Source organism: Melanotaenia boesemani, chromosome 15, assembly GCF_017639745.1.
Source record: "Melanotaenia boesemani isolate fMelBoe1 chromosome 15, fMelBoe1.pri, whole genome shotgun sequence".
In the NCBI taxonomy this organism is placed as follows: Eukaryota; Metazoa; Chordata; class Actinopteri; order Atheriniformes; family Melanotaeniidae; genus Melanotaenia; species Melanotaenia boesemani.
Window position 1 is genome coordinate 31,940,445 of NC_055696.1, and position 70,324 is coordinate 32,010,768.

A 70,324-nucleotide genomic window follows, 5' to 3' on the forward strand; every position below is an offset into this window, starting at 1 on the left:
TTGGGAACCACTTCCACAAATGACGTATCAGACGTGGGGAGTTTGGAAACCAAGCTGACACACTTCACTTGTTTTTCACACCATTGCAAAGAAGACAATGTGGTAAAATGCATCCGTTCACCGCCTTGCTTTTATTTTACAGTGTAATGTTTTTGTATATTTTACACCTACAAGCTTTCAGTGTTTAGCCTGTTTGTAAAAACAATACTGCAGCGCTGCAGCGAACGACGATCATGACAATAAAATATTTAGTCCTTACCATGGACAAAATCTGTAGAAGGTAAGTTTTTTATTTTTAAAATGCTTATCCAAACAAAAATAGTTGCTTCAAAATGCAAGAAAAATTAAACTGAAATACTCAAAACCAAATAACTTTGACATGTTTTTATCTTAAATGAAGTTGGTTCATCTTATTTAAGCACAAGTATATTTATTGGGCTTTGGGTTGCATTAACTTGCAGGTACATGCATATTTTCTGAGTGGGTTTACATCTGAAATTTGGAATTTAATATAAAAAAATAAAGTGTTAATATACCGTTATGATGCTTTAATCCAAAGATTTGTGATACATTCAGATTTTATGGGCCAATTTAATGTGTGTAATCCTTTTAAAAATGTAACTTTCATATTTTTAAACCTCAAATTCATAAAATACAGAAAAATGTTGTGGATCAATCAATAAAATCTTATTTAATTTGTCAGCACTTCAAAACATTCAAGAAGCATTTTTATTTTACAGAACATATCCGGACACCATTCTCTTTTTACAGCCTTAAATAAAATTATTGTGCATCACAATGTCAACATGTAAGACAGTAACAAAGAGAAACTGAGATGTGTCCATTTATTTCCCCTCATGTCCAAACTGCAGCACAACTTAAAAGGAATTAAAATAGCAACTCAAGAGTTAAATATAAATGTTGATCTGAGGACACCAAGTGATGAGAGGTTGTGCAACATTACAACATTCACCCAAAAGGCTTTTTCCTGTGTGGATGAAATCTGTCATTTATCACCACGGTGGATGGAAAAATGTCATCGTCCTTCTGGAGAGTTTAATGTTTCCTGGAAACCTTTTGATGCTCAGTTGCTTTAAATGATTACAAGATCTTGATGCATATTTTATTATGTGGCGTACACATTCAGAACTCTAAAACAGAAAAAATAAATGGAGAAATACCTTCAGCCAAGTTGTTTTTATCAGGCAGCTAAGGTCATGCAAAGTAACTGTACAGAGATCTGGGCATTTTTAGTAACCATCCCCTTAAAAACGGCCCGTTTTTGTACCTTTTGACTGAATTTTAGCTTATGTTGCAAAAGTTAATGCATCAGATTTGCATTGAAGACGATATTTTTAGTTGTGCAACACAGTGTGTATTAGTGTTTTCCTGCCGTGGCGCCTTGCTTAAACTTGGATGACAAGCATATAAAAATGGCTTTTATGAGTTATGGAAAGTATCAAACATTTGAGTTTTCTTACCTTTTTTATGAGTAAATTTAAGGGACTCATCCTTTTAAGCCGCCTCTTCACCAGGCAACGTGCATTTTTGGTTTTGCATTTGTGGTGACAAAGATGTGAAAAAACACACCTTTCACCTTGTTTGCAGTTCTACTTGTTCTGTCTTTGGTGGAAAAGTTGAAATGAGTGGCTTTTTGTTAAAATGGCAGCAGGGCTGATTGGTCTATCAGCTCTCGTTTATACATCCACGGCTGTCATGTGGCAAAAAGTCGAAGCTCCTGAACCGAAACGCTCATTAACCTGCCATTTGTACTGCTCTTATAAAGGCCTCCATTAAGATTTTAGTAGCTTTGCAGATGCTTCATGTGGGGTATTTTAAGATATAATGGAGTGTTCTGGTTTTTGGTGACACCACTTCTCACTTATCTCACTTTCACAGCCTCCTTTGAAAGACAAATTTTCCCAACAGGATTAAAAACTAGAGGTAAAGAAAATGAACAAATGTAAACAAACCTTTCACCTTCCTGAAAGCTCTGCGCTCGGTCCAACCATTAACTACATCCATCAGGATTTCTGACAGGATGTGAAGTCCCAGCACTGTTTCAGCATCTCCAGCTTCCGACTGCTTAAAGCTGCAGTTTTACGGAGGTTTACTCCACGTTTCCTACAGAAAAGCGACCATTCCATGTTGGAATAAAACATGAGAGAAACGTCTTTAAATCCCTCATATCAGTTTCAGAGTAGCAGATCATCCTCCATAACATCTTCAGGCATCAGTTCTTTATGGCACAAAGGAAATTAACATATATTACAGGTTACAAACAGTATTGTTTGATTCCTTTTTCCAGCAATGAAAGGTTTGACTCCAGCCCAGGAAAGGTGGCATTCCCGTTTCCCTTCTTTTTTTTTTGTGTGTGCTGCTCAGCATCAGTTGTTATGGCAACAGGAGTAGAAGTAAGAGTCTTTCTTCTGACCCAAGTCGACACCCGTTTCCTCTGGTGAAACAAAACGTCAATTAATGTAAAGCCTTTGTAACCCAGGGATACTAAGCTTTGCTTTTAAATGTTTCTGACTGTCTGTGTTGAATCCAAACCCACTATAAACTCTTCTTATGACAACAAAGTGTTCATACGACTAATAATAATAATAGATTAGATTTATATTGCGCTTTATTGCTGATGGCACTCAAAGCACTTACACTGGATCTATTATTCACTTAGCTTAGCTTATGGGTAAGCTACAGATGTGTAGCCACAGCTGCCCTGGAGCAGACTGCCAGAAACATGGCAGCCGACGTGAGCCAAGACATCCACATTCATACACCAGCGATGTCATCACTGGAGGCAAGGAGGGTGAAGTGCTTCGCCCAAGGACGCGACAGACTGACAGGGAGAGTGAGATTCGGCCCACTCCGCCCCACTAAACATGGCTGTGTGAATTAAAGTCTCACCTGTCATGTACTGGAAAGCAGTGTTGTTGTAATCCTCCGCAACTTTGTGGAACAGCTCATCTGGAAAGCAGAGACAGAATGAAGCTTGTCAGTTTCCATCAGTTCATGCCAGTGAATCGGTGTGGATGTTAATCACAGCTCATTTCACCCAGGCAGTTTGATAAGCCAGCTCCAGCTCTGCTGTTAGACTCTATCCAAGAGTACAAACAAGTCTTAGTTCACGTGAAACCTGAGGAAAGGCTAAAGTCGCTTTAGTGCATAACCTGATTATCTGTGGCAATAATTTAGCTGTGAATGCCTTTATTTGAACTAAAATTCTGACCTGCTGATGTCTTCAGCAATCACGCTCTTTTTCATCCTTCTGCTTCCTGAATCTGGTGTTTACTTCTGTCTCAATTTGACCCATGTCTTACACTCTGAAACACAAGAATGCTGCCAGAGGGCAGCAGCTTAACACCACCCTTCCTTAATGTGCCATCATTTGTTATATTCAACTCTGTATTTACAATGTCCTGATAACTACTTGGAGTTAAATCAGCTGAGCTGTGGGATCACAGATTCCCCCCAACTCAACTAGCATTTCATACCAGCTCCTTTAAAGCCCCTGGGAAGGAGGGAATCACATGTATGAGGACACATGTGCCATAAGGCAGATTTATGATGCGTGACATTGGATGTGGTGGTTCTGGTCACTGTGCAGCCCCATGTTCTTAACCTTTTCCAGCACATTTCTTGATTTTAATCGATAGGACAGTCTAAAACAAGCCATCAACTTCCCACTTCTACACTGAAAAGAGTGAGAGGTGCACCACTGGTTCAGAACTGAACCAACCAGGCTTCTGTTGTCACAGTTAGCATACCATTAGTCACTGTGCTGGGAAGCCATGTTGGATTTTGAGGTCAGAGCTGGTGAGATTCTTCCAAAGTTATGAGGCAGAAATGTGATTTTTGGGGGGTCCAATTGATACTTCCTTTGCGGGTGTGTTTGATTTATGTAGAGTAGATAAACATGTTTGTTATCAGACCCGTTTTTTTTTTTGCCTCAAGTTTGCCAAATGATATCCATTTGTTGTTATCGGTCTTCTCTCGTCCCCAGAGAGAGCGTGACACTTCATTTCCTTCAATAAGTACAGCTGCAATCAGTGGCAACCAGCAGTGGCTCAACATGGTGTGGAAATGACTGAACTTACCCACGTTGTTTCCTGTTTTACTGGACGTCTCAAAATGCTGAGCGCCGATCTCTGTGGACAAGGACAGGATGTTTGTAGAAACAAGTCAGGACACACACTTGTGTAAGAGTGCTTTTTGTTTATGTTGTAATACCTGATAATCACACACACAAACTGATGGAGGTCAAAGATTTTTTAATATCAGATCTGACTGAAAATGAAAAAAGGATACTTTATGTTCTTGTTTTCAAGTTAAAAACTTTGCTGAGACTTTGTGTAAAAATGCTTTAAGAGGTTTTCAGGCAGTTTGTGTCTGACAGAGACAGGAACACGGTCCAGTGCTGCAACAGAAAACAGCAAAACACACAAACATCGACTGGCAGCTGCTGGTGTGTGGAGTCTTTTCATAACATTCATTTTACTTTAAACAATACCAGTAAAATGTTCATACACACCCCATTTACACGAGCAAAGTCTTCTAATGGTACTGTAAATAGGGCTGGCATCGTCACTAATTTCCTGAATCAGTTTGATTAACAGCCTATTTTGATTCGATTTCGATGAACTCCAATTCAATTTGATATCGATTAATTTGCGGCTAATTGTGTAACAACACCTATTTTTCTTGAATAGTAAAGACGTGTTCAGATAACTGTTTTTATAAAACACAGAGTGCATTTACTTGACGATCAAAATCAGTTATCTGGGAGTAATCAGATTACTGTAATAATCTGATCTGACACATCTACATGCATTTCTGAAACACCACAACGATACGGTGTTTCCCAGATTCAGAGCCAGAAATGCTGTGATGAAGGAAAACAAAAAACCCTCAGGACAGAAAAAAGTGAAACGTTTTAAATGTCCTGATGAAACGTTTCATTCATGAAGTCGCTCTAAATGTTTTTACACTTCAGTCTCAGATAACGTGTTGATGTTAATCAAAGCTACAAAGAATACTGGCTCCATTTAGACCCGTAATACAACTCAGAAATTCCTAGAAGGACTAGATCCAGCTTGTTCAGCTGTGCGTTGTCATGACGACCGTGATGCTATCGGTGTAACACCGGAGCAGGAGAAATCCTCCATCTGCTCCTCGCTGGAGCAGGAAGCTTCCATCTCCACCTGCCTGACAGAATTTAGAAAACTCATATTTTTGTCTGATTTTCAGCTGGTTGACGTGTTTTCCAACACGTGCACTCTGTCCTCTGACAGAAACCTGTGTGCGCACACACGTGTCTGTGTGTGTGTTCACTGCTGTGGACACAGAGAGCAGCAATGACATGTCGTCATGGAAACCAGATAAATAGCATCAGACCAAGTCTGAACCTTTTCTAGAGGAAACGTGACGTTAAATGACCATGTCAGATTTATTTCAAAGTACCTATGTGCGTGGTGACATCACTTCCTGTTGTGGAATACGGAGGCGCCCGCAGTCTTAGAGTTAGCTGCTAATGTGAGCGTTAATATGCCATATAATACTTTACAGGTGAACGTAATCCACACTGGTGAATGAAAACATCTGAATGTGACTTCATCTCGGCAGAAGAAGCCGATTTTGGAGGCGACACAGGAAAGCAGGTGTGTGTGTGTGTGTGTGTGTATGCTAAGATCTCGCTGAGCCTCGGTAAGTCACGCGAGCATAGCATCACGTTACTCGAAAAGAGGACATAAAAAAATTATTTTAAAAATCGATCTCCAAGTTTTATGCAACAATATTAGATATATTAAATATAAATAAATGAAAATAAATAAATGGATTTTTTTTAATTCAGCACTGTTAATTCAACAAATCAACCCAAATACATGATACTGTAACCATGGCGATATGCTGTGTGGAAAAAAAACCACAGGTCATCTGAGAGATTATATTAACATGAACCTTTTTTGCAGGTCTTCACAACACACACACACACGCCCACACACACACATTACAGCAGCGTTGTACTTACCTTCAGCGAAGTCCTGAGCATCGTGGTAGTCGATCTGGCGCAGGCTCCGGTCGGCTGTGATCAGGTCGTTCTTCGTGCCGCACAGGTAGATCTTACAGTGCTGCAGGTCACAACACAGATCAACACACACTCCATGTTACTGATCAGTGTTTTTCTTTCCCTGTAAATGCATCTCTACCGAGCAGCCAGCCGTGGGGCTTGCCTTTAGAATCTACAGACAGCAGTAATAAAACTGAATGACCCTACAATTAACAGATTTATCATCCAATAAGACCAAGTCTTCAAGCTCACATCGTACTTTCGGTATTAAACATTTGGTCAAATTCTAAATGTTCCCATTATCTGATATTTTTATTTTAGGCCAAGTTTATTTAGAGAAAAGTAAAAAAAAAAAAATTTATGATCCATTATTAGAAATAAAAACAAATAAAAGCTTACCTCCTCGCAGTTTTGCAGCTCTTTGACCCAGAACCGAGCACGCTGGAAGCTGCTGCTGTCAGTCAGATCTAAAAACCAAACGTTACCAGAACTTTTCATCACGTGGATAAAAGCTGCTGCCAAATCTAATGTTGTCACTAAAGAAAATGATTAACTGTTCAGGTATAAAGTTTGCAATTGTAGTTAAATAAAATAAGCAACCTACAGAGAAGTGGAAGTTAAAGAAGAAGATGAGCAACGATGTTAAATAAAACATGACTGCAGTGTGAGTAATCCACTGGGAAATGCCATTAGCTTTTTCCAAGACGCAAAGTTCCTCAATGTGGAACAACAGAGTTAAAGACATGAAAGCTATTCAGACAGTCCTTCACTGAGCTGATGATGATGATGATGTCCATCTCAGCTGCTCTGACTGTTTTAAACATCATGTAAGTCTTTATCTCATCCAGGGAAATTAGTGTGTCTGATTCTGAGACTTGGACTTCACACAAGCCTTCTCCACATGTCATCTAGGCTTCATCACTAATCGTCTTTAACCTGCTGCTGGATTCACACATCAAACAGCAGCGGCTCAGCCCTCAATCACTGTGTGTTTATGCCCACGAACATCTGGCTTTTAAAGGAAAACAGCAAAGTGTTTCGTCTGAATCAGTCCAGCATCAAGCCGACACCGACTCAAACGCGACACTCTGGGGAAGAACAGAGGGGAAACACGCTTTCCAAACATCACGTCGTGAGTCAGTTTACCGCCTGAAACTACTTTAGGTGAATGATACTGTAGCCTCTTTTACATTTGACTTTTAAAACCAGGACTGATGTGCCGTCTTTGCACCGTGTCATGTGAAAGTGCTGCAGTAGAAAACGAGGGTTTGGAGTTGACCTGCAGCCGCTACGTCTCTGGGCCGGCGGAGGAGGAGGTAGCAACGGAGTGATAAAAGGGCTGCCCCGTGTGCTTACATGCACCAGACCAGAATCTGTGCTTTAATGCTGTGTAAATCCAGATTCAAAGAATCCAGGTTTGTAGTTTTTCAGCAGGACAGGTCTCCTAAAAAGCTCTTTATGCATGTAACTTTATTAATGGTAGAATTAATGTATGCAAACATCTATGAATGCTCGGTTTTTATTTATATTAATTAATTAAGATTTTAGAGTACATTTTTCAATTCAAATTCAATTCAAAAAACTTTATTTGTCCCCGAGGACAATTTAAAACATAGTAGTAGCAGAAGTACACAAAGATTTGCGGTTTTGGCCTCCATCAGTTTGAAGAGCTTGTTGATCTTTATCGTTTTGTTTGTGTGGAGTTGACAAAGACACTAAATTCAAAGTTTACTTGTTAAAGATATCAAATAGTAAGACAGTTATTTTTAAAATGTGTGTGTTGTAGACTTGTTTCCTCATAGAAAATTGGGTTAAGAATTAAAAAGGGAATGAACCAGACTGATGGGCAGAATTGATAATAACATCAATATCGATAACGTTTTATAAATTCCCATCGCTCCTGATGTATGTTAGTTATGTATGTTAGTATCTCCATCCTGAGGATAAATGTTTCTTAAACTGGACTGTCTGGTTGTAAAGAAACAAACATGTAAATAAACTAATAAATAAATGTATATATATTATTATAAGTGTTAGCAAATAAGAGTTCAGTCCTGCTTGTAGTGAAGTTGTTCATTAATTATGTAGACTTACCGTAGCAGACAATGGCTGCTCGAGCTCCTCTGTAGTAGATCCGGCTCATGGCTTCGTAGCGCTCTGATCCAGCTGTGTCCTGAAAGAAGGAGATGAGAAAACTGAGATCATTTTACTGAAATTTACTTCCTCTTAGCCGTCACTTGTACATGTGTTCAGGTCCAGACCTCATCACAGTGATTATGGCCTGACTCTATAGGCTCAATTCATAACGATTTATTGGTTGTAAACAAATGTTTGCATGAGAAATTTAAGTTTATGAACATTTAGAAAATAATTTGCATGCGAATTGCTTCATTTTTGTTTCATTTTGGAGAATAATGGAAGGAGTTAGTTTTTTAAAAAAAACACTCACTAGAAAGCAAAGCCATTTAATTAACTCCACCAAGGCGGAGGTCATGTGTTCAGAGACGCTGGTCGGTCTGTCTGTTACGGATGGAGTTTGGTTCATTTTTTTTTAGAGGAATCTCACATTGAACAAGTGATTATATTTTGGGGATTATCCAGGAATTTTTTAAAGGATTCTTTACTTTAAGAAGATAGGGATCATTGTTGATTCCACAGCTTCCAAATTAAAAAATGATGCCCACCATTACTGTCCAAAGAAATGACAATAGCTTGGCGGAGGTCTGCGCTCTGAGTGCTTCTAGTTTTTTAATGCCATCGCCGTCAACGAACTCAGACCTGATATTATGTCGTTCATCCTTCAGCTGTTCGGCTGTTTAACAGATATGTCTGAACTGAACTACATTTTATCTGCGCATTTTACTTTTTTATGTGTGTGCTTGCTGTGGGACACCAGACGTTCTCCTTTGAGGATTGATAAAGTTTTCATCTATCCATCCTTCCCTCTCTCTCTCTCTCTCTCCCTCTCGCTCTATCTATCTTATAATGTAGCACAGTCCAGGTACTTACTTACTGAAACCCCAGAAAGACATCCAATAGTCAAGCGACATACACTTAAAGCTAACTATTTTCTTATATACACAACACAGCAGCGATGATTTTCTCACATGCCGCCGTGTTTCTTACCCTGATTCACCATTTATACTCCAACTTAAACTATAACAGGCTGTTTTTAAAAAGTTGTAAAAATTGTCATTATTTGGCCATAGTTGTCTTGTGCTTTGTCAAAGCTTTCATTAAGCAAAATAAAGTTTCATCAGGTGAGGAAAAACGTAACATTTGTACAATTTTCACAAACAAGGAAATTAGCAAAGAAGCCAGAATTAGTTTTTGATGCCAGGCATGTTCACCTGCCTCTAAGACCACAGACAACATAAAACAAATGCATGTACAACCAGACATCAGGCATGAATGTATGAAATACAAAGTAATGATCATTTTTGTCAAACAGCTTGAGAACCCAGCAGATGTCACATCTGATGTGATCCGAACAGCAGCTGTTATTCACATGATGATGCATCAGGAGAACTTTTACACAGTCACTGTGGCCTGACTACAAATTAAAACTAAACCTTTTGATTCATTGATGTTCAAAAATGAAAGTCAAGATACGCTGATGACTGAGATGTTTTCAGATGGACGGTGTAAAAGCAGCAGTACACTAAACAGAAAAGTTGGCAGTTTGATGCCCAATCTTCCTCACATGTCAAAATATCTTGTTGCACCACACTGAACCACACAATATCCCATAGTTTGCTCTGCAGTTAACAACTGCTTAACATAACAAGTTTAATTCATTCCAGATTTTATTATTTCCCATTTTTAAAATGCTTTAAGAGGCAGTGAACCTGTACTGACCTGTAACTTCAAGCATTTCAGATACCATCCAACTCACCCATAATCCCAGTGTAATCACTTTCTCTCCCACCTGGATTGGTTTGGCAACAAAAGCAGCACCGATGGTCTGTCCAGGGGAGAAGATGAAAGCAGTTAAACATCAGGCTCTCGTGGTTGGGAAACGCTCTGTTGTCTCAGACAGCTCTTAGTCTGGACGTTCACTAAATGGGCACTAAAAGCAGCTCAGATGCAGCAGGGCAGATGTGTGTGTGCTGAGATCTTTACTAGAATTAGCTCACAATGCTGTGGTATGACATAAAACCTGCTATGAAGCTGGTTTTATTTACATTTTTAATAAAATAATTATATAAAAGTATCATCAAATACTCATCATAAACTTATTTAAATCATGCTTAAATTTTTTAAATCATAGCCATTATAAACATTGTGTTTTATCCATGTTTGACTTTTTTGCCTGTTAGCCTTGACAAGTGCCGTAGAGTTAATCACAAAAGAGAGATTTTAGATTTAAAAGTGTGTTTTGCCTTTGTTAATTAGAATGAGCATACTAAATGTTTTGTAAGAAAAACTGTTAAAGTCCAGGATTCTCAGTTTCTAAAGATCTTCATCTTAAATCAGAAGACAAGTCCGGAGTGAGGAAGAGTCTCCGTGTTAAGATCTACACCAAAAAGCTCCTCTACTGCATCAGTAGATGCAGCTCATCCTGTCTTTCAATCAAAGCCTTCATTGTGATACAAACAGCCAGCATCTTAAGCTTGTTGTGAAACTAAAATCTCCCCGGGGCGAGAAACAAAAATCATGACTTTTATACATGTAGCAGAGGGAGGAGCAGCTGACACTTACATTCTGATATGGACCGACCAAGAAGCGGTGATGAACGTATCTCTCCACCAAGCTTGTCTTGCCCACACTCTCCTTTCCCAGCATCACCACTTTGGCGTCCACACGCATGGCACTCATAGTGACGGCGTCTGGAAAGGTCCAGGATGAGACAGCCGGGCAACACGCAGGGGGACTAATTTACAAGGCACCCACGGGCTGCTTAGTGTGCTGCGTGATGGAAAGACAGGATACACACATCTATAACTATATTTTATTTTAAACAGTAAGTATGTTCAGGATAATTGCAACAACAACAAAAAAAAACTCCATTATTACTCAGAGTTACAAAACCCTAATGTTTGTACTTTCTTTTATATCTGAATATTGATTTCTATGTGTCTCTAGAATGTACAATTACATAATTATACAATCTGTATAATATGTGCAATCTCAGTAAAACAGTTGAAAAACTCTAAGAATTAGTTTTAAAACTGGAGGAGAATAGCTGTATTCACACACGATACTGATCAAGTGTGTGTGTTGCACTGTGACTAACCGATAATTAGCATTAATGGGTCAAGTCTGCCTCACCACTACATGACGACACTTGTATAAAATAGTAGTCCTCACTACATTACACAAGTTTGTATGCTAAAAAGAAAAAAAAAGAAAAAAAAAACCCTGGAATGCTGTATTTTGAATACAGTTTCAGTTTCTCCACCGCTTATACAAGATGTAAAATCCACGTTAGCTTTTATTTAAACTTTGACTGAATTGTGTTGGATTTTTTGTCAATAAAGTTGAAGTTTATTTAAATGACACCAAGCAGACGATCCCGTTTACTCGGGATATACATGACACAGCTTAAAGAAAAATCATAAATTAAAAAATAACAATAAACAGCACTAAGATAACCTATCAGAGTTTGAGAACTTAGATCGACTAGCTAACCTCAGAACCGCTAAGAAACATTGGAAACCCACCTGGTAGCTAGCTTGACTCAACAAATCTCTCTCACCATCTGAACCGCTCCAAACGGGGGCCAAGCCGGCGCTGAAACCCGCCTATAGAGCACGTACTGAGGAGCACAATGTGGCGGCCAGGTCGCTTGTCATCTCTGCCCCGCCGTGTGGAGGAGTCGGGTGGTGTTTGGAGACAGAAAGTGTGTGGCTGTTAGCTGTGCTGCTGCCACTGTTGCGCAATGACTAAGATGACAAGCAAGTCATCGGTTAGCGAACGTTCCACACAGAGAGCTGAGTCCCCTGAACACACCGGTTCAGGCTCCGGTTCGTTACAAGGGACCTGCTGGCTGGAAACGGGGCAGTGAAACGTCGTGTTGCAAAAGAGCACCACTAGCTGAGCTTTGTTTGTTTGGGTAGGAACCAATAAGAAGTCACGGGCGTTTCCAGTTGCCGGAAGTGACTCATTTGACCAAGACAATCACCGGACGTTGGCTTTTTTTTTTTTTTTTTTTTTTTTTTTTTTACACAATTTATACATTTATAAGATTATTTTACTTAATTTGGACATAAAAAAGTATTTAAAAAGATTAAAAGAACAAAAAACAAAGAACATATTGAGACATGAAACAACATAAGAAAAATAGAAAAATAGTACAAGCTGGGCAAAACAGAAATGAAACAACCAACACAACAAGAACAAAACTGACCACACTAATGATTAGACATATAATGACAACAACAACAAAATGGAACTCCCAAGTAAAACTTACTCCAGACTCTCTTCAAGCGTCATCTTCATGTTTTAGCCATACTGCACCTCTTCTGAAAGCCAGCAAGGTGGGACGTGTGTACATCTAAAGAAAAGATCAGAATAAAACAAATGATCTGCTGCTGTGTCAAGCCAACAACACCACAACTAAATTACAGTGATGCTTCCTGACTTAGGACAACATATAGAAAACTGCTTAAAAAAAAAAGTACTCAAAAGTTGTTCAATGTGGAAATTAAGGTGAAGCCCATTTAACAGATAAACAAACACTACATTGTGCAACTGAATTAGTAAACACACTGATCAAAAAATGAATCAAAACAACGAAGAAAAAAAACAAAATGACTACAAATAAAAAATAAATAACTACAAAAGACAGAAACATTTTTTTTCATTACATCTAAATGTTGCTGGTTTGTGAACATGAGAATGTGGGTACGCTGAGCAGCTCCTTCTGTCAGAGACTAAAACAACCTAAAACAGCCTAAAACAGCCTAAAACAGCCTAAAACAACCTAAAACAACCTAAAACAGCCTAAAACAACCTAAAACAGCCTAAAACAGCCTAAAACAACCTAAAACAGCCTAAAACAACCTAAAACAGCCTAAAACAGCCTAAAACAGCCTAAAACAGCCTAAAACAACCTAAAACAGCCTAAAACAACCTAAAACAGCCTAAAACAGCCTAAAACAGCCTAAAACAGCCTAAAACAACCTAAAACAGCCTAAAACAACCTAAAACAGCCTAAAACAACCTAAAACAGCCTAAAACAACCTTGTTTCAGGACAGAGCGTTTTCATAGATCATTCATCCCGACAGCAGTTAGACGCATCGTGATGTTAGGACAGTTTACCTCCACTGTCACCACTTATAGACATATAGACAGATATTACCTAATTGCATATTTCCATAACCCTTCCTTCATAATGCACACTGTGTGTGCTTGTACACAGAACACCACTTACTGTGGTATATAGTTGTTATTCTATTGCATTTCTATTTAATGTTTGTATTTTATATTTTGTTAATCTGCTTTATTACTCTTTTTTTCTGTAGTTGAGCTGTAGTAACACAGAAATTTACCTGTTGTGGGATTAATAAAGTTTTATTTTATCTTATTATCACCACATGATAATATCAAGCTGCACTTTGACACCAGAGTGGTCCACTGAGTTAATGTATTCAATGAAGTTGGAAGGGAGAGCGACATCCCCGGCCCACACACGCTATGTGTTCCAATCATGTTTCTCAAACAGCTTCTTTTCAAATGTTCTGTGTAATTTTTATTCTTTGCAGTGGCTTTGTACTGGCATTATACGACCATTTTTCAAGCATTTGTGTTCATTTTATAGGTTGTTTATGTCCCTTTCTTTTCTTTTTACAGTCCTCTCAGGCCACTGGGCTGATGTCCAGTAGGCATAAACTGTTTAAAGGTGACTCAGTCATAATAATTTATTTGCTATAAATAGACTTGGTTTACAGCACATATTGTACTTTATACATTGTTAGCCTAGCATACTATTAAAAGTCATAAGTTATATTTTAAGGTTTTATAAGCAATGATGCACAGTCAGTCAGCAATCTGACACTGCAAAAATGAGAGCTCTTTACAGAAAATGTGCACCAACGTCATCAACGCACAACATTGTGGGAGAAATTGCCATTTTGGTTTCCCCCCCATCTGTTTACATCAGTTCAGCAGAGGCTCTTTTTTTATCTCTGTCTTATTCTGACTTTCTGACGAGTATTTCATCCTATCATTTTATTCTCCAGTTGTGTAACCGGCTGCAGCAGCAGCTTCATGATCAGCACACAAAACAGAAATTAACCAGCAGATTTACATTCTCCGCTTCCGTCTTGGTGCAGAGCAGTGTATATTTACAAACAGATCCCAGATAACAGTGGACTTCTGCAGAAACTTGTGATGTGCTCCTGGCTCACCTTGGTTTGGATAAAAAGGACAGTTTGGGATTTATGTGTGCAGAAGTAAAGATGGCTGCATTTACAACTATGAACGGGATGATGAGAGAACAGTCATATTTCAGATGTCAGGGACACAAATCACCCAACCTGAACTTCAATAGCTACGTATCGTAGCATTTACTTATTTCATTACCATATTTAATACTGTCCATAACAAAACACGATGCCTTGGTCTCAAGAATGAGGGGGACACTTATTGTTTGAACATCAACACAAAAACCTAAACCTAGCAGACAGATGAAAACTACTTTTCCAAAATTGAGCATCTGTGCTTACACAGCTCCACATTTTCTCCCTCTGTACCCGAATAGAGGTTAGTACCTTATACCTGCCTGCAGCATCAAAGGACTGAGTCTGCCCTTCATTTGCATCACCTGTCCATCTCCTCTCCTCCTCTTCCTCATCATAATTATATACTGTAGTATGACTGAGTTTGTGATTAGCTTCATATTTACCACAAATGACTAAAATATTGGTTTTCTAACATGAAAATTGATTCTAGAACATAAAAAGCTAGTACTGGAGGTAGCAGTATTGATCAGCACATCGCTACCAGGGGCAGTTGTGTGTGTAAGATTGAAATCACACACACACCTCCCCAGATACAAGAATATATAGTGATTCTGATTAAGAGGAACAGGATGCATTTAATGATTAATCCACAGTTTTTATTGGTTCATAATGGACATCAGTGATTTAGTGCTGTCATTCAGTGTCTACTGACATGTGCATCAGCGGGCCTCTTCTCTCATTCTCCATCCCCCCCCTCTCTCCATCTCTCTCTCTCTCTCACAAACACACGCACACACACATGCACACACACATACTCTATACATCAAACTGTTGGTGTGTCTACATGCATTGCACTAATCAAAATTTCTATTTAATAATTAGTGTTTCTGCATCGTAACATCTCTTCTCCTCTCTTGTGAGCTTATTGCAGTAAAGAGGTTTTCAGCATGTGTTAGACCCGTTTTAACACAGTTTACTAGTAAAAAAAACTTTAAAGGTTCAATGGAAACAGTAACTGCATGCCCCCAAAAATGGTGGATAGAGTGGTAATGTCACATGCAAAAATAAAAGATAAAAAAACCCAAACTGAAAAGATTCAGACTATAATTAAGTGAAATGACCTGTCCATGCAGTAAAATAATCACACCCCACACAACCCCTGCCAACAACCTTTTTTAAGACCGCTCATTGTTGCAGTGTTAATGTGAACTGGTACAGGGAGGCTTAGAAACAAGTTTTTACAACTAAAACATCAGTAAGATGACAGTCATATATATATATACATATATATATATATATGTATATATATATATCACATTTTTTGGGAAACAGAGGAAAATGGTTGGTTTAAACCGTAAACAGGTGGCAGTAATGCTGAAAGCTGATTGGTCGGAAATCCGTAGGCTCCACCAATCCCACCCAATACGAACACACACTGATCTGGAGAGAAAGACGCTAACATGGCTGCTGAAGCGGAGAGAAGCGAAGTAACTTCTGCTGGAATTTTTCAGGAGATTTTCACGTCCCCGCTCAACTTGACCCTGCTCAGCCTCTGCTTGTTCCTGTTGTACAAAATTTTCCGCGGCGACAAGACGCCAGATTTCGGCGAGGTGGAAAAACCGCTGCCCAAACTGAAAAAGAGGGATTTTACCCTGGCAGAGTTAAAGCCTTACGATGGCACGCAGGACCCACGGATCCTCATGGCTGTTAATGGAAAAGTGTTCGACGTGACCAGAGGCAAGAAGTTCTACGGACCAGGTAATTTCTCTCAAAGCTTCCCATCTCCAGATGTTACCAACTGCCCTGTCCTCGCGCTCCAAGCACACCCATGACAATTAGCACAAAGTGGCCGTTAGTTTTTTGTGAAGTCGGACTGATTGAGTGATTAAGTTTACTCCCAGCCCTGACAAATAATATAAGTTATTTATCACATTTGTTTGATTTTTGCAAGTAGAATTTGTCGCCACACCCCCTCAAGTTTGCTAGCAAAGGTCTTGATAACAGAGGCGCTGCGGCAGCCTTGAACAGAGATCGTCTATGAGGTAGCTGCGCTCTCCCTGCGAGCAGTCTGCCGCCGCCGCCATGTTTCCAGCAGTTCAGCGAGAAAGAAGTTTTTAAAAATGCCTGATAAAAATAAAATAACACGGCTTGTCGTGGCTAGCCAGTTGCTGTAATAAAACTGTGTATGCTTTAAGTCAAAATAATGAGTTTATAGCTACTTTTATATGGCATATAAAAATGTGACGTATCTAAAAATATAAAAATTAGTTGGCATTTCAAAATAGTTTTAGTGGTATCTTGAAAAGAGACAAAATTATGCCTTAGTATCACAACTTAAAAAAAGAATCATCATTTATTGTACTGTCTCCAGATTTGGACTTTGTTTCTCAAAATTTTAACTTAAAATTAGTATTGTTCTAAAAATCAGAAAAAATTACTCAAGTCAAACCTTTGAAATACTATAAAGATGCTAAATGAACATATTGAGATACCATCTCCCTTCCATTCATGTAATTAATCCAACTCTGGACCATGTAGGTGCATCCAAGTTTATTAAATTAAACTATGACTGCAGACATAATGTATACCCATGTAGAGAAACAGAGACTGTAAATCAGCAGTGGTAACTTGAATGTTTTTATAATAAGCCATAGGGCTGGACCATATTTTAAGAAAGCATATCGATACAGCAAAATCATATTGATTGATATTGATAAGTATTGATAAAAATTGTAGATGAAAAAATCCACCGGCCAAACATATTTTTTACAGGCCAAATTATTAAATTATTTTACATGCACATACCTCTACGCACATGTTATTTTCTATAATACTGTGTTGTGTTGTATCCAAACTGAGAGTGGAAGTCACAGCAACATTAAACAAAGGCAACAAGAAAAATGGTTTTATTTGAAAAAGTGTTAATGTCTGAATTGATGATTTAAAACCTGATCAGACTCGTCCCGCTCTGCTCTTCGTCTGGCCTCCTGTTTCTAACAGTCCTCGTGCCACAGCATTACAGCCTTGGTGGGATTATACTCCCTGATTTTTGCATTTTATTTTATTGTTTAAAAAATAAACTGAACAAAAATTGATAATAAATAAATTTAAAGCTTATTGATCAGATTCATGACAAATCAGTAATATTGAATATAAATAGCTTATCAATAATCATGAAAGCTGATTTATAATAATAATGAACTTAATAACTGATCAATACAATAACAATATGAATCATTATTATTATATTGATAAGTAAATCGGTTGACAGCTGTTCATAGTCTCGCGGAGTCATGTTATGCAGCTGTCGTCACCCTTCAGGTTGTAAACAGCTAAGCTAAGCTAACAGGCTAACATCACGTCCAACAGAGTGCTGCTGTGCTGACAGCGCTGCACGCGCAGGTGTGTTACCGCCTACAGTCAACACACGCAGGTGTGTTACCGCCTACAGTCAACACACGCAGGTGTGTTACCGCCTACAGTCGGCGTGTGAGAAGCGAGCGGAACCGGGCCGTGAAACAGACAGAAGGCGCCGCTAATTCCAAACCATCACTTTTCACTGAACCTTCTGGTTGGGGCTGTAAGCTCTGTAAGCTCTACCGATTTATCCTCCAGTTCACCGTGCTTTCTTTTGGGAAGCTGGCCGGCTCCTGATAAAAATGTCATATTTACCTACTTAATTAGCCTGAGCTAAACGGTAAACAGAACGGAAACACTGCAGCGCATTCTCGTGTCATGTGCGAGTGTTTGTGTCAGTGCATGTTTGTGTACGTCGTTCATACATGCAAACAGCAGAGGAACTTAAAGAAGAAATCCCCCAAAAGGAAGACTGAAAAACATGACTGATTTGGTACAAACATTTACTCGCCATTTGGCGGATAGCCCTCTGAGATTTAATCGCCAAACCAAAAATTTACTCGCATTTGGTGCCCGGCGAGTGTTAATTTCAGACCCTGACTGTAAGGAGAGTAATTTCTGTGAAGTCAGACCCCTGACAGCAAACAGAAACAGAGTTACACATCTCTGTTTTTATTGGATCTCAGATTGTTACCTCTGTTGCCTGTAACCTTTAACCAACATGATAACTGGCTGACACGCAACCCTAGAATGAATTCAGACCAATTTGAAGCCACAGTGTTGGAGATCACTGACAGACTTTCATGTTAAAGGACGCTTTAGAGCACAACTCGGGACTACTTTGAGCTATGAGACATGTAAAATGTTTTGACTGGCTGTTGTTTGAAAGCTCTAGTTGTGAATGCTTTCACTGAATTTTATTGTAAATATGTGTCTTTGAGGCTCTTTTTTAAAATCCCTAAACCATTTTTCTAACTTAACATAAGAAACCAAATGTCTAAAATGTTTCATGTGTAAACATATGCCACTGGACAAGATTTTTTTAATGAAATATTGAAAAGAAAAAAAAAGGAAAAAAAAAAAAAACAAAAATGGGAATTTAGGTCCATCCAAACTTTTATGTCACTTTTATGTGTACATGAAACATACAATGCCTCAAGATGAAGCAGGACTGCACTTTTTAGAATGAAATAAATACAGGATTAATAATTGTTCTTAACCTGAGATGTTTGGGCTCTGACTGTGAGATAAAAACTGCTTGTGGCAATCGGTGGAAGAACAAGTCTGTTGTGAATCACATCATTAGGCGCATTTGGACAGAGAAGTTCTAAGAACGCAGTTCTAATAACTGTCCTAGTTCTAAGAACTACCTTCTCCAGGGGAACTGTTTCATGTTGCATTCGTACATGAGTTGGAGGCGGTAGCGGGACCGATGTGACGCATACGTCTGCGACAGTGACGTGTGACTTTAGCGCCACATAACAACAAAACAAAACCCGCTAAAAACAAGACAACACGGCAAGCTCATATGGAGAACGAAGAGATCGTAGTGTTCATGCTCTGCTTGATGGAGATGTTACTGATAGACGATACAACCAGGCGTCTCACGTCGAGGCTGGAAGGCTCCTGAAAGTCAGAAGATGAAGAATCCAGCGGCAGGAGATCCGCCGCAGACAAAGGAGACGACGTGTAAGTTTAACTTATTAAACATGCGCCGATTGTGTACGTGTCTTATGAGTAAACATTTCAGACGGTTTTCTACTGTCTGTGTTGAGCAGATTACAATAAGTAAATACTTCAGACGGCGGGTTTATTGTAACTCGTGTTCTGTTTCAGACGTTGCTGCAGCTCATTGAACTCCTCACCGTCCGGCTGGTCCGGAGCAAAGCTGATAACTAGTGGGAAAAGGTTGTTCTCAATTTTACCGATGAGCAGTGGACAGAGAATTTCTGTATGTCCAGGGAGACATTTCAGTACATCTGTGGCCGCCTGAAGCTGCACTGGAGAGGATGGACACAACCACCTGCTGCAGATACTGAAGGAGATGGAGAACAGCCTGGATGCTTTACCTCCTGCCTTCCAGCTAATCACAACACACCTCTTCATAATAAGCATCATGTTCTGGAAGTTCCACAGACAGAACATACATGTATACATGATGTACACATTTAAAGAGAAAATGTTCCATAGAAAATGCATCATATGTTCATTTTTTTTTTGTTATGTGTAAAATAAAGATCTCATCATCTGCTTTAAGCTTTGTGTGTTTTATGGAATCATCAGTAGAAAGGTGGAGGAGAAATCCGTCACTGAAGGGTTGGTTGTGACTGAGTTATGGTTTAGAATTATGAGGACATAGTCACACAGATTTAGCGTATATGAAGGTAAAAATATAAAAAGGGTGGTGAAATGTTTACAGGTGTGTAATTTGTGTCAGATCTTGGTTAAACATGATAAACTTCGTTCTGTGATATGGAGCATATTATAAAGTTGATAAACTAATGTAATTTACACCCAGGGATAAGACTTAAAATGTAGCGACCAAAGATGGATTATTTAATATTTCATAGCTGTGATAAGTTAATAACTACTCAATATTTTTATTAGCTAATATTTTATAGATGTGGCCAAAGCACATCTAACAGACACAAACTGAATACTTCAGACTCTTTACAAAGTCATTTATTTTTTATAGTGAATACAGCAGAGCAAAAATAACTATTTACATGTGTGTATAAGCTGCATATCACACTGGCTTTTCCTGCCACACGCAGGAGTCATTTGCTGCGGCGTTGACCGAGTAAATATGTCGGTGGTACAAGCTGTCCAATTTACTGTTTGTTCGGTTCGTCCCGCTCCGGTTGTCGTGGTCCTTAATTTATTTGTAGTCTTGTGTGAGTTTTCTACGTGCGCTGCTTCGCGTTATCCCGCGTTCTCTGACTGAGAGCTGATCGTCAGGAATATTTTTATATTTCGCTGCGAACCTTCAAAACCTCTCTGAAAATCCTCTGTGGCGTAGACGGTCAGAAGAGCTTCGACCTCCTCGTCGGTCCATTTATCGCTTGCTCTGTTGTTGTTTTTGTCCGTATGTGCAACCGTGTTTTTTAAATGTGGCGGGGACACAAAATAAGGAAATCTGGCAAGGGACGTAGCTACCAGTCACCAAACACCTACGTCATGAGAGTTCCTATAGAACCCCGTTCAGACCCTGCCTCGGAGCAGGAGCTAAAATGGTTATAGGAACTGAGGGCTTTGGTCCCTAGTTCCTATATGTCGGAATGCGTGAAAAAACGGCCTGGTTCCTGAAAAGGTTATAGGAACTGCAAAAGGTTCCTACAGTCGGAAAGAGCCTATTAACATCCTGTCTCCTTTGTCCTCCGTCCTTTTGCCTTTGGCCACGAAATCAGTCTCAGCCTACTGGAGAAGAGAAGGACAAGGACAGAGGAGGCGTTTCTGAACACAGGCTGGCACTCCTGATGTGTAAAGGAGACGTAGGGCTGGGCGATTAATCGATAAAATCGATAAATTGAATTTTCCATTTCTGGAGATTAATTTTTTTGAAAATTGGGATTTTTTTCCATAGTTAGTTAGCAGCAGACTTCGCCCTCCCTCCACACCAGAACGGTGTTTGTCTGACAGATTTTCAGTAAAGTGACCGTCACTCACTCCTGGGATTTAGCTGTACGTATAACTGCAGTGAGAAATGCTGCTCTCTATGAGATGCAGAAATCAACTTAACCCACAAACACTAGTTAAGAGACGACCTTCATCAGGGGAATTATTTCTGCAGTGGATCCTGTATGATAATGATCCAGATGGAAAGAGATCACGGATGCATTGTGTCGCATATTTCAATGTAAGATATGAAGTCGTTTATATGGTGGAAAAGTTATGGCATTATATGCTTTATTTTGCTGGCATTCATTTATATAAATAAATACATGTTTTTAATAAGTTTATTTATGTTTTGTAAAAGAAAAGGAAAAAAAATCGATTAAAATCGGAAATCGGATTTGGTTATAAAAAATCGGAGATTTTATTTTTAGGCCATATCGCCCAGCCCTAAGGAGACGTGATAGCTTAATGCCACATCATAAAATAAATTTAAACTGGATGAATAATTTGTCATAAACTAAGGCTAAAAATTAAATCTCATATCTTTTAAACACACGTGTATATATATATATATATATGTGTGTGTATGTCTGTATGTATGTGTATGCATGTGTGTGTATGTGTGTGTTTTGTTTGTTTTAAATGTCTGTTGTGTGTCTTTTTGTCAGCAACATAACTCAAAATGTAATGATTGGATTTTGATTAAATTTTCTGGAAATCTTAAAAATGGAAAAAAGAACAAGTGATTAGCTTTGAGGGGGCAGTCTGGCTCACCGCCTAGATTCAGGAATTCTTTTAAAGGGTTCTTTATAATGGGTATATAGGGTTTTTTTTGTTTGTTTGTTTTTACATTTGAGCTTCTAACTAAAAAATAGTGCCCGTCATGGACAAAAACAAATTATAATGGCTTGGTGGAGGTCTGTGCTTCCAGTTACCTTTTCTGCTCACAATTCAGGTGTGAGATAAGAAGCAAGGAGAGGATTCAAGAACGAGAGAAAGAAAGAGGAGGGTGCTTAGCCAGTTTACATGCTGGGGGTTTTTGTGATTGGGTGCAACAGATAAATGTGTGTATGAAACTCATCACTGCCTCATCTGTTGGACTCAGGAAAGCGATATACTGTCTTTGTTGCTTCTAGAAAACTTGAGGCTTATTTCTCATGTTAGGGCTGGGCAATATATCGATTTTCAAATATATCGAGACTTTATCAGACTCAATATCATTTATATCGAGATAGCTTGTTTTGAGTTAAAAGCATCTGTTCTTTTGCATTTTGCACAGCTGTATTTTTGTTATGGCCATTGAAAAGTATCTTTAATTAATTTTGTTTTAGGAGCATTTAATTTAATATAAAGGTACTTTAATTTCAGTCAGCTGTTTTAATGCACATGTGCTGCTGATCCTTAAAAGTATATTTGGCACTAAAGGCTGTAAATTAGAACTGTCTTTTTGGCTGCTTGACAAAAAAAAAAAAAAAATATCAAGATATATATCGTATATCGTGATTCAGGTAAAAAATATCGAGATATAAGATTTGGTTCATATCGCCCAGCCCTATTTATGTAGATGTTACTTTGACATGTAACACATACTTAAACTGTGTTGCAGACCAAACACACTAGTCTGCCATGGCAACCATACTCCCTTCGAGCAGCAGCATCCCCAAACAGGACAGCGAGCTCAGAGTCAGTTCGAAGAACTGAACCCCATGAAGGCTTAGCATCCAGGCTCCAGTTTTTCTCAGCTTTAGAGAAGTGGATTTTTCAGTGATGTTTATCTGTATCATGATTTTTCCAGCTGCAGGTTGACTTTTGAAATTGACAGAAAATACACCAGACTGTTCCTGGTAACCAGGGCTATGTAAGGGACACCGCAAACTGATAATGATATAAAAGACTCCGTTCACGACACGTTGGTTGCATCTCTTACAGAGGGGCCGTATGGAGTGTTTGCAGGGAGGGACGCATCCAGAGGGCTGGCCACATTCTGCCTGGATAAAGAAGCCCTGAAAGATGAATACGATGACCTGTCAGACCTGAACAGCATGCAGCAGGAGAGCCTGACTGAGTGGGAGACTCAGTTCACCTGTGAGTGGACACAAGATGCTGGATCACACTAATTCATAGCACTGGTTTACAGCTAATATACATTATAAATAACCACTTCAAAAGAAAATGTAACAAGTTTGTTTTGTCCACTTTTACATATTTGTTTATGTAATTTCTCTGTTATTTTTTAAAAGTAGAAAGCTACAATGTTGTTTTTCAGACTTGCTCAACGATCGGATTTTCTCTGAAATCTTACAAAAAATTCAAATTGACGAGTTTAAATAGAAGTGACAAAGCTACGGTTTTCAAGGATTTCTTTTTCTTCTGTTACAGTTAAATATGATTACATCGGCAAGCTCCTGAAACCTGGGGAGGAACCCACGGAGTACACCGATGACGAGGAGGGGAAAGACAAGAAGACCGACTAGAACATGACAAGTGGCCAAAAGGGAAAGATGAGAGATGCCTTAATGTTTGTCACCAGGCACCTTGGGCCTCCTTTTTGGGGCCATTCACAGAAAACTCCTCCATATTCCTCACACATCTTAGTACTTTTGGACCAATTCTTGGTATTACACAAAAGCTTTTATCTCCATTTATTCTTCCTGAGGGCATTAACAGTTAAATATAAAAGATTCAGATGTACAGCTGTGTAGTTTAGAGCTGTTATTGTAAATCATATGTTGATCCTTGTACCAATTCCAGCATTTTACGAAACAACTGATGAGTTGCAGGTTTAAGCTGAAGAACATGCATGTTAAATTACTGGGTTCATGCAAGGATGTTATCCAGTAGTTTATTTACACAAAGAGAAATCTATAAAAAGTCTTAAACCAGAAGTAAGACTTCAATAAAAAAATATTTTTGTTTCATGTTCTATTACCTGCATAACAAGCCTTTTAAAGCTTTCTAAGCAAGTCTCACATTTCCTCAACCTAGACAAATATGGTAAACAAGCCATATTCAGGATTTCTTTTACAGGAGAGCTGTGATGATCTGAAGACGGGATTTTAAGACATTACAGATAAACAGTGCTTCACGAGCTTTTTAAGTGCTTTGTCTTGATAAATCAGATTTAATCATAAGTTGTGCCAATTGTGTTTCAAATCTTTATTACCATTGCAGAGGATGATCTGTTATCTTTTACGTTGCTTAAATAATGTGGCCTTGCCCTCTTACATTATGATAGCTGTCATGGGGGATTTGTGTTCAGAGTAATTTGTCCCTTTATAGGTTTTCTTCTGATCTTAACTAATGTTCACAGTGACGATCCAACTCAGCCGGATTATAACACTGTGCTCCATAAAGAGATTTAATCTTATTTAAATCCGAATTAGTAACTAAAATAATATGTCAGTAAACACTTCTCCGGTCTCCAAGATGTAAAGATTTGCTTATTCATGTGTTTCTGTGAAAAAGTACAAATACAGCTAAATGGCAACAGTTCTTTTGTTTGTTTGTTTTTTAAACTCTTTTCAACACTAAACATGTGACAGCAAAGAGTCCAAAACACCTCTCAGGTTTGGGTTGTTTTTTTTATCTTGGACAAACCAGCCTGAAACTAATGTGTAACTCTGGTTCTGCCTGGAGACTTTTTCCCAAACTCAAACAGCAACTAGGTCACAGCATTTCTTGGCATAAGAGACCTTTTTTTTCCTGAGGGAACAGGTTAATTTGTAATCCTGAAATTAGAAAATGGTGTTTTTCCAACTGTAGGAAAACTTTATCTGTAACTCGCCATCAAATGAGGGAACATTTCTGAGTTTTGCATGTACATAACACCCATTCTGTAATACTGTCATGATCTACAAATATTTTGATTTAATAAAGAAAACTACAAAAGAAAGAATTATAAATGTCTTTATTTGAACCTTGAAATTTGTATTGACTGTGACAAATACTCTTGAATACAGTAACTTAAATGTGCTTGCACAACTATGAAATATGCTTTTAAGTACATTTAAACATTTGCTTTTTACTCAAGCTTATTGATTATTTTCTTCTCTACAGTATAGGTTTTTAAATTGTGTTGACTTTAAAGCAGAAACTAAAACTCAAAGCAATTCATTGCAAACACAAAATAGTAACATACCGTAGCTATTTTTTTATTTTACTCTTTGAATTTTGACAAAAATAGCATATAGCGTCCTTTAGACTAGTAAGTAAAAAAAATGTTTTTGCATGTGGAAAGCTGATGTTTTCTGATCAATTGCTTTTGGGACTGCAGATGGAACCACAACGTTTTTATTCTTCTACATTAATAAGTCTTTTTGTGCTGTATGCCTTGGGGAGGGAAAAGGTCTGTCAGAAGTGGGATTCGAACCCACGCCTCCATTCGGAGACCAGAAGTCCCGTTTATACGGAAGGTATTTATCCTTGAGTCTGGCGCCTTAGACCACTCGGCCATCCTGACACATACAAAAGGCCTACGATGGTGACTATTTTAACACATACATTACTGAGTGGAATTCTCGATATATGTGTAGAGATCGCTATATATGAAATTTACATGGATAATATTTCAGCATGTTTTCCTTTAAAAGTTGCCTATTTTCTTTTAATGTTCAAAATTTTTATTTTTGTCTGCGCATGCTCTGATGAACGTAATGATGCAGCATTCAGGTGCCCTAAACACAATGGAAGTAATAGAAAAATTTCAATACTTATGTCAGCCAATATGTGTGTAATTGTGGTACAGTGTGTTTAATCCGAATTAATGTTTTATTTTGATGTAACTTCACGTAATGTTATAATAAATATATATGGTATCAGTTTTCTTTAAGCAGAGGTCATCGCCCCACTCAGGGCTGCTTAATATTTACCAACGTGACTTGAACGTCACAACTTCCGGGTTGTCTACTTGCAGCAGCCATATTCCGTTCTTCAAGGGTATCTGCAGAGACAAGGCCAGACAACATGTACCGGTTTGCGAAAGCTGCAGCCAACATCGGTGGTAGGACTACAGTTTTAATTGAATTTTTAAGTGTACTGCGTTTTAATAGTCAAGGGAGTAGTATATTATCAGTTCACAGTGAGTACGATCAGCTTTACCAGCGGTGACCGTGTTTAACGTGGCTTCTATTAGCCAGTTAGCGTTAGCGTGTCCCAAAGAGTGAGTAAAATACACTTTTCTTGAATTGTCTATCGTACGTTAAACTAAGCATTGCATTTAAATTGACCTTGAAATTCGTAAGCAAGTAAGTGATAGTCCTTGTCCACCTCCCTGACTTGCAATAACTTCTAGTAATGATTAGACATCTTAATTGAAATATTTATGTCCTTCTCCCCTCTGTGTCGCTATCAAGCCGCTTTTAAATTGGCTCAAGTATCCGGACGATGTCGTGTAATTTGACTGGCAGACAGAACAAGGACAGATGAGGACAATCCGGCACCTCCGAAAAGTTTCAGTACTAGGATTAAAAGCAGGGTTTGACTTTAGCAATGTTTAACACAGAACTGAATGGGCACCATTTTCACTTCTGAAACAATTATATGATATAATCTAAAAACAAATGAAAATTTAACCATATTAGGAAACCACGTGATGACAAACATATGACCAACATTTTTCTTATTGTAACTATATTTATTTCTAACCCTGAAATGTCCTCATGCTGGTTCCAGGTTGTGACTTAACTTTATACCATAGTTTTACCAAATTTGGTAAATCAACTCATAAGTGATTAGCAACTACTAGTTATTTTGTTAATTTTATTGGTATTATCTCAATTAATCTCTATACATCATTATTTCTCATAGACAAATGTGACATTGTCATCTATGGGTTTTTAGACACCATTTTGTGAAAAAAAAAGAATAAGGTCTTTAAACTTCAGTGCCCCTTTTTTTTTTTTTTTTTTTTTAAAAAAAGAGAGAATACCAATTAGAGCAGTTAAAATCGAATAATACCTTAGACGAATGATTTTCTCTCTGTTGAGTGATCATTTCAGCACTTCTTTTATCCTTGATGCTACAGAAAACAAGTATTTGGATGATTTTTTTAGGGCTTAAAAAATGCTGAGTCTCTTCAGTGATCCAATAATCAGTTCATCCTTACAGCTGTAAATATCAGTGCTCATTTAATCGATCAGCCATGAACAAAACACCAACGTAAATGTGCACCACATTCCTGTTTGTGATCAGCTGTGTAGAAAAAGCAGCACTAGTTAATCTAAGTAAATGCTTCCCATCATAACTCTAATAAGGCAGCTTTTCTTGTATAAAGTTAATAATGATCTAAATAAGGAAAATTAATGAACACATGACAAATAATCAGAGATCAGTGTTTTATTTGATTATAATGGTTGATCATTTTCTGGTTAACAGGTTACAATCTTGATCACAAGTTCTTCAGAATATATTTCAAGCTTTTGTTCAGAAAGTTGGTTTTGGTCTTTAAATTAAACACTGCATCCTGATTAGTGCCCTTTTCACGTTTCTTGGTATTTTCAGTTTCCTTTAAGCAGTAATTATTTTTAAATGGTTAAATGTTTGGAATTTGTGGATGAAGATATTGATGCTGCTTACAAGAGACGTCCGTCTTTACTTGAGGACTATGTTGTGTTGCTTTGCAGGTCAGGCTGTGCGACAGGTGAGACATGGATCCACCGCCCCTCAGGACTTTCACTCCAAGTACGGCATGGGTGTGCTCGTCGGTGGAGCTGCCTTCTGCACATCTGTGTGGGGATATGTAAGTCAGAACACTTAACGGTGACATCCCATCTGCTCCCAGGGCTTCAAATTATACAGGACTGTTTCACTCAGTACAACTTTCCACTGCTTCATTTTTAATCATAGACGGGACCGTTTCACCGTGGGGGGATCAGCTGGGTGTGAGGGTGCAGTGGCACAGAGGAGATTCACAACTTTATTATATCTTTGTTCATTACATTGTCTTGATTCAGCAGACGCTTTTACCCAAATTTACTGACAAGTGATGAGTATAAAGTGGTTTTTGGACCGTAAGAATTTGTGACTGAGGAAGTTTGAATATTTGTTGGCAGTGATAAGAAATGAGCTTCACAGAGCTCCATCCTGTCAGAGCAGGAAAAAGGGAAAAAATCTGTAATCCAAAATTATACCCAGTAAACATACTCATGTATTCATAAAACTTGCACACCGTCTGCGATCCATGCACACAAATATCCATAATTTATATTGTAAATTACTGTTGGACTTTTAAATAAATACACAGAACAAAGAAGCTGTTGTGGAGATGGAGAGAGTTGTTAACACCCACAGCTGATGACTGACCAGTCAACGCTCTGCATTATTTCAATGCCACCTTATGATACCAGCTCAGTGCGTTTGGACCCATTGCTCAGATAGTCAAAAAAAAACCTCTATAGGAGAGCGCCTCTTCTGTACGATGACAAACAAAAAACGTGCAGTGTAGTGATGCCGCACAATATGGTACCGTGTGAAAGTAAAGCACCAAAAGTGGAAGGAGAAAGAAGTTAAGGTGACGGGCAACAGTCACAAAAACATCTCAACTTTGTCATTATGTCCTTATTTGTGCAAATAAAAATGCAGGTTATTTTCACTGTAACAACCACTCCACCCCACATTAGATTAATAAACTCAAAGCCACAGTGTTGTTGAAGTTGTATCATCTGGTACCGAGTGCATCATATATATATATATATATATATATATATATATAATATATTTTCCTCTTCATGTCAGGTGTTTTTATAATTCTAGCACTAATAACGCATCAGATGTTGGCTTATTTATAGCTACTTGTTTAAAGCAGCTACGCTTGTTAATTATAACCACAAGAGGGCAAATGCTCACTTACTTTCATGTTCCAGCAACATTTCCAGTGTGAAAGGCAGAATAGGTCAGGTTAGAAATGTGTTTACAGTCAATGGTTTCAGATGTGCTCAAAAGACAATGAAATGTAAACTGTTTAAATCTGTTATTCAGAGTTTATTTTAAAATAAAATCTTACAGGTGCTGCTGCAGCAAATGTCCAAGTCAGATAAGTGGAGACCAAAGAAAGTAAAAGGGTTTATATCTATTAATTTTTTAAGTGGCTTAAGCCATAGTTTGGACGACATTTCTTTCATTCTTTTAGTTCATAGTATCTGTCTCAATTCCTTAGTTTCTTTGGCTTCGGTAGTCTGGCTATTTTGATTGGCATTCTTATTAATTTGAAAGCAAATCTATCACTTTGGTTTTGGATATAGCTTCTGTTTCTTCTTTTTTTTGGTGGGACGTTTTAAATTTATTATGAAGGATAAGTGTGGTATCACTGTAATGAAAAACTCTCTTGACTTTGTGCAGGTGCTGACTCAGACTGGTATCACCTGGAACCTTTCCCCAGTAAGGAAGGTCATGCCCAAAGCGTGGAGAGAGGCTGAGGAGTGAAGAGCCGACATGAAAGACCTGCTTCCCACCCAGAAACCCTGTGGTTGTACAGATGAAAAACAAAATATCTGCGTTTTCAGACAGCAAAGTCTCATGTTTATTCCACATGTTGTATTGTCCAAATAAATTAACTGTAAGTATACTGTCTGCTTGAGTCCTATTTGAAGAAAAAAAATATAAAAATGTGTGGAAAAATTCATGTTGCAGATGTTTAGAATAATTTCTGGATTTAATCATGATGTATATCAGAGGTTTATGGAATATTAGCAATTAAGAGCCAAAATAATTATGTTGGAGTAAGATGCAGTGCAGGAGTCGGTTGTTTTTTTTCCTCTTCTATGTACAATTTTAGCAAGAGTAATTACTTTCAATTACACGTAGAGAACCATGTACAGTTAGTGCACAGAATTTTAGTCGTGAATATTCTTGTACCTCAGAACAATCCTGTTTTATCAGTATTAATAGACTCTCCTCCATTACAGAGTATGCTTACTATACTCTCACGTTATAGTAATGAATATTTTTAATGACTTGTTAAACTGCACTGAATTGAAATTAAGTGGTAAAGTGGTAAAATACCTCTGAGTTGTGTTCAGTTACTGAAATTGTTAATGAAACTCAGCCGGTGAAGTGTAAAATGATTGGGTCATAGAGCGAATTTGTCCAATCACGTTGCAGGCTTTCTTTAGGCATTAGCTAATCAGCAGCTGGGGGTGTGGCTTGTCCCGCCCCGATGCTCTTCCTCCGCGCTGTGCTAAGGTCACTGCTGTCATTCGGTAGCTAACCAGCCGTTAGCCGGAGTAGGCGGGGAAGGAGCTCAGTCAGGAAGGTGGACGAAAGAACCAACGAAGCCAAGCAACATGTCTCTGTCTAACAAACTCACCCTGGATAAAGTGGATGTCAATGGGAAGCGGGTCGTTATGAGGTGAGCGTTCATGAACGCATAAATAGTTTGGACGAACCAACGCAGCTCATCGGAGATGTGATTAATTGATGTTAGCTAGCTAGTTGGTATTCTCAAAATATTTGTGGCCTCCTGCGGCAGCAGCCAGGTTTTTATATGATTCAGTAGAATATTTTAAAGGCGCCTTGAGTTGTTTCAGGCTAAAAGAGGGAGAGGACAGGAAGTGAATTTGAGTGTCACGTTTTCCAGCCATGCTACGTGCCTGTGGGGAGATGCTGTATGGATGAGAAGCCTGCATCCGACATGAAGCTGGAGTCAGACCTTTAAAAATTCACATAGCCTTTTAGCATATGATGCACACTGTTACCACACAGCATTCGTAAGAATGATTGTAATAACTCAGCTAGGTATTCACAAAATATATAAACGGTGTGTTTGCAAAGCCTTCAAGAATGTGAGGTGATGGATAAAAACTAATCATAAGTGCCATTGATCAAAGAGGCTGATGATTCAATAAATTATTTATATACATCATTACAAATAAGAATTTGGCCTTACTTATTTTATGCCTCTATTAGTTATAGTGATTATATTGGTGCTAGTGACTGGCACACTTTTATGCAGCACAAGTTATTTGGCTACAAGTCACCCCAAAAATCTAGTGTGATGTTAAAGTGTCTTTAATACTCTCTGTAGCCAATACTCAATATCTGCCCTTACAGTTATCAAGAAAAAGAAAGTTGAGTCTTGAGTGAGTGAATTAGCATAACCTGAAGTGACGTAAAACGGTGGTTTGTGGCTGCTAAGCTGAATTGAAACCAATAATCCATTTTTTTTCGATATTACTACTATGCAAACTACTTTAACATGAAATAACAAAATGTGTGTAATAATGAAACAATGATTGTATGAAGGTGAGCCAGTCCATGTAGATTTTAATACCTTCTTGTCTTGTACAAATAAAATTCCTGACTTGACTTTTATGCTTTCCTCTCTCCAGTTTTTACTTGAATCAAAGTTGCATTGGTGGTTAGAAGTATTTTAAATCCAGTCTGGCATTTTTTCACGGGATATTTCAAGTGCTCTTCCACAGACCGACCCTCTCAGGCTGTAGAGGAGTCTTGAAACAGACACCCTGTGTGGAAATGTCAGAGGGCCATGTGGGTTTGCTCAGTTTGGTGATGCAACACCAGGCAGCATAGGACAAGGTTCACCCACAGCCCGCACTGCTCAGTGTTAAAGGTCAAAATTCACCTCATGTTAGCTCAGTCTAAGTGTACGCCACTGCTGTACAGGACTGAGTCTCATCAGACAACAGGGCCTGTCACAGCAGGAAGCTTGTCTGGACTGAGGAGGAGGAGGAAAGACAAAATGTTGCTATAGAAACATCCAGGGCTTTGCCAAAATTTCGTCAGGTCAGGAGATGACTTCATCAGTGTAGGGATGTAGAAATCAGTTTCTGTTACAATCATTTCCCTTCTTGTTGGGTTTAACTTTCAGAATCCTGAACAATATCAAACACTGCTCATGAAAAGTTAGGGACCTCCAACTTTTGGATGAAATTTACAGAAAATATGAAAAGTCCATGTTTTACTGATATTATGTCATGACTGTAGGATGTTTAAGTAAACTCATGCAATGGCAAATCCTTCATCTCAAACAGTTAAAGCTAACAGAGGTGGGTACACCACAACATAACATGTCAGTGTTCGATAACTTGTCGTGTGTTGGGCGTCATCTTGGCCTGATGATAAAATGAGCAGTATGATGAAAAAGGCTGTTTTTTAATACAAGTTGTCACTGATCCTGAACATTTAGTGGACGATTCATGGTTCAGACTCTTCATTTGGGTTTTTTCTTGTGTGGTTTATCACTTTGTAGAGAACATGAATATATAAACGCTGAAAAGTTTACAAGTTTGGAGAAAGGCCGATTAATTTCACCTGTTAATGTTATAGTTCATTTGAGCTACATTGTGACATGCAAAAAGCTGCATATTTCTAACTTATTGTGAGTAAGTTAAAAAGTCATTTCTCATAAATGGTTTGTAATGTGGGACTTTGTGCAGTTTGTGGACTGAAATCATCAGTTTAACTCCTCCAGCTATGTTTTTAGGTTTCAGAGCAGCTTGGCTTTTCAGGGCTTCTCCCTGGTTCAGGGGTTGTTGTCGGTGCTTTTTCCTTCCTTCTATAGACCCACGCTTGGAGCAACAGTTGGATGTGTACAGGAGTGGAAAACCACTGCAGCTGTTAGATGCATATTTGTGATCGAGACTCTGCTGCTGAGCTGCTGACGTTTGGGTTTCAGGCTAAGACAGTGGATTGTCATTGTAATGGCAGCAGGTGCAGAGCGTGTGCTCGTCATCTGTCTCGGTGCATCCAGTCCGAGGGAGGGAGGGAGGGAGGTGGTTATGTAATTCTTTAGAATACGATGGATGCAGCATGACAGCCTGCATTACTGCATGGCTGGATGTGCAGTGCAGAAACACATGGGTTTAATTTTACTTTTAAAGGCATTAACTCTGTAAGTTAATAAATGTCCCTTTATTTAATACCCCATTTTATAGCAGCTTCAATTGAATTTTTATCATTATGTTCTAAAACTCTAAAACAAACCACTTGTTAGCTGCCTGCTAATGAACAAAGTGAAGGATTTAAAAATTACATAGATGGAAATTTCCGTCCGAAGATGAGCATCTTGGTACATTTGGTTTACTGAAGAAGGAACAGTTCTTCTGTATGCTGGAGAACAAAAGCAAGATGTTCTGTTATTTCGCTGTAATACTAAATAAGCACACAACAAAATGAAAGTTAGCGTGAAAAGAGGGGTTTTCAGCAATGGCTGGAATATCTTCAAATGATTTACTTCATGATATCTATCAGGCTTTACTTCATCTATAGCTCTCTTTATTCTCTTTCAGAGTCGACTTCAACGTTCCCATGAAGGACAAACAGATCACAAATAACCAGAGGTAAAGTTCTTCTTTTACTCTTGGAAAAAATATAACTCGGCTTCATTGTGGCTGCAAAAGTTTACTTTCTTTAAGTTGTTGTAGGACATTAAGCAGTAAAATATGTTTTATTTCTCCCAATGTTCTTTGTTAATGATTAGGATCAAGGCAGCCGTTCCCACCATTAAACATTGTCTGGACAATGGGGCCAAGTCGGTCGTGCTGATGAGCCACCTGGGCCGCCCCGACGGGAACTTCATGCCCGAGAAATACTCCCTGGAGCCTGTTGCTGCTGAGCTCAAGACCCTTCTGGGAAAGTGAGTTGGTTGATTGAATATCTGCTTTACCATTTTCTCCACATGCTGTTTATTTATACCATTTTAAGGAAGAGAAAGTTAAAAATATATATTAAAAAAACTATTGTAAAAGCAGGATATTTTAACATTAATAAAAAAAGTCAAGTTTTAAATAATGTATTAAAATGTCATTTGTGCTTTTTATGTATCATATGCCTGCGTTTATAAAGAAAAAAGCTGAAAGTTGTCCTCTGAATCATTTTCTTGGGGTTCTGCAGGGACGTCACCTTCCTGAAGGACTGTGTGGGTCCTGATGTGGAAACCGCCTGCGCTAACCCTGCTACCGGATCCGTCATCCTGCTGGAGAACCTCCGCTTCCACGTCGCAGAGGAAGGAAAAGGCAAGGACGCCTCTGGAAACAAGGCGAGTCTCACAGCTTCACTGTGTCTCATTCAAGTTTGTATCTCAGCAGTATTTCAGTTTATTAAATATCAACGCAGCTGACTGTGATCAAAGTTTACGTTACATTAACGGAAAAGCTGTTCTGGATCAGGTTATGAATTCTTTCTCGCTGGGCGTGATGACTTAATTGGCGTCTTTGACCAGAACAAATATCCAATCATTCTGCAGCCTTTAAACATTAACACCTGTCTGGGCTTTGAACGGCACTGGAAGCTAATTAGAAACGTTCTCCTGTCATTTAAGCAAAAACGGCAACAATACTTTCTGATGTTAGTTTATTTTTTGCTTAATCATTATTACTATTTCCTATGTTTAAAATGTCTGAATAAAGTTTTTTTTCCATCATTACTATGTGTGAAGAACATGTTAGTTCAGTCTACAAACACAAAGATTTGGCAGCTTTGTCTGTTTGATATGTTTAGTGCTCGGTCACCTGGAAGAAAAGCAGCCTCTGCAGCTGCAGAGGAAAACGCTGCGTCACCGTCTGGTGTCGCAGTCCAGACAGAAGAGGTGCAGAGACTGTCCCCCTGCACACCGTGGACCCCGTCCTCATGTTAGCTCTACACGTCCTGAGTGTTTTAACAAGTGACATGAACCCAGTTTTTGTCTGATCACGTCAAATATAATGTGAAGCAGTGCTGCTGATATCTGTGAATAATGTCTTTAAAATGACACACCATCCAGTGTTTATTAAGAAAATTGGTAATAACCCAAATTTAATATAAAAAAAGGTAATAACAGAAATTTGATAGAATTATTCTCGTATTAAGGCTTTTGAGGAAAGCCTGAATTTAAAAAGAAGAGAAGATGACGTAAACCAGTAAAACATTATGTGAAAGGATCATGGGTATTAGAGTTGGACTGAGTGAGTAACAGGTCTGTTTAAATGGCATTATAAACAAGCTCCGGTCCTCGAGGGCTGTGTTCCTGCAGGTTTTAGATGTTTCTCTTCTCAAACACATCTGATTCAAATTAAAGGGTTCTTCAACAGCTTGTTAAGATCTGCCCCAACATGTTCAACACAGGAAACATTCAAAACCTGCAAAGCAGCGGCACCCACTCATACTGTTAACTACTCTGTTATCCCATTTATCTGGACTGTTATGTTTCAGCCACGTTGTTGCATCGTCCGTTCGTTCGTTCGTTTGTTTGTTTGTTTGTTTGTTTATTTATTTATGTATTTATTTATTTGCGGGTAGCTGTGAGGCAGGGTACACTCTGGACCCTCATCCTCAGTCCTAATGTGGCTCCTGGAAGATAGCAGGTCTGGTTTTCTATCGTATGGGCTTACAGGGAGATCCTTGATCCTGGTCCTTGAGGACTGGGTGTCTACAGGTTTTAGAAGTTGCCCTACTGTAACACACCTGACTGAGATCAGTAGGTAATTAGCAGACTTGTGGAGAGCTTAATGAGTCTGAATGAGGTGTGTTAGCGGGGAAATTAAAACCTGCAGGACATCAGCCCTTGACCAGGACTGAGTATCCCTGGTCTACCGGACTCAGGCTGGACTGTCCTGAGATATTGCATGACATGAGTGCTGCTCTGCTCTGGGGCAGGTCAACAGTCTCAGCCTGCTGACATTTATGTGAAGGTCACTGGGCTTTTCCCGTCTACAGAGACCTGGCTGGTATGCTGCCTGCTTGCTGCTGTACTGTATCACACGCAGGCTGGGTTCTGTGATCTCAATTCTCTACTGAAAGACATCCTTGAGCTGCATTCTGGGATTTTTGAAGTTTGAAGTCTCATTTTACTTGCTGTTAGTTTTCTTCACCAGCAGGTGTTTTCTCTGCAGTGGAGCTCTGCAGATACCAAGCAGCAGTTCTCAGCCATCGCACTAATGACCAGCTTGCTCACGCCGTGTAAAATATTTAACATGTTAGAAACATGTTACAAACACGTGGTTAAAAAGTTGACTTTAGTCATGTGAGGACAGATGCAAGCCTCACTGCTTTTATCTGAATATATTAGGGTTAAAAACTGTGTGAATATGTTTTATGGAATTGTAAAGGATTTATATGGATTTGTGTTTATATCTTTATACAGATCAAACAACAAAAAATGAGTTGATGAATCAATATTTTATTAATTATCTTTATTTAAAAGACGTGTGCGGTCCAGCATCAGAGCAGCAGGATGGTGGCTTGGTTGTCCAAACTTTGCTTTACCACAGAGAGCATTATGGGTGTGAAAGAGAGAACGTAGTTCAAGATGGGGGAGTAGAAAACAAAACTTTAATAAGCAGTTGAATGTGAAACGCTAGGCTGCAGAAACTGGACTTTGGTCTGACATTTGGTTGACACTGAAGAGTCTCAGCCTTTGGCTCTTAAAGTGCAACAGAAACCTGATCCACAGAGTACTGAGTGCATCATGGTGGTGAGAATTTATTCACATATTCACTGCAGCCAGATCAAGTCTGGATAATGTGTTTGCTGACAAAACAGCAGGAATCTCATCCAGCTGCAGAAAACGGAGGCTTGTGGGAGTCGGTCTTTGTCGGCGGGAGGTTTTATGTTCTGTTAGCGGGAGCTGTGCAGTGAATATACATTACTCAGATTTAGAGCTTTTACTCAACAGGTGTGTAGCTACTTGTATTTAAATCAGCTGTTAATGCCTGAATTACATCCCATAATGTTCTAAAAAGGAGCAGACTGAAGTCTTTGGACTAAAATGAACAACATCCACAAATGCATGTTAAATCTTTTTGCGTTAATCTTTTTCTTACCCATTCATGTCCTTCAGACTAAGGCCTCCCAGGAGCAGATTGACTCCTTCAGGGCTTCTCTGTCCAAACTGGGAGACGTTTATGTCAACGATGCCTTCGGCACGGCTCACAGAGCTCACAGGTGAGCCAGATGCTGGATGATGAGCAGTTTTATCGTAGCCTGACTGAAAAGTTATTTGGTTGAAATGTTCAGAAGAAATCGATTTGAGGATGAATATTAAACAGCAAAATCAAAAGTCATAGTTTTATTTATAGTTGAAAATGTCCTTTTAGTCTGCGTTTGTGAAATAAACACTTGTGTTAGCGGCTCCAGGCCAGGTTGACCTTTCTCACTGAACACTGGCCGTCTGTACAATGACATGTTTATGTATTTATTCATGGTGCGTTTGGTCAACGTGTTGAAGGTAGGTGTGGAATTTTCCCAACATGCTCTGAGATGATCTACGGACATTAGATGAGTTAGTCAATCACATAAGAATAGTCCTCAAAACGAAGACTACTCAACTACTGAGAGAATAGCTGAAACCATCATACTGTGAAGCATCAGCAGGAATTATCTCATTTCCAGCCACTGGACTCTAATAAATGAGTTTCCTTAGCCATAACCTGCAGGAATCTGGAGTACCTGCAGGTTTATAACTTGCCTTTATGCTGTTGTCTCTCGCAGCTCCATGGTGGGAGTGAATCTCCCGCAGAAGGCAGCTGGTTTCCTCATGAAGAAGGAGCTCGACTACTTTGCCATGGCCCTGGAGAAACCTCAGAGGCCCTTCCTGGCCATCCTGGGAGGGTGAGAGCATTTCACTTCAATGACTTGTTTTAATAGTGATCCGTACACACTGCACACAAGATTTAAAGCCAAGACTGAAGACTTTACAGCAGCCGCTTTATTTTCTTGTAAAATAACAAGTATGTGGAGGATTTACCAAAATGGACTTTTTGCAGTCTACGTTAAGCATCAGTCACCTTTTTGCAGGACCGTTGTCCTTTTATAGACAACCAAAGACAACTGCATTTTATTCATGCAGGATTAAAGATGAGCATAGTTTCCATCGTACCGGTTGGTTAGTTTGTACTTTTGAGTCACAGGAAGGGAAAGTGGTGCCATATATCCAAACGACTGAAAAATGAACATTAGGTTTTACTCCTGCTGCCTCCTCAGTTTCCAACCTTAACATTTTAACTTAAAGCATCCGTTTACATAAACAGCAGACTTCTGAGGTTAAGACGTTCACCTCTGCGTTGTCCTGCTCCTTTTGGGTATTGTCACTCAGCAGCCTCTTTCTAGAATAGCTGAGGGCCCATCCAAGAATAGAGTATAAGCTCATTATGTAATCTGCAGTGTGACAGGACTGAGCTGCATATGACACCTTCACTCCTCACTGGGCAGTGAAAGTGTGAGAAATCGCCTGCACGTTTTGTTTATGTTGGGTTTGCTGGGTGTTCTGTATAAACTACTGTGTTGTCTTTTACTTTACTGGATAAGAAATGAGAGGGGTTAATAAAGGAGATAAATTAAGCCCAAATAAAGAAAACAAGCCCAACAACCCACAACCATTTCCCCTAAAGAAGTCTGGCTAATGTGACTGTGTCCTCTCTGGAGCTGGGAGATGAGGCAGCTCTTACCACAACATTGTTTTCTGTATTCATCGGTTCTCTAAAGGGCAGCAAATCTTACCAAGAATAACAAACTACAAACACACAACTTGAAGATATTTTTCATTAGGTGCTTTTTCCAGGGGAGGAAAAGTTTCTTTAAAAGTCCAAAATGCTTAAATTGCAAGAGAAGCAGCCCGGGTGGTAACGGTAGCGCAACAGGCCGGTTAATTTGGTTTGAGTGAGAGCGGGGCGTTCACGCTCTACGGTAAAAAGATTTAGCTCGTTTATGTAGTAAAATATTACAAAACAAATCATTAGTTTAGTTTTGGACTCGCCCTGCTGCGTTCAGGTGCACCTGGGTATACAAACCACGTTAGAAAAATAATAGTTTATCTGTGTTATATTTAAATCTGAGTTATGCATGATGCAAATGTAATTGTCAGGGAACATCTCAACGTCGTCTGATATAAATATAGCAACCCTTTTCTTCTTTAATTTGTATAAATTTAAAGCAACAAGGAATTTGGAGGTACCGTTAAACAGATGGATGAATTTATTTTCTGGTCAATTTACATTTTCACTCCTTAACTTCTAATCCAAGACAGATTTTACTTTATTTATTTATTTGTTCTTGTCAAATCTGAAGAAGTCCACATTTGGTCCTTTAACGAAATATAGAGATTAATTTACAGTTATATACTGTATATATTACATGTTCTAATTAAAAGATAATTAACATTCATCAGATTGTTTAATACAGGATTTTTCTTTATTTGTTGATGCAGTAAGTCTCAAACTCTGCATGAAATATTTATTGGCATTAACGGGTTAATTAATAAAAAGAAGAAAAAAAGATTATTTTGGGCCTAGATGAGTATTTTAATTCGTCACCTTGCCTCTGTGGGTTTGTTGCCATGGCGATGGGCGAGCAGAGCCACCGCTGGACGACCGCAGAGGCCAAAGCTGCTGCAGATCACGCTTTAGCCGAGCCGTCGCTGTGCTTGAGTGTGTCAACATTTAGTTCAGATGTATTTTTGTTAAACTGGCTTGTGTTTTTTTACGTGTGTGTGTGTGTGATATCTGTCCTCATGTGTTCTGCCTCTCGGTTGCTGTTTCAGAGCGAAGGTGAAAGATAAGATCCAGCTGATCAACAACATGCTGGATAAGGTCAACGAGATGATCATCGGCGGCGGCATGGCCTTCACCTTCCTCAAAGTCCTCAACAACATGGAGGTGAGGAAGAAGCACTCCTGCCACAAACATCTCTAAAATACACACACTCCCTCCCTATTTTTAGCTCACAATGATTATAAGTCCAGGATGCAGCCGTCGTGCTCCTGGAAAACACCTTGCTTTATTATACAATCCTCCATCAAAACGGGGAATTTTGATGAAGGTCTGGATGATGAGACTTGCGTTTTACAGGTTTTAAAGCCTCTCTGTTCGAGTCCAGAATGAATCTTTAGTGAGACATCTGTCGCAAGAGATGGAAAAAGATTCAAACTTTTCTTTTTCTGCACTCAACCACTTTTTACTCTGTGAAGGTTGATTGTTTCAAGTGTTTCACAAGCAGCTTTACTCAGCTATCACTGTTCAAACAGACTGTTCTCCACAAAGATTCAGACTCACGTTCGTGGACTCACGTTGACCTTCTAACAACAGGATGCTGAAAGACCAGCCACTGCACAATGTTGTGTTTTATACCCACATGATAAAATAAACGTGTTCACCACAATCAAGATTCTATCAGCACAGCATTGCAAAAGTAGATTTTTAGAGTAACTTCAGGTTTGGTAACCCCGCAGGAGTTAGAACTAGATTTTTAAAGAAAACGTCTCGATAAAAATAAAATGTCTTTTTATTCATGACAGTAACATTTAGTTTAGTATATGCACTACTTAAACATGTTAAACCCTGAGCTGCCTCATAACTCTGGTCTCAAGGGCCACGACCCTGCAGGGGTTCCCACACAATGGAGTGTTTGAGAACCCCGTGTATTAAAAAATAAGTAGAAAAAAAGTCCCTATAATCCACACAGTTCTGACACAAAACAAATAAAGCTTGTAAGTTCGACCAAAGCCTTTTAAATATGAGCTTGATAAGTGTCAGTATGACCAGAAAAGACCAGAAATATCATCCATCAGAGAGAAAGTCATTCAGCTTGATAGCCTGGATGTTGTGAAGTTAAAGTATAATAAAATATATGCTCATTTACTACTGGAGTAATTTTTAAATAAAGATCCGCTGGTGGTCTTTCATTATAATCAGTTATTTACAGTGTGTGCAGGAGTGAGAGCAGGAGGTCAGTCATTAACACCCCAGACACAGAAGTCCCAGATCTTCAGTCCCTAGAGCTGCTCTAAGTCAGAAAAGCTGAAGCTCTGTTCTGAAAGGCTGGAGAAACCTACACACACATTATTAAGATATTAAAGACCAGCCAGCTTGAACTCCCACATAAAGTGAGATGACGTCCCAAGTTGCCCTGACAGAATTTAACAGCAGGTGCGACTCACACAGCGCTCCCATCTCTCCCCCTCATATCTAAAGCAGGACATTCGCCTACAGCTGCAAAACCCACCTGTTGTCTACAGGCAGATCGGATCCCATACCTTCAAATTCAGCCTCACTTTTTTGTCACCATGTCCATCATAACTAAAATTAAACAGGAAACGTTGAACAGAATAACCCTGAAATGATTTGTTTTTGATCCAGAGGAAAAAAGATGCTTTGAATTTTAAAACATCTTGTTTTTCATCCCAATTACGTGAATTTCATCACTTCAGTGTACGCTGAAATCTGACTGCTCAGAACCGGGACAATAAAACCACAGATTGTTTATGAGTAAACAGCTTCTCAAAGCTTGGTGCTAGTTTCTCTGTTGCTATTTGAACAGGACCTTTGGACCTTTTTATATTCACCAGTAAAAGACCCTCCCTCTCAGAGGGGTAGTGGGATTGGTTAGTTTTCATGACAGTAAATAGCTTTTTCTTTCCTTTTTTTTTTTTTTATATAAATTAATAAACAAAAACACCATGAATGACCTTCCTCACGCCCTCTCTCGGCAGATCGGTACCTCTCTGTACGATGAGGAAGGAGCCGGCATCGTCAAAGACCTGATGGCCAAAGCGGAGAAGAACAGCGTGAAGATCACGCTGCCCGTCGACTTCATCACTGCTGACAAGTTCGACGAGAACGCCACCACCGGCACTGCGACAGTCGCTGCTGGCATCCCTGCCGGCTGGATGGTGGGAGGAGGACTCGGTCTAACCACTGAACGGATGCACTGACCCTGTTTCTGACTCTCTCTTCCTCCTCTCCTCTGCAGGGTCTGGACTGTGGACCAGCGAGCTCTAAGGCCTTTGCAGATGCCGTTGGCAGGGCCAAGCAGATTGTGTGGAACGGTCCTGTTGGTGTGTTTGAGTGGGACAACTTTGCCAAGGGGACGAAGAACCTCATGGACAAAGTGGTCGAAGTGACCAAGTCGGGCTGCATCACGATCATCGGTGAGAACAAGAAGCGAAGAGAGCAGGTTTTCTTTGTTTCTACATAAAAACGTTACCTTCGCTCCTGGTTTATGTGACGACACTTGTGGCTTCCTTTGTTCCTTTAAACGCTCCAATTCAATTCATGTTCATCCAGTTTGATCTTCTGTTGTTCAGGTACTGAATCCGAAGCCTTACAGACAACATTTATGTCGCTGTTGAATCAAACTTGATGTCCAGTCATCATCCACAGGCCTTGTTAGAACCTACGCCAAGGCAGAGGTTGTGTTTTCAGCCGCGTTTAAAGTCTGTTAGCAACATGACTCAAAAATGTCAGAAGTGGAATAAAGAAAAGGGGGATCCGGATCACTGCCTAGATCAAGGAATATCCTAAAAGATTCTTTACTATCGAGACAATTTTGACATTAAATCTTCTAACAGATGAAACCCAGAAAAAACATCATGGTAGATGTAACAGCTAACCCCGAGAACGTGTTTCCAGGGTCAAGGATTGTAAATAAGATGTGTCATCTATCCTGATGATGGTGATATTGGCTTGGAGCGTATGTGATACATGGGGTGGTAACTGTTTCTCAGGTGAGTGCTTCTAGTTGGATTAAATGTTGTATGTTGCAGCCTGGCTTCACCCAGACGGATGCTGCTTACGGAAAGTTGTCAGAGCAGGCGTCGTAACTAATGAAAGTGAAGGCAGATGATTGGATGTACCGTCGAACGTTTTCTATTTCCATCCTGTATTCGTGATTTGAATTCATGTTATTAGATTATTTTGTTTGGTTTTCCTGGAGACAACAATCCTTCACACTGCAGTCACAGCTGATTCATTAAAGGAAAAACATTCACTTAAATTATTTTATTTAATTTAGTTACTGGCAAGATTCTGAGACATGATCTACTCTACTAATATTTATTCCAGCAGTACATTTAGAGGTTGACCAGGTGCTTTACAAATTCATATCAAAAGACAAGACCCAATAAAATGAGACATACAAGCAAACGTACAAAACAACAGACATCACAGTATAAAATCACTCACTGAACTCAGTGTTTTTATCTCTAAACAAATTAAAAATGATTGACTTGACTTTTAGTTTGTGTGCTAGCAGCCTTCTTTTTTTCCAGTTTGATTCTTTAATATTTCTAAAAGCTTAAAGTTTGACACTGAGGCCGCTCCTGGATTAAATCCAGTACATAAATCCTTTCTACTCCTGTATTTAACATGGATACAATGAGTGTAAATCCACATTTTGAACAATTTAAATACTATTTAAATGAAAATAAATGTGTTTGGTTTTAGAATTTGTATATATTTATTTGTTTTTACTGCATTTTTATGTCTTTTAAAACTTCTTGTAAATACTTTGGTGTGTTTTGTCCAGGTGGGGGCGACACCGCCACCTGCTGCGCCAAGTGGGACACAGAAGACAAAGTCAGCCATGTCAGCACAGGAGGCGGAGCCAGTCTGGAGCTGCTGGAGGGTGAGTGACGGCGAAACGGCCGCATCCTCACTCGCAGGGTGACGAGCTAAAAACCCCAAATGTTTGTTCTGTGTGTCTGCAGGTAAGCTCCTGCCTGGCGTGGACGCCCTCAGCAGTGTCTAAACCTCCCATCGGCTGGAGTATGTCTCAGTGTGTGTGTGTGTGTGTATGTGTGTGTGTGAGAGAGGTGGGTAGCTCCTCAACCAGACTCCTGTTTGCTCCTGAAACATCCCAGAAGTTTCAAACACACCCCACCTTCACCCCGCAGCCGTTTCATCCTCAGAGGTGACTGCCTCCTCTCTGACCTGTCATTGCCGAGTGTTCTGCCTTACATCAACATGCTGCTTCTGGACAAACTCCTGCGGACGAACCTCGACGGGCTCATTTTTGACCTTTTTTAAGACAAAAAGGACAAACCTGGAAAGGCAGAGTTTGTGTTTTTCTGTTTAAACACTGTCCAGAGTTGAAACAGGTGGACGTGCTCGGCTTCTTGTATAACACGAGGACTCGTCTGCGTTAACCCGTCAAGACTTAAAGACTGGCTCTAGTGTGTGTGTGTGTGTGTGTGTGAGTGTGTGAGAATGTGTTATGCATAGCCACCCCAGGACTGTCCCTGCAGCATCGTTAGTGTCTCCATGTAGAAACGGTTAATGTGGTGTGTAGATGTTAATTTGTCTGACGCTGACGTCGGTTCATCCGTCTGAGCCGCTTCCGACCGGGACGTGTCAGCTGACCTGTTCTGGCCAATAAAACTGTATGTAAAACCCTGTGATGGTCTCCTGATTCAAACCTCGCATCAGCTAAGGCCGTAAAACGCTCAGTGTGTTATAAGAAATGTCTCTACGAAGGTTGGGTGAATTGCTACACACACACACACAGGTTTGGTCAGTTCTCTGTTGGTGTGATCTCAGCTGCAGGGGGCTGTTAACCTTCGTGGGTCGCTTCAGTTTACCATTCTATCATGTGACAGAACTACGATAAAAACATAACATTTTTTTCTCATATCACGCTGGGTTTAATCAGAGCTATAAATAAGGAATAACTTAAAATAATCCCAGTTTGATCAGGATGTTACTGTTTCCCACACGTTAGATTTTGGGTGGCTGAAGGTTTTATTTAAAGATCCGTCTTAAAAAACTAGTTGCAAAATGTATTTTGATGCGTTGGTAGGGTTTTATTTATTTTTTTTGTACTTTCATATTTACTCTTTCAGGTTATTAGACAACAAAAGATTTTCTCTCCAAAGTGCTATAAAATCAATCTAAAGTTTTTTTTTTTCTCAGTCAACGTCAGTCATAAAAACATACCAAACGTGTGATTTCTCACATTATAACCTTCTAAATGCCAAACTGATAACATTTATTTATTCTTAAAACATTTCAATCATGTTTTTTTTTTTCTTTAGTAAAATACATTTTTGGGAGCTGTTTTTCTTTATTTTATTCAGTCATAAATCTACATAAAAAAAATTAAAACTTGAGTAAAATACACATGTCCCTGAAGTAAATAATTATTTTTTTCCTTCATAAAAATGGTGACTTGTGATCCAACTGGCATTTAAAGTGTAAGAAAATATTTCAAACTACATATTTGATATTTCTTGTTGGAAAGTTGAGTGATTTAAACACGCATAAAGTGAAAAGTAGAATCTGTAATGTTTTATAACAGTTTTTTAAAGAGGCTTGTTTTGTCCTTTAATGACCTAAAGGGCTGCAAATTTGTCTTAACCTTTCAGGAAAATTTTTAATTGGAATTTTTAATTTTTTCAAGAGCAACATTTTCTTACAAAAAACCCCCAAAAAACAAAAACCATCCCGTATGTAATAAAACAACCAGATTGCTGGCTGAAAATGAGCTAAAAGGAAATAGTCACTAGTGACTACTACACTAGTGAAGCACAACTTTGTCTGAACATCTAACAAGTCCAAGAATTTACTGGAACACTGACGTTACTTTGCAGCAGATGAAAATGGATTCATTTTACCACCAGATGGCAGACTTCACCACATTTCACTTCATATATGGAGATTAAAAATTATACAGCTGCACTCAGATCTGATCAGTGGTGTGTTCAGGTGCAGTCTCAGCTTTCATTCTCGTAATCCGGTTCATCGGCCTCTGAAAACAACAAGAAAAAAGGTTATTGTATAAATTAAATCATGTCTGAAGAGTATTTTATAATAACCAGACTCAAACCTCAGAGGTCGAGGAAACAAACATTAATGAAATTAAAGGTGCTGTGGTGGCAGAAAATCCAAATCATATTTAAAATTTTAAGCAAAACATGGATCAAACAGCTTGACGTTGAAATCAAATGAAGATGTGGGACAGCACAAAGGCCGGCAGGGTTAGAAACCACGGCCAGGAGTGTGAAGAGCAGAAAGCAAAACTGAAATAAATGAGAAGTGCTGCAGAAAAAAGGACCTGAAATGAGTCCAGATGAAACAGAAAACCAGATTCAGATTCAAGCAGCCACATTAAACTAATACAGAGAACAGAATATAACCTGAGAGGGAAATCAGAGTGATGGACCAGTCACAAAGCATGAATAAAGACACACACACACACCGCGTATGATGTGTGCTAGATTTCCCATGTTCGTGGATTTAATATTAATTAAAACGTGTATAGGAGCCAAAACAATTATTCCAAATATAAACGTGGACGTTTATGAGCGTGAATCAGCCCTGCTTCAGTTTACAGAAATATTCAATATTTTTGCTCAGATTAACCTCAGATCTCAGGTCATCTACACCTAACAAACACAGTTTCTGCAGATTAAGTTTAAATATTCCAGGAATCCTTAAAAAAGTGACCTCATACCCCAACATGACCTTCCTGGACCAGACATTAACCTCTACTGGTGTCCAACAGACAATCTGTTGCTCGGCAACGGAAATTTTTCACTGTGTTCAGTTTAATTGTTAATCCCTGATCTCTTCCAATAACTTTTAATCATAGATTATTTGTTTGTTTTGTGTGTGTGTTTATAAAACGTTAGTTAACTCGAAGAAATAACTCAGGAAGAAGTCTTCTTCAGGTGTTTTGTTTACTTTCAGCTTCTATAAATCAAGGATAGATAAATATACTGACATTTACCAGGTAAACCTCGAGGCTTAGGTGAGAGCAGCATGTAATGTACTTCTCTATGCTGTACATCCACCTGATCATAAGGATGAAACAGCATCATCTCTCCAACGCCTACATGGTGCTATTTGTCTGAACTCTGAAGTCATAAATCCACCAGAGCTGCTGGCTGCGGAGTTCACGCTGAAGAAACGCTGATTGTGCTGCAGTGTTTAAAGCCCTGCGATGCAGTAATATTCTCAGTAAAAACCTTTCATAATGTCACTAGTTTTGCTTTGCTTACATTAGATGACCACTTTGTTTTTTTTTAAACCCATAAAGGCCCGAGCCATGAAAAAATGGTAAGAAAAGTCCATTTTTTTTAATTTTGGCCCTTTAACAAAATGCAACAAAAAAATTAAAAAATTTTTTTTTTTTTTTTTTGGGGGGGGGGGGGGGGGGGGGGGTATCTACCGTTTATTACCATGTGGTAGTTAAAAATGTTATAATGTGGTTTTCTGCTTCTGGGTATCTATTAGGGGACAGAAGACAAGTATCAGAATGTGTTCGACAGGATTTTAAGCATTTTATACCATAAATTGAAGCAAAATGTCTCAGAAACTGTGTGTAACATACATGTCACGTCGGGCTCTCATGGGTTAAAGACGTGTACACGTTCTTTCCTAGTCTGTGTCCCTGCCTGACCCCCACATAAAAACCTTTCTAGGCCTGACCCTGCTTCGTATTTGTGGTCACGATTAAACTGACTTTTGATCTCCTGAGTTGTTGACTCGGCTTTGCAGCTGCTTGTGGTTCATCTCATTTCTGGGTTCACTTTTACTCAAACTGCAGTCATTTTTCTCCATAAGTGTTTTTCTATTTTGTATAAATTTATAACAAAATTAAACTCCTCAAAGACTATGTGAAGATTAGTTTATGGAACTTACCAGCAATTTGGTTCAGGTATGCAGAGTTTTCATAGTCGTCATCTGTTTGGTGAAAAACAATTTTAAATGAGAGGAGCTTAAATTTCACATTCAACAACTTAGAAAATTTCTCCTCCAATCCAGACGTACCGTCTGCTGTGGGCATCGGTGGGAAAACGTTTCCATAAATGCCCGGAGTCGGATCGGCATCTACAGACACAACATGCATGTTAATCAGTAACACGGACAAACCTGCCGGTTAACAACATACATGTGGAGATTCTCACCAGATATGCTTCTCTTCTGATTTTCATAGACGGACACTGGGATGGGAGCTCTGTAAAACAATAAAACATCTGTCTGCATCTGTTTCACGTCGCCTCATCTTCTTTAGATTTTTATCTTCTCCACGTCATAGTTTAGGTTTATTTTACACAACAAATAGCAGCTGAAGTCTGACTGTCTCATTCTTACATGATTATAAACAGTTTTCTGTAGAAGTTTCTGATTTTACTAAATGTGCTTTGAGTATTCATACGAAATATTTTCTGCTTCCTGTGTGAGATTGTCTCTTATTTCACTTTTTTCTTATTATTTTAGACCCCTTTACTCTGTAAATGTATATTTATTCTCTTTTTTTTGCCATTTTATGATTTTTTTCTTGTTTTATTAAGTTGAGTTTTTGCAGTGGAGCCACATCTCAAGATAAATAAATAAAGTTTTTTCCTCAATGTATTTTCTCAATGAAAGACTTTTACTTTTACTAACCTGCGTTATGCATTAGGGGACCGGTTGGATAAATATTACAAGTAGCTGAAAAGGTCTGAATAGTTTCTGAACCAGCTGGTTTGAGCCAGAGACGAAAAATAGTTTTTATAAAATCATAAAAAGCGGTTCAGCTGCAGACTCCGATAACTTGATCTGATTTTCTTCTTCAAACAAAAGACTGAAGTCCAGGTATTAAAGAGAATAACACGGTTTAAAGAGAGATTTAACACTTACACATAGTCGTGTTCCAGACTCGCATCAACTGTCTGAACTGCAGCAACAAAACATGAAACACATGCAGGTAAACATGACAAATACCATGAAAACATTGTGTGTGAGTCAGGTTAACTTACATTCTGTGATATTTTGATAATCTGCCTGTTCCTCAGCTGGAGCTGCAACACAGACTGATTAGTTCTACATCATATAAAACCAAGAAAATAAAAACTGCTGCAGAACTTACCTCTGGGGGAATGCTCAGCATTTTCACTGAAAAACAAATTCAAATTTAGCATAAATGGAAGATCTGCTCCTTCACGTTTGAGCTCTTTCTCATTTATTTATTTCTTTTTAAATTATGCACAAGTTTAAACGAATGAACTTGTTTGTGTTTTACTGTTGTCTTAACTTTGCGTCTGTTTATTTTGTGATTGGAGAATCCTTTCATTTACATGTTTGTAAGTAAAACAAAAACAAGGACTGAATCATCTGAGCTTTTCATCCTGCTGTTAAACTCATGTCATGTTTTATTCTCTCATCAGTACTTGGGTTTGTTGGTCTTCTTACCTGCTAATCAGTTCAAGCCCTTTTTAATTAAACCCTTTCTGTTCAGACATGCTCCCTCTGGACAAAGGTCCAGTCAAACAGTTTATTCCTAACTGAGTGAAATGACCCAGAAATATCAGCAGCCATGATAAAAGCTGTTTGAATTCCCCTAATATAAGAACTGAGCTTCAATACTTCATCTTCAGGATACACAGGACCATCCTTTATAAAAGAAAAGAGATAAATCCATCCCATTACTTCTTTCTTAATAACAAACCTTTAGAATAAAGTTAATAATTTGAGTTATTATTGATATTTTATGTCTTAACACCCTAATATGATATAAAGCTTCTGTATTGGGATTGCATGTCTAAAGCACCACGACTTTTGTTTCTCTACATCTTCCCAACACCTGAAGAGCCTCATTAGAAGTCTTTGCCTCTTGCTTACTCTACCTTCCTCCTTCATTAATGTCACCGGCCACTTTACCAGGAACCCTGTTCAACTGCTTATTAACACAAATATCTAATCAGCCAATCACATGGCAGCAACTGCATTTAGGCATGTAGACGTGGTCAAGATGACTTTTTAAAGTTCAAAATGAGCAACAGAAGGAGGAAGGGGGGTTAAAGTGACTCTGAATGTGGCACGCTTGTTGGTCTGAGTATTTCACAAACTGCTGATCTACCGGATTTTCACACACAACCATCTCTAGAGTCATCTTACAGAGAATGGTCTGAAGAAGAGAAAATATCCAGTTAGTGGCTGTCGTCTGGACAGTCAGAAGAGAACTGGTTAGAGATGACAGAAAGGCAGCATTAACTCAGATAAGCACTGGTTTTAACCAAGCTATGTAGAACAGCATCTCTGAACACACAACATGTGCAGCCTGGAGGCAGATGGGCTACAGCAGCAGAAGACACACCGCACGCCACTCCTGCCAGCTAAGAACAGGAAACTGAGGCTACGGTTCACACACACTCACCAAAACCTGACTATACAAGATTGGAAAAATGTTGCCTGGTGGAAACATCCTGAAAACATGGATCCACCCTGCCTGTATCAATGTTGAGGCTGCTGGTGCTGTAATCGCTGTTATTGTTATGCTGAACGTACGTTGAAGATGTCTGCTTGCTTCTGGTGACTGTAAGGAGGAAGAGGAGGGAGAGTTAGCTACAGATGTTAATGAAAACCCAGGACTTACACAGAGTCTGAAACACAGCTGGTTTACCTGTTTTTGAGCGCATAACTGCAAACTGGCTTCCCCCACGCTGGCTGCCAACAAAGTGTTCAAACTTTGTTAGAAAATGAAATAAATTTACATTCAGCATTTACAACCGTGCAACTGGAAGCTTTCAGCAAGTAGAGACGGAAAAACGATAAAGATTGCCTATGACTGTCATTATTATCAAATATTTCAACTCACAATATCTGTGGGTTGTATATTTGAGGCTCCTCATGTATGATCTCTGCAAAAAAAGAAGATCGACAAGTTAGAAAGAGTTTAAACAAACCAGGCTTTATAACATCTATTCCTATTTTCTGACTCAAGTCTGAAACTGACATTAACTGGGATCACCCACTTAGTTCCAGCATGACGCAGGTGTGGTGTCCCAGTATAACAGCAGGTCAGCACTTTTCATTACAAATGCAGCTTCAAGCAGTTTGCAAGGAGAATAAAAAGCATATTCATGTTCAAAGGCAAATGAAATAGAAAATAAAGCATCTGCATTAATAATAGTGATAATAATTAGAACAGAAAGATTTAAAATGATAAATAAAGACAAAGACAACCAGTTTCATTTCAAGTAAAGACAGCAGAGTTAATGTCAGGATGATCCTGTTAAGCTTTGTTCGGACTTTTTATAAATCTGGCTGCTGGGGTGTCAATCAATCAATCAATCAATCAATCAATCAATCAATCAATCAATCAATCAATCAATCAATCAATCAATCAATCAATAAGTCAGTCAGTCTGTCTGTCTGTCTCTTAATCTATCTATCTATCTATCTATCTATCTATCTCTATCTATCTATCTATCTATCTATCTATCTTTCTATCTATCTATCTATCTATCTATCTATCTATCTCTATCTATCTATCTATCTATCTATCTATCTTTCTATCTATCTATCTATCTATCTATCTATCTATCTATCTATCTATCTATCTATCTATCTTTCTATCTATCTATCTATCTATCTATCTATCTATCTATCTATCTATCTATCTATCTATCTATCTATCTATCTATCTATCTATCTATCTTCCCTGAACTCCACGTTGCCTCCCGTTGTGTCTCTGAATGTGTGTGTTAGATCATCCAGCACTTGTTATATTTGAATAGAAGTGCTGTATGAGTTTTATATGTAAACATGTCCTGCACGTAGGAAGAAAATACTAAAGCCTCAGACATCATCTGCACCCCTGCTGTGGTCCAGTGTTGCCCCATAATCATTTTATTTGAATGAAAATAATTTTATTCCCTGAGGGAAACTGTAAATTGAAAAAAAAAAAAAAAAACAGAGGATAGAAACTGGTAAAATATTTGAGGCAAAGCTTTAAGTTAAACTAATACCACAAATATGAAAACTGATAAAATAAAAAAATGTTCAAAACCTGCTACAAAAAGAAAAGAAAGAAAAGAAAAAGAGAGAACAAGCCAGATATTAAAAATATCACTTTAGACCTTTTGAACAGTTTAATCTATGTAGCCGACATTAAACGCCTTTACTTCCTTTGTCCTTCTTTTTTTTTTTTTTTGCAAAGATTAAAAGTTTAAATAAAGTGTAAGCCTAAATGTGAGAAAAAGAAAAATATTGTGGCATTCGGTCCACTTTCAGTGTGGTGCTTTACTGATGACTTCAGAGAGGCTGAAGTTGGGCCTTTCCTCTTTATCCTCACATAAAAAATCCGCTGAGATCCAAAATTATACGTTTTATAACTTTACTGAAAAAGAATAAATTTAACTTAATACAACGTGTACTAACTTAATCCAAAACAAAGAAATAAATCACAGCGATTAACTAAGGTGGCGGTCAACAAAGAATACCGCGACCCACACACCCTCTCTCTACCAGACCAAACACACACACACATCACAGGTGTCTTAATTAAACTAGAGAACCATCGCCCATAACCATGTGACCAACCCAAACCATAATCACTGTAATAAACTAATACAAAACAACCCAATAAACAGAAAATACAACATTTAACATTCTTAATATTTATGGCTCCCACAGCTGTACTCTAGAAGGTAACTTTTCACCAAGCCCTCCACCACGAACAAAACTCATGTTTTTTTCTGTAGTTCTGTCAATTTACATTTATATTCCTGCATTTTCTAACTTTACTAGATACCGGACACTCAGCTCTAAAACTATAACAACTTCTTCCCCCAAGCCATCAAAGCCATCCGTCCAAAACACCAACCTCGTCTTCGTCTCGGCTTCTGAAGCTGCAGACTGCAGAAAGTGTGGGTGTTGAAACTTCTCACCGAGGAAAGTTTGAAGTTTGAGGACTTTGACTTTTCCTGCATCTTGTTTGTTTAGTTTTTTCCTGTCTGACGGTCTTCTTCTACTTGATCTCGGCCTGAATAAAAGTTTTTGAATTGTAGGCTTTAAACAGACTTATCTTTCTGAAAACCCCTCACAGCTCTGAAATAATGTTTCTTTATTGTCATTGTCACGTTAACAAAAGGAACTGAAGGTGCAGTCGACTCAGAGTGAGGTAGAAGAGGTAAAAAGACAAGAAATAAAACCAATCGAATTAAAACTTGATAGTGTCTCAGGCTGCACATGAAAAAGCAGCTCTGTTTTGACATCAGTTGCTTTTGGTAAAAATGTTTTAATCTGTTCTGGATGTCCTGCCTGATGGCAGAAGATGGAGGAGACGATGACCTGGGTCTGTTCCCGGTGGGGAGGACAGCTAACCGCTTTCCCTAATGGCCGCGTGGAGCGGCTGTACCACGCAGACCTTATGTAAGCCTGTTCTCAGCGATGGAAGGAGCAGACTTTGGAAGGAGGAATAATTTTACCTGTAAAACTGCAGGAATGTTACTCGTCTGTGATGTTGGGTTACTTTTATAATCAATGCAGTAAAACATGATTCAGACTTGAAGTTTCATTCATTTCTTTTTTCATTCTTTTCTTTTTATGATTTTTTTTATTTTTTTATTTGGTACTCTAACTTCCATTTCAGAAATCAGTATTAAAAACAAAAAACAATTATTATTATTATTTTTTTTGGCTTCATTTTTGCCTTAACAAACATAATAAAAAAAAAACTCTAAACTGAAAAGCGATGAAGAGCAAGACGTTTTTATCTTTTTATGTTTAAAGAGAGATCAACATAATTAAAGAAAATGGATTTTTAAATTTGTTTTGTGAAAACAAAAATTAAATCACAGAAGAATATAAAGAAATAAAATCCCAAAAAGTTGGATAAAAACTTTATAGGTCATGTAAAATATAACTAAAAACAAAATGCAATTATTTAAGAATCACGTAAAATCAACAAAATTATCTTCATTATATAATATAGAAAACATGTCTAAAAAAATACCTAAAATAACACTACTACTACTACTAATAATAACAATATTATTATTATTATTATTATTATTATTATTATTATTATTATTAATAATAATAATAACAATAATAATAAAAGTGAGTTATTTTAATATTTCATGAAAAATAATCTACTTGTCAAAGAAAACTGGGAGAAATGTTACTAAAAGAAACTAAATTAAGAGGAAAATTAGTTAAATTTACAGTTTCTCAGGAATAAAGACGGACAGATTTCAGTAATCTGTAAAAACCTTGTGTAATAATTTCAGAATAATTTTAAAATTGCGTGCATGAGGAACACAGCCATAAACCAACACTGACGCCTTTGATCTCTGCTGCATGGCATTAAAAACAGACACTATTCTGACAAGGAAAATTATTACATGGACTCAGAAACTTCCAGGAATCTATGAACAAAATTCCCCATGAAATTCACAACTGCAGGTCAGAGCGCTGTCATGGCAGCAAGAAGCCATACGTCAGAACAGAACTGGAGCCTGATGGAACTGGAAACTTGAATATTTGGAAAGTTACCATCAGTACTGAGAGGTCAGGGCAACAAAGCGTCTATCCAGAGGTCTTTTTCAGGAAAACTCTTACATGAAACAGCGAGATGATGCTAAACTGCATGTTACAACAGCGTGGCTTTGACTCCAGGTGACCTGTCGGCAGAACTGAGTTGTACAAACTGACAACAGCTGAAATGAGACCTAGAGCCCCATATGAGACACAAATGGGCCAATATTTCTCTCCCAAAGGTCCAGCAGCTGATCTCCTCGGTTCCCAGATGTTTGCAGACTGTTTTTAAGAGGAGCAGCTACACGGTGACAAACATGACTCTGTCCATCTCTCTGAGACACGCTGCTGCTGTTACATTCAAGACGAGCTTTATTGTCCCGGAAATAGTAAACGGTCCTTCTTATAACATTTGATGTTTTCTGTGTTCTGCTGTTAATAAAATGTTGTGACAGAAATGTTGTGTTGTGAGTCTGTTGTGAGTCTCTTCTCATAATGGAAGCACAAAATCCCCTGAAAATGTGCGTTGTGGATTCTTATACGGCCTCTTAAAAATGGACAATATGCTGCTTTTTGTATCATGGATCTTATTTTAAAGTGTTTCAGTGGTTCCGTCGGCATATTTCCTTTAACTGGAACTGAAATCTTAGACTGGAAGCAAAAGGTACAACAGCTGTCCAGCCCTGTCCTGCACACCGTGCTGTAGAAACTGACCAGGTCTCCTGGGATTTAAATTAAAAGCAATGTGTGGTGCTACTGTGAAGTTAACACACCTTCTCCCACATTGCCCTCAATTCTAGAGGAGCAGCCAAACCAGTATGACCCACTTATGGCTGTGGCCCTATCTGCTGCTTTATCTTGCAGCTTGCATGCAGCACTGCTGATGTTACAGAGGACCCACTTACTTGACCCAAAAGTGGAGTAGTAGCAGAAAAGAAGTTTAAAGTGGAAAGCTCAATGTGGTTGAAAAAGATTAAAAAAGAAACACAAACAAGCCGAAGAATGTTACAGAGCTGACATAACAGCCCTACTTCTTAGATTTGCACTTACTTTCTTTCTTTTTGCACCGCAGACAGAAAAGTGTAAATAAACTCAGTGATGCCACCGACACAACCGTCAGGACTGCAGCCAGCAGGCCGAAGGCTCCCGTCATTCCTGGAAGGTACACAAAAACACACACACTGTAAGATGCAGCCTGTGAGTATGTCGGTTGCTGTGTGATGCCGGGCCTTGCTGGTCAACATTTAAATATTCAAGGTGCTGCCTTCCTGTTAACATGTCAGAGTATCACAGGATGTGGTTGGCCAAAACAAAATTGAAACCTCCGTGTTGCATCGATTAGACTTACACCTTCTTAGGCTGTGCATACTTTTACACAAAGAAAGAATTCAGAAATTATTTGGAGATCATTTGATCTCAGTAAGTTTTATTTTAGTCCTTTAAGCAAATTCAGTACAGCCACAAAGATCATTTAACCTCCGATGTTGGACAAAATGTTTTATTCTTAGTTGAATCAAATTCACCTTTCAGAACAACTGAAGGACCAACAGGCTGTTTCATGTTGATAACCTGAAAAACAAGCTGTCACAAACCACATCTCTTCAGTTTCCTTTTTCCAAGAAGCAGTTTTCATCAGCCTTTCTGAAGACGTACGATTTACCTCCAACAACCAAAGCAAATAACCGCTACACGGTGCAAACAGCTCCACTTAACCTGAACGTCAGCCTGGAAAAAAGCTGCAGATTAAGAAAAACACCAAAGTTCTCAATGAGTCTTCTGAAGAAAAGTTTCATTAAATGTCATCAGGTTCTCATTAATACTCTAAAATCCCATTTGGAGCCAGATTATAACAATGAATATTATTATATTTTAAAAGAATGATGAAGCCATGTTACAAGTACCTGAGTAATAAAACATGTTTTTAGGTATTCTAGTTTATGTAGAAGCTAAATTCTGGATTAGTTTAATGGGTAATGTAGCATGTTTTGTAACATAAAGTTCATATTATTTAAATTATCATCAATGTCTAGAAGAAAGTCTGTTCTGTCTGTTCAAAAAAACCAACAACAAAAAAAACTAAGAGGGAATCATCAGTGTTTTTCTGATGCTTTTTTCCAAAATGGTTTATATTTGTTAATTTTTTATGAGTAGAGTCTGAAACACAAATTCACACAGCAAACTAATAAATCTGACTTAATAATTAACACATCGTTATTCAGTGGTGCTGTACTTACAACATTTTTTAACCTTGTAATTTCATTATTCCCTCATTTACACCACTGTGTGTTGTGCTTTTAGTTCTTGGCTCACGCTCAGAGAAAGTAACTCTTTCCAGGGGGCGTAAAGTTTTCCGTCAGTCAGACGGCAGCCTGGTTACAGGCTGCTGCTGCTTGTCTGTTTCATCTACAGAGAAACGTCACAACAGGGACCTTCATGTGTGGTCTGTGTGGACAGTCCTGAACTTCATCATGTCTGAAGCTGTAACCCATAAAGTTATGTAACACCAAACTTTTCAATGTCTGCAAACAATATTTGTTCATGTTTGGAAAAGATTTTCAACACAACCTGAATCTTTGGTAACAGGATGCTGGATTTCTCTTAGAGTATCTGTACTTTTAAAAATGGCTGTGAAGTTAAATCTTTAAATCAGTTTCAGACTAATAACTACATTTCCTCGATACTATTTTTAACAGTTTTCATTTGTTTTGATTGTTTTATCTTAGCAGCATTTATTTTAACTGTTTCCATTCTTTTTTAAATATTTTTCCATTTCTTTCAGTTTTCATTTTATTTCTCTTTTTTAAAACACCCAGTATATAAAAAACTTATTACAGCACAGTTTATTTAAAAAACGTTAACAAATTACAAGGACACGACCACTATTAAACTATAAACTGTTTCTCTCCTGTTTATCTGACATTTAATACAAACTTACTTCCATATTATTTCTTCTGCTTCTCCCATTTCAGTAGGTACACAAGCGCATACTATCGTCTCTGGTATGCATATCATTGCATAAATGCGTAATAATTTATGTTTTTAAACGAGTTGAGTATATTACGTTTGTGAAATTATAATCTGTCAGAACCATTGAAATAAACACAATTATTAAATAAATGAAGGTCTTGTGAAATGTAGAAGAGCATGAGTTAACTTACTTACCTGTCCTGGATTTTGATGCAGTTATGTTGCCCTAATTAGTAAATATCAGTAATGCTAAACATGCAGATATGAATCAAATTGTTTATGAAATATCTTATCAGGCCACACATAAGCAGTATTATGGAACAATGATAAAGTCAGTCTGCTGCCATAACACAAATATAAGGTGTGATGTGTTGCGGTGTTACCTTCAGTTGCTGCCACCATCCTTCACAGCTTTTACACAGCAGCAGCAGCAGTTAGGCCGTGTGCAGTGCTTCCTCTTTCAACATCTCCCCACATCCGTCAAGCCCTCGCCTGCTGTACCACTGAGGTTTGAAGTGGACATGAAAGATCATTAATCAGCTACATGTTCTCTCGCACATATTAATTTCACCTTTTTTACAACACTATAAAGTATAGCTGTTTCTTATATTTCAAAGTCAAAATACAGCCAAAATACATCAACTACAAATCATTTGCTCCAAGATGCATCATTTAGATAATATGACATTTTAATTTGGAAATAAAAAGGCCATTTCTGATGAAAAAAAAATAACAAAAGAAAAGAAACCTTTGTCGTTTTGGCTCTTGCTACATTACATTAACTGCTAAGCTGGAGAATTCTAAGCTAACTTAGTCTCTAATATTTCCATTTCCAGAACCTGGGCCACTATTAGCCATTTAGGTGCCCTAAGCACAACTGCTGTGCACCATTTTTTTAATTTAATTTTTTTTTTTCATAGCAATTATAAAATATTATGACACATTCTGTGATGTTTGGGGTTCAGTTTAGAGAAATATTTGTGCCTGTGCATAAAATGCTATTAGATCAAATAAAAAGGAAACTTTAAACTCTGTAAAGAGAGACTTTTTTATAAAGCAAAAACCTTGTGCTTTGCACGAACACAGCCGAACGAAATAGAGTTCCAGATGTAGGTTAAGACCAGTACCATAAAATCCCACCATAGAACTGCGAGATGAGAAAATAAAATGTTAATAAATTAGCAAAGCTAATTTAGCATTAACCACCAAACATTAATTGATAAATAAACATTAAATTGCTGCAACCATAAAGATAAAAAAGGAAAAAGAAACTAAACTTCTGTAGAATGTCTGAGCAGCTTTGTTAAGTTTGAGTTTCAGGTGATGACGTCCTGGTAATAAATTACTGAGAGGAAGATACTAAACTCATCTCATCATCTACAGTTTCTAAATAGGTTGTTTTACACATTTCAACAGATTCACATTCATACATTCAAATTAAGTAGTTTACTGTATTATCATGTATACCAAGGACGACTTTCAAGGAATCACACATGAACTTACAGAACAGAGTAGATCAGAAATATGCTAACAAACCTCCTACAGAGGACCAACCACCTACACCACTATAATATGTATGTTTGTATTGTTTATATGGACGAACATAGTTCATATTGTAACAGACTGGGACATTTGTTTTTTCAAGATGGTGCCACAGTAGCTTGTTCCCTCAGCTCCAAGCCTGTTTCCTTGTTTTTTATGTTTATTTTGTGTTCTTAAGCTCTTCTTCCCGACTTTTTTGGTTGTGTTTATTTTGGACTGTAACCAGTCATGGACCTGCAAAATTCTGTGAGAGTAGTAACGTGCCTTCTACTCTTTTTGGGACTTTTTACAACCTCATATGGAGAACCTGTGAGCCGCCCCGTTATTTATAGCCGGGATCAGCTGTTAGCGCTGAGTAACAGCAGGGTACTCCCAGAGGTTAGACCCGAGATTCCAAAGGAATACTGTGTCGGAGGAGGGGATGCAGAGCTGGAGGGCAGTACCAGGAGTGAAGGAGATTGTACAAACCGAGAAATCCATTGGTTCTCATGGATCTTTACCCAACAAGATGGAAGAGCTGATGGCGCTAACCAGACCCGTGCTGCGTCTGAACTGAAGTGAACCATCAAAACAACTCCAACCTGGTGAGTTTACTGGCTGATACCACCCCTGCTGCCACCTTCAGATTATGAGGAGAAACCACAATGACGGGTACCCCCTACACTCCAGTGCAAGAGTAAACTCACCAGCGTCAGCTACGCTGTAAATGACCGCACGCAGTATAAATCCGGCTTCACAGCTTATCATCCCTCCCCCTGCTTGGCCACTCAGACCACAACCTAGCTGTTCTTCACTCCACCTACACCCCCCCTAGTGAAAAGGAAACCCCCCCAAAAAGAAGGTGATAAGGCTGTGGTCTGAGGAACGCAGTGAGGCCCCGAGAGACTGCTTTGAATGTACATACTGGCAGGAACTCTGGAGGCCTCACAGGGTCCAGAGGCCTTACCTGGGTGACTCTAGAGCTGAAAGCCTTGTTGAAGAAGAGAAGAAGAGGGCTTTTAGACCTGGAGAAAAAGAGAAGGTGAGGAAAGTGCAAAAGGAGCTTAAATATAAGATCTGGGGGGGCAAAGAGAGCTTCAGGAGGAAGATGGGAGAACAACTTCAGCAGAACAAAGTTCGAGAAGTCAAGAGGAACATGAAAAAAATCTCTGGTCACTTTGAGGACAATAGAGGAGCCACAGTTTCTGCTCCACCCTGCCTCTTCACCATCCACACCCCAGCCCAACATCAAGTCTGTCTAACAGCTGACCGGGTGAGAAGCCAACTTAGGAGGACGAAGGCCAGGAAGGCAGCAGGTCTGGACAAAATCTGCTCCAGGCTGCTTAAGAACTGTGCAGACCAGCTCTGTCAGGTGGTCCTACCTATCTTCAACCTGAGCCTGAGTCCTGAGAGGGCTCCTGAACTGTGAAAGGCTTCCTGTGTGGTTCCAGTGCCAAAGATTGCACACCCCAGGGAGTCCAACCATTACAGACCTGTGGCCCAGACTTCTCACTTGATGAAGACCATGGAGAGGCTCATCCTGCACCAACTTTGCCCACTGGCTCAACACCGGGTCACCTGCAGTTCGCCTACCGGCCCGGCATCGGAGTCGATGCTGGGCTGGTAGGCCCGATGGTCGATGCTGTTGTTTACCTGCTGCACCCACCCCTCTATTATTTGGAGCAAGCAGAATACACTTTTTTTTTTACTTCTTCAGTGCTTTCAACACCACCCAGCCTGCACTGCTGAAAGGGAAGCTGGTGGGAGCCGGAGTGGACGAGCCGCTGACTGCATGGCCTGTCGACTACCTTACCTACAGACCACAGTATGTGAGGCTCCCTGACTGTGTGTCTGATGTGGTAGTCTGCACCACGGGGCGCCACAGGCACAGTTCTCTCACCTTTCCTGTTCAGCCTGTACACTTCAGACTTTAGGCACAACTCAGACCCTTGCCACCTACAAAAGTTCTCGGATGATACGGCCATTATTGGATGTGTTTTAGATGGGAACGACCAGGAATACAGGGGGGTGATCAGCAACTTTGTCGGCTGGTGTGAGACCAATGCTCTGCTTATCAACACCAGCGAGACTAAGGAGATGGTCATAGACCTTTGGAGGAAGTCACCCCCTACCACATCAGTCAACATCCAGGGAAAAGACATTGAGACATTGGACTCTTCACCTCATCAATAAACTAGACTGGACCACAAACACAGACATCCTGTGTTAGATAGACCAGAGCTGACTTCATCTGCTGAGGAGACTGAGGTCCTTCAGAGTCTGCAGGACTCTGTTAAAGACATTTTATGATTCTGTTGTCGCATCTGCTCTTTTCTATGCAGTGGTCTGCTGGAGGAGTGGTTGCACCCACCAGGACAAGAGCAGGATTGACAAACTGGTACAGAGGTCAAGCTCTGTGCTGTGATGTCCTCTGGAGCCTGTGGTGGTGGTGGGTGAGAGAAGGATGTTAACAAAGCTGACTACCATCATGGACAACCCCGATCACCCTCTGCATGAGACCATGGATACGCTGAGCAGCTCCTTCAGTCAGAGCATAAAACATCCTCACTGGAGAAAGGACTGTTTTCATATATCATTCATCCCAACAGCAGTTAGACTCTATAGCACATCATGATGTTAGGAGTCACTCAGACACTTTATATCCACATAATGCACCTCGTATGTGTGTATATGTATACATGTGTAAGTGTATGAATATACAGTATAGATGGATGGATGGATGGATGGATGGATGGATGGATAGATAGATAGATAGATAGATAGATAGATAGATAGATAGATAGATAGATAGATAGATAGATAGATAGATAGATAGATAGATAGATAGATAGATAGATAGATACAGACAGATATTACCTAATTGCATATTTTCATGACCCTTTCTCAATAATGCACACTGTGTATGCTTGTACATACAACACCAGTTACTGTGGTATATACCTTTTATATTTTATTGTATTTGCATTTAATATTTGTATTTTATACATTGTTAATCTGCTTTTATTACTATGCTTTTCTGTAGCTGAGACGTAGTTGTGATTGTGTGATTAATAAAGTTTTATCTTAGCTCAGTAGACGCTGATGTTAGCGTTAGCGGCTAACAGAGCTTGTTTGTTTGTTTGTTTTTGGCATTGTTGTGGCCCACAGCAGTCTGTGTCTTCCTGTTAATAAATCATCTAAACTGGATCACATTTTTCCATTCAGAAGGCTGGAAAATGTGTAACTTCAGATATGCCATGATTATGATTATGACTAATTATGAGCCTGATTTTATTTATTTGTTTATTTGTTTTTTGTGTCTCATCTGGCACTTGGTGCCCAACGCAGCATGTAATGTGCATGGTGGGAGTCCAGCACATCATGTGAAAAACTGTCAAAAACTCTAGCAACAATTTTGATATTTTAACATTTTGTATGTCTGTGTTATAATATATGTAACACAAATGAGGAAAAATGCTTAAAAAAAATAAAATTAGCTAAACTTGCTCACCAGCTAACACTGATTACCCTAGCATAGCAGATTAGCCTTTGAAAGCTGTATCTACATTTAAATTATGTTTGGATGCATTTAATTCAGGATTAGGAATTTAAAAGGAAACATCTTCAAGGTAACACTAATGTTCAGGTTTCCAAACCCTACATTTGCATCTTTCCAATGTCTGAAATACTTATTTTTGGTTTGCATATTGTGCAAAATGTATTATCAGTGCAGCAGAGCCATCACATGCTAGTTATCTCTGTTTAAAACCTTACCATCTATCTTTAAACCAAAAGCTACTAGTGATGGCAAAGAATATGCTTGCCAATCTGAGAGTGCCAGTGATGGTGATCACCATCTAATATGCATCCCAACCAGAGATGCAAGACCATGAGGAGATTCTTATGTAAGGAACAACCAGATGCTTTTGCTCTGGAGCTTGAAGGCCAAATGGAAGCAAAGAGAAAGCCCTCTGATGGGGAAACACTGAGGTTACTTTTATGTAAACAGTGGCACACAAATAGGATAAAAGTGGAGCTGGAAATCGAAAGGCTGGAGAGATAGATGCCTTGCTCAAATGACTGAGAAGAAGCACTTGGAGATGGAGAGGATGGAAGAATAAAGTAAAGCCTTCAAAGAGAGAGGACAACTACATCCTTCAGTGCAGAAAGGGATGGCATGTTTGATCAGAAAAAGGTCTTCAAAAGAAAGAGCTATGACATGAAAGGCCTCCATTAAAGAAAAGAGTGAGATCCAAATAATGAGGGAAGCTTTCAAGCTGAGTACAACGTGAAAAAAAAAGAGTAAAATCTTCAGCTTAGATGTCAGAAAAGAAATATTAGCCATCAAATAAGACAACAAAGGAATAGATGGAAAAGATGAGGAAAGTGCACATTCATGAAAGTATTTCATCTATTTATGAGTCTCTGAGCAACGAGACAATCTGTAACATATATATATATGTGTGTGTGTGTGTGTGTGTGTGTGTGTGTTACAGATTGGATTGTGCAGGAATCATATTTATGGTTTTTTGTGAAATGTGTCTCACAAAACACTTTTACTCTCATTGACCAGCTGAGCCAGGAGCAAACACTGTTCCTCTGTCCAGCTGGTTTCCTTCTTCTTTTCTTCTCCATCTTTGTTCTCTGGTTTATCTGAATACCAACCAACTCTGCTTCTTTTAGGCCGGTCAACAATCACACACAGTGGTGGAAGCCTTTTTACCCTCGTTAATAAAAAACTGGAGTTGAAATGTTCAAAGCTGAAAGTGCAACAACAACCAGCGTGGTAAATAAATGAAAGTAAAAAAATAGAAATATCAGCATGTGAGTACTGAGCGGGTCTGAGGTTCTATATTTTCTGTAGGATCATTTTAAAGTACAGCTTAGCATTTATATAACAGATTTTCTTTTATGTAAAATATTATTTTACCTGAACTTTTGATTGGTGTATATAAATATGACTGATTGAAGAAAACATTTTTTTTACAGTTAGTGAAAATATGGTGTTAATGACAGAGACATGGCAGCCATTCATTTCACAATAAATGTACGAGTGGATAAAATCGTGTTGGGAGCTTTCATTGCTTGAATCAAAAGTTTAGTGAAGAGTAAGACATTTTTCGGGATAGGAGTGCATCTTATAATAAAGCAAAGAGTATAAGAACCTTTTTTCAGAAGAGACTAAATCTAAATCTCATGGCTAACAAACAACTCGGAACTTACTCCAAAAATCTGTGGTGGAAATTGAAAGAACCGGGCTGACAAGCCTCCATCTTGCAAAGCTGGTATGTCAGCTGCTGTTATGATCACTTTTTCCTCTTTCCTTGAGAAAAAAGACGTTCACTACAATTTTATCATCTTATTTATTTCAGAATGTACAAATGTTAAATAGTTTGTGTGAGTGTTTCGTCTTTGGAAACCCCCTGAAAATCCACCATATTTCTGACGGTGGTCGTGTTAATACTGTTGGTATGTAAAGATCGGAGTTTTATTTATTAATTTGATTAAAGAACTGAACTAGTTGGGGCCAGCATTACTTTTTTCTTAGAGCTTTATTTAAATAAATGATACTGGTAGTAGCCTACCTAAATCTGAGTGGCTGTTCTTCAAAAAGAAACAAAAACTAAAATTTTTTAAAGAAATTAAGAACCTTTCTATTATGATCTGTACAGACTTCACGTAACGACGCTTCCATTCCCTCTAACGTCAGCGCACGTACGTTCCAAACCGCGTACGGGCCCAGTCCAGCTTGCTAATGTTCGGATTAGATGTTTAGCATTTACTCTCTATGGTGGTCCTGCTTTTATCACAGGAGGCGGAATTTCCCTGCTTCGCTTTTTCCCTGGCGTGAGGTGGGCTGAGCTCCCTGCTGCTCGAGCCACACCCTCCTTCCTTGCGTTGTTGTTGTTGTTTTTACCAACGCTTGTGCGCTGTGGCTCGTACTGTCATCCTCTCGTGCCGAGAGCTGGCCCGCCGCGTGCATGCAGCAGAATGGCTCGAGCGGTTCCAACACTTCTGATGGCAGCAGCCGGGAGCGCCAGTCTCCCTCCCGCAGCCCGCTGCCCTCCGCTACTACACGGGTAAGACGGTTCATTCAGGAGCGCCGGACGCTGCCTCTTCCCAGAGTGATGGTGGTATTCTCGGGTGCGGGGGACGCAGACAAACCGGGCGATGCCATGTCAAATACGGACCCTACGGAGGACGATATCCGAAAGCCGGCCTCCCCCTCACCGAATCGCACCCTGAACAAGCCTCCCCACTCCTCGTCAAACACCCAGGAGCAGGAGGTAGGCCGTTTCTACCGAAAATACTGACTCCACTCACTCAAACTAGAACACAACACAGAAAACATATTTATGTTCAAACTTTCTGAAGAACAGCTGCTACGGGTTAGTTCCGTAAGATTAACGGGGTTTCTGCATAAATCCCCGAATACGTAACCATAATTACTACAAATAACGGGTGTAGCGTCTATGTTTTCTATGGCTATTTATACGGAAGACTTGAGCTGCTGAGCTCTGTTCTGATTGGCTGACAGTTGTGTCACGTGGTTAGTAGTTAATCTTAATTATGCAGCTTGGCTGCTCAAACTCCACACACAGCTCTCTGTGTAGCCTGAAAACGTGTTAAATTATTATTATTATTATTATTATTATTATTATTATTATTATTATTATTATTATTATTATTTTGTTTGTGTAATATTTGTTTAAGAGCCTGCTTAGGGTTTTCAAACCCTCAGAGGCCATAGAAGCCAGGTTCACGACATTTTATTGAAACCTGTATCATCTTAAAATCACAGATATATCAGAAACGTAAACTGTCATATCAACCACAGTGGATACATGTAAAAGATGTGTTACATGCACATGTTTTAAGAAATGTTATTATTCAAAAGCATGTAAGTAAAACTATATACCAAACGTAGGTGATATGGAAACCATTAGTAATTTTTATGGTTGTAAAAGGGGCAGACACAGTGTTTTAACAGGTAGACCAATTCCGTGGGTCTCAATTAAATATATGTGGCATGCTTTGGTCAATAAATTATAGAAAAACAAAACAACACTGTCATTTTCCTCCATGTATTTACATCTCCTTTTAAAGTACCTGGTTTTTAGGGTATGACTCATTCGATTACACTCCACCCCTCTTTTTCAGTTTTATTTCAGATCTGTTCCACAACTTCCAGCTACCATTCTGCCTTAAATTTAGACACAACTTACACTTGACTAAACTCTCAAATAATGTTATTAACCCATGAAATCCCCTGCAAAACTGAACAGCTTACAAACTGAAATATTTCAGATATTCAGGCAACCCCAAAAAAGAGGTGGTTGTTAATCCAGATACCCAAATATATGCTCTCAGGCACAGAATTTAATTATTTTTATTTTATTTTTATTTTAATTAAAAATCACACGGGATATCTGTTACAATTTTCACACTGCATGTTCAGAGCAGGACTGATCACCTGACCTGTGGATGTTCTCTGAGCTGGCAGCAGACGTTGTCACAGAGCCAAATCTACAAGGATCAGTGTCGGGAAGAGACACTTTGAGAAGGTGGAGCACAGAAGTCTAACCAACAACGCTGCTGTCACTGATTCCACAACACCAGCTTTGTGTTAGAACCACAAACTGATGCAGCACAGCCTCCAATCAATCCTTATAAATAAAACAGACGTGGCTTAACGGGGACATTGTTTTCTCACCTTTATAGCAGGAAAACTTTGTGAACGTTTTTTGTGTGTGTGTGTAACACATGCATAAACAAAGTCTGATTACCTTTAAACTTGTAAATGAACGATGTGTGAATAAACAATTAGAATGACATAGTTTTACTGGACTGATGCTGACTTGGAAGGCTGAAACATTTACGTGCATAACAAACATTACTTCCTGAGACTTACAGCTCTGCTTACTAGCTGGTTTATTTCTCATTTGAAAGTTTCCAGAGGTCATCTCTCTGAACGTCGGGGGCACATTCTTCACCACTCGCTTGTCCACGTTGCGGCGATACGAGGACACCATGTTGGCGGCCATGTTCAGTGGGCGTCATTACATCCCGCGAGATGCTGAGGGACGCTACTTTATTGATCGGGATGGAGCTTATTTTGGGTGAGTAGCAATGTGCACGAGGATCTCTCTGGACCTTCAAGCCAGTTGAAGTAAAACCTAAAACATCGAGGATAAACGGTAGGAGAAACACTGCAAGGTTTTCAGATTTTTTACTAAGAAGCAACAGCAGATAAATTATCCACCAAACTCTAATTTCTTTTCTTTTTGAGCTAATTTTATATGCAGAGAAGCAAAGTGTAAACTATCATAACCCCTAAACAAAAGAAAACAATCAATGAAGCCAACTAGACTCTGATATCAACACTTGAGTATCATAAGTTTTACTCCAACTTATGGTGCAGCTGAAAGAACTGATCTCTTCTCTCTGGATTCCACATCTTTACGACCACTTATATGAAATCAAGACTTGGGCCCAACAGTATCCTTTATAACAATTAAATGACAACAACTCCAGACTGGAAAGATTTTTTCTTCAGTGTAACACGGGAAAAAATCTCAGTGACACAGCGGCAGATATAACTTATCAAATTTGACAGACTGATTGTGTTGCAAAACAAAATGCTGTATTCACATTTTATTCTACATCCAACCCACAAAATGTCATTGTGGTGACTACCAACTCCAGCAGGTCTCTTTCTCCAGGGAACACAAATGCACTAAAATAAATTAAAGTCTTTGACAACAAAGTGGGCCAGTTTTATTATCCAGAGCACCTCCAGAAGGTTTTCTATGAAGTAAAAGCAAATTTCTTTAAATATGAATGGGACAAGCAGAGCAGATGTATAACTTATGTAAGAGGAGGGCTGGGTGGAGGTCAGTTATGAAATGTGTGTGTGTGTGTGTGTGTGTGTGAAGGCTGTAATTAAAGATTTAAACAGAAGAAAAGGGGTGTATAGTTTGTAACTATACAACATGAGATAGTTAGAGGGAGCATGCTTTCTGCATGCAGGCACACACTCAGTCTTTTCATTTGGGATGTTTTAGCTAACGGTGCGTTTCAAGGCCCTATTATCTAACTGGAACATAAATCATGATGCATTTTGGTGTTGTTTTGTGCACTGCAGCAACTTTTCCTGCAGGAGTTTAATGTATTTCTGCATTGTTGAATTGTCTTCTAGCTTCTGCTGCAGACAAGTAGAAGCAGTGTAAAAACCAACTTTACTGGCCACGCATGTCGATACATACAAGTATTTTTAGTATTTAATACTCTTTCTGTGTGTTTTTTATGATCAGGCATAAATGTAAGGAGTACACTAGTGATAGAAAGCCATGAGACGACAGCAAATTCATTTGTGTGGAGAAGTCAGTTGCCAAAAAGGGACTTTGATAAGAATAGCAGAAGAATTCCTGTGCCCAGCTCGTCTGTAATAAAGGGCAGATAAACTTTAAACCCGTGAACATTAATCCACTGAGAAAAACCTGCAGCTGATTAAAGCTGAAACGAACGCATGCCTGATTTACTGCAGTTAGCTGTGATTAATTCATAAAATTGAATGTATTTCACTCAGTTGCATAAGTTGGGACGACGTGAGATTAAAAGAGGTCTACGCCTGCTTTTCTCATCCAGACCTTTTATTTTATATTTTTCTTCCAAGGAGCCAACATTTTTTGGGATCTTTTGAAGTGCTCTTGGCCACTCGTTGTTCAGACTTTTTGTAAGTCTTTCAAAGGTTTTGCTTGAATCTGGGCTGGTTTTTCACTCATCTTCAGTGTGGTCCTCGTAGCCGACCATTTTAAGAGGAAATTTTGACCACTGAGCACTGACCTGTGAATCGTTCATGCACAGTCGTAGAATTTTTTCCGTTACACTAAAAAGTTGAGACATCCTGCTTTCTGTCTGCAGATCAATCCGAATATCATAGTATCAAGGCTATCTGTATCGATCGATACCAGCATGAACAGATCAATGTTTTTCTTATAGAGTACTTTGAGGGGAAAAAGCCAAAGAATGTGAATGAAAGACAACTAATAGCAGCTTTGGCTTTTGTTTAGACAATTTGCACTGTTGACCTAATTTTCCAAAACAAATGTGATAAAAGGGAATATCAGAGTTATATTATTATTTTCTTACATTGTTGATGTTCTTATTTTTTATTGTTTACAAAAAAAAAGTTTAAATTTAAATCTATTGGTTCTGCTAATCAGTTTGTTCTTATAAAAAGTTTTATTTGACAGTACTCTTTAAACTGCGTTTGATTATAATAATAATAATAATGATAGATAATTGAATCAAAATCATTAAATGATTGTGAAATGTCAAGGGAAAAGGATCTGTATCGATACGGGAATTTTGGTACTTGCCCTGGATTTTCTTGGTATTGGATCGATACCGAACTTTGCGTATTGGCGAACCCTGCTGTCAGCAGCTGCTTTAAATCCCGCCCCATAAACAATTTGAACTGTTCTGATTGGATCTGCGCCGGTGTTTGTTGCTCAGTGATTGGCTGTCCCTGTTGTCACTCACTCTGTTCAAAAAGCTAGCGCTAGCTATTTCCAGACTTGATAGCGGTGCTAACAGCTGTCTTCGGTAAAAAAAAAAAAAAAACAACGTACAAGTTTAGGACAGAAAGACATTGTTTTGTACGGAAGCGTGGAGCTGTCACCCAAATAAAAAAAATCGGACCTTATCACGTTATAACGTGATATGTTGATTGTAAAAACGTAAAACGTATCACGTTATAACGTGATACTTTATTGTAATAACGTAAAACGTATCACGTTATAACGTGATACTTTCTTGTAATAACGTAAAACGTATCACGTTATAACGTGATACTTTATTGTAATAACGTAAAACGTATCACGTTATAACGTGATACTTTATTGTAATAACATGAAACGTATCACGTTATAACGTGATACTTTATTGTAAAAACGTAAAACGTATCACGTTATAACTTGATACGTTTTACGTTTTTACAATAAACATATCACGTTATAACGTGATAAGGTCCGATTTTTTTTTATTTGGGTGACAGCTCCACGCTTCCGTAGTTTTGCAACCGCTATTGTGTCACTAATAATGGTAATAATAGTCACTAAGTTAGAAGCTTCTTTCTCTAGCACAAATTACAAGTAAAATCTAATCTAATTCATATTATGGGAAACTGAAATGTTAACCTGACCTTCACTTAATATCACACAGATTTAAACATTTTTTATTTCATCCTTGCAAACAGTGGATCATAATAATTTTAATATGGGTTTCAATGAAAATAAGAATTTTGTGTGCTTAAACTACATTTCTGTGGATGAAAGCAGCTCAGTAGGGCAAACTTCTTTCTTGTCTAAAGATAATAAAACTGATGTGACGCAAATAATGCCAACAGATGTCATTATCGTACAGCATCATGGAAACCATGAGT

At 38.7% G+C, this 70,324-nt stretch overlaps 6 protein-coding genes and 1 non-coding gene across 8 annotated transcripts in view; 4 read left to right on the top strand and 3 right to left on the bottom strand.

The window, feature by feature from the left end:
* Window positions 1-672: 672 nt before the first annotated feature.
* Window positions 673-12,140, bottom strand: rab24 (RAB24, member RAS oncogene family). Of its 2 annotated transcripts, none has more exons than XM_042008291.1 (9): window positions 11,734-12,140; window positions 10,772-10,899; window positions 9,966-10,034; window positions 8,165-8,243; window positions 6,470-6,537; window positions 6,032-6,131; window positions 4,101-4,151; window positions 2,911-2,970; window positions 673-2,455 (listed from the first exon to the last, which is right to left on the bottom strand). In XM_042008291.1, the coding sequence occupies exons 2-9, from the start codon at window positions 10,886-10,888 to the stop codon at window positions 2,388-2,390; spliced, it is 612 nt and encodes a 203-aa protein (XP_041864225.1). In that variant the 5' UTR covers window positions 10,889-10,899; window positions 11,734-12,140; the 3' UTR covers window positions 673-2,387. The 2 variants fall into 2 exon arrangements, with proteins under 2 accessions (XP_041864225.1, XP_041864224.1); XM_042008290.1 differs by having other exon boundaries at window positions 10,772-10,978; window positions 11,734-12,139.
* Window positions 12,141-15,904: 3,764 nt separating this feature from the next.
* On the top strand, window positions 15,905-25,340 carry pgrmc1 (progesterone receptor membrane component 1). The gene is made up of 3 exons (XM_042008292.1): window positions 15,905-16,234; window positions 23,378-23,533; window positions 23,828-25,340. Exons 1-3 carry the CDS (start codon window positions 15,937-15,939, stop codon window positions 23,920-23,922), a joined length of 549 nt encoding a protein of 182 aa, XP_041864226.1. The 5' UTR covers window positions 15,905-15,936; the 3' UTR covers window positions 23,923-25,340.
* A 456-nt stretch (window positions 25,341-25,796) lies between these two features.
* Window positions 25,797-25,907, bottom strand: trnal-caa. Its single transcript has 2 exons — window positions 25,870-25,907; window positions 25,797-25,842 (listed from the first exon to the last, which is right to left on the bottom strand). It is a non-coding gene; the product is annotated as a tRNA-Leu (tRNA).
* Window positions 25,908-26,325: 418 nt separating this feature from the next.
* On the top strand, window positions 26,326-30,003 carry LOC121654256 (cytochrome c oxidase subunit 7B, mitochondrial). The gene is made up of 3 exons (XM_042008294.1): window positions 26,326-26,447; window positions 28,069-28,184; window positions 29,783-30,003. The coding sequence occupies exons 1-3, from the start codon at window positions 26,411-26,413 to the stop codon at window positions 29,864-29,866; spliced, it is 237 nt and encodes a 78-aa protein (XP_041864228.1). The 5' UTR covers window positions 26,326-26,410; the 3' UTR covers window positions 29,867-30,003.
* A 623-nt stretch (window positions 30,004-30,626) lies between these two features.
* pgk1 (phosphoglycerate kinase 1) lies at window positions 30,627-44,538 on the top strand. The gene is made up of 11 exons (XM_042008287.1): window positions 30,627-30,791; window positions 33,691-33,741; window positions 33,882-34,037; window positions 34,295-34,439; window positions 37,218-37,321; window positions 37,868-37,987; window positions 39,915-40,029; window positions 41,862-42,041; window positions 42,122-42,299; window positions 43,676-43,774; window positions 43,857-44,538. The coding sequence occupies exons 1-11, from the start codon at window positions 30,727-30,729 to the stop codon at window positions 43,895-43,897; spliced, it is 1,254 nt and encodes a 417-aa protein (XP_041864221.1). The 5' UTR covers window positions 30,627-30,726; the 3' UTR covers window positions 43,898-44,538.
* Window positions 44,539-45,295: 757 nt separating this feature from the next.
* On the bottom strand, window positions 45,296-57,803 carry si:dkey-183i3.6 (LAT2 domain-containing protein). The gene is made up of 12 exons (XM_042008293.1): window positions 57,741-57,803; window positions 55,441-55,545; window positions 50,726-50,768; window positions 50,531-50,574; window positions 50,416-50,443; window positions 48,998-49,023; window positions 48,888-48,929; window positions 48,769-48,805; window positions 48,054-48,103; window positions 47,917-47,976; window positions 47,788-47,829; window positions 45,296-45,892 (listed from the first exon to the last, which is right to left on the bottom strand). Exons 1-12 carry the CDS (start codon window positions 57,757-57,759, stop codon window positions 45,858-45,860), a joined length of 531 nt encoding a protein of 176 aa, XP_041864227.1. The 5' UTR covers window positions 57,760-57,803; the 3' UTR covers window positions 45,296-45,857.
* Window positions 57,804-64,266: 6,463 nt separating this feature from the next.
* The window catches only part of kctd7 (potassium channel tetramerization domain containing 7), a 9,278-nt gene continuing 3,220 nt past the window's right edge, over window positions 64,267-70,324 (top strand). The window contains exons 1-2 of the mRNA XM_042008288.1: window positions 64,267-65,165; window positions 66,829-66,998. Of these exons, the coding sequence (XP_041864222.1) occupies window positions 64,860-65,165; window positions 66,829-66,998 (476 nt within the window). The 5' untranslated portion in view covers window positions 64,267-64,859. The remainder of the gene's footprint in view (window positions 65,166-66,828; window positions 66,999-70,324) is intronic.

What these genes read in the sequence shown, in the direction of transcription:
- rab24 (XM_042008291.1), bottom strand. Translation starts at nt 10,888, where the DNA reads ATGAGTGCCATGCGTGTGGACGCCAAAGTGGTGATGCTGGGAAAGGAG. An exon ending in TGGTCGGTCCATATCAGAAT is followed by an intron (nt 10,035 to 10,771) that starts GTAAGTGTCAGC and finishes TCCCCTGGACAG; the next exon opens with ACCATCGGTGCTGCTTTTGT. An exon ending in TGATTACACTGGGATTATGG is followed by an intron (nt 8,244 to 9,965) that starts GTGAGTTGGATG and finishes TCCTTCTTTCAG; the next exon opens with GACACAGCTGGATCAGAGCG.
- pgrmc1 (XM_042008292.1), top strand. Translation starts at nt 15,937, where the DNA reads ATGGCTGCTGAAGCGGAGAGAAGCGAAGTAACTTCTGCTGGAATTTTT. An exon ending in CAAGAAGTTCTACGGACCAG is followed by an intron (nt 16,235 to 23,377) that starts GTAATTTCTCTC and finishes CATCTCTTACAG; the next exon opens with AGGGGCCGTATGGAGTGTTT. An exon ending in GTGGGAGACTCAGTTCACCT is followed by an intron (nt 23,534 to 23,827) that starts GTGAGTGGACAC and finishes CTTCTGTTACAG; the next exon opens with TTAAATATGATTACATCGGC.
- LOC121654256 (XM_042008294.1), top strand. Translation starts at nt 26,411, where the DNA reads ATGTACCGGTTTGCGAAAGCTGCAGCCAACATCGGTG. An exon ending in AGCTGCAGCCAACATCGGTG is followed by an intron (nt 26,448 to 28,068) that starts GTAGGACTACAG and finishes GTTGCTTTGCAG; the next exon opens with GTCAGGCTGTGCGACAGGTG. An exon ending in GCACATCTGTGTGGGGATAT is followed by an intron (nt 28,185 to 29,782) that starts GTAAGTCAGAAC and finishes GACTTTGTGCAG; the next exon opens with GTGCTGACTCAGACTGGTAT.
- pgk1 (XM_042008287.1), top strand. Translation starts at nt 30,727, where the DNA reads ATGTCTCTGTCTAACAAACTCACCCTGGATAAAGTGGATGTCAATGGG. An exon ending in AGGACGCCTCTGGAAACAAG is followed by an intron (nt 34,440 to 37,217) that starts GCGAGTCTCACA and finishes CATGTCCTTCAG; the next exon opens with ACTAAGGCCTCCCAGGAGCA. An exon ending in TTCCTGGCCATCCTGGGAGG is followed by an intron (nt 37,988 to 39,914) that starts GTGAGAGCATTT and finishes TTGCTGTTTCAG; the next exon opens with AGCGAAGGTGAAAGATAAGA.
- si:dkey-183i3.6 (XM_042008293.1), bottom strand. An exon ending in ATATACAACCCACAGATATT is followed by an intron (nt 50,575 to 50,725) that starts GTGAGTTGAAAT and finishes CTTTGTTGGCAG; the next exon opens with CCAGCGTGGGGGAAGCCAGT. An exon ending in TCAGAAGAGAAGCATATCTG is followed by an intron (nt 47,977 to 48,053) that starts GTGAGAATCTCC and finishes TTGTGTCTGTAG; the next exon opens with ATGCCGATCCGACTCCGGGC.